The sequence below is a fragment of the Papaver somniferum genome, chromosome 2 (assembly GCF_003573695.1).
Source record: "Papaver somniferum cultivar HN1 chromosome 2, ASM357369v1, whole genome shotgun sequence".
NCBI lineage: Eukaryota > Viridiplantae > Streptophyta > Magnoliopsida > Ranunculales > Papaveraceae > Papaver > Papaver somniferum.
Genome location: NC_039359.1, coordinates 100,549,089 through 100,621,177, shown reverse-complemented (window position 1 = coordinate 100,621,177; position 72,089 = coordinate 100,549,089). Strand labels below are relative to the sequence as shown.

At 37.5% G+C, this 72,089-nt stretch overlaps 4 protein-coding genes, 1 non-coding gene and 1 pseudogene across 6 annotated transcripts; 4 read left to right on the top strand and 2 right to left on the bottom strand.

The window, feature by feature from the left end:
- Positions 1–19,325: 19,325 nt before the first annotated feature.
- On the top strand, positions 19,326–26,780 carry LOC113348570 (chitin elicitor receptor kinase 1-like). Of its 2 annotated transcripts, none has more exons than XM_026592397.1 (12): positions 19,326–20,203; positions 21,558–21,591; positions 21,695–21,699; positions 21,788–21,928; positions 22,437–22,639; positions 23,242–23,331; positions 24,364–24,457; positions 24,544–24,695; positions 24,773–24,864; positions 25,865–26,003; positions 26,123–26,221; positions 26,331–26,780. In XM_026592397.1, the coding sequence occupies exons 1-12, from the start codon at positions 19,543–19,545 to the stop codon at positions 26,493–26,495; spliced, it is 1,875 nt and encodes a 624-aa protein (XP_026448182.1). In that variant the 5' UTR covers positions 19,326–19,542; the 3' UTR covers positions 26,496–26,780. The 2 variants fall into 2 exon arrangements, with proteins under 2 accessions (XP_026448182.1, XP_026448181.1); XM_026592396.1 differs by having other exon boundaries at positions 21,785–21,928.
- Positions 25,383–25,454, bottom strand: TRNAQ-UUG. Its single transcript has one exon. It is a non-coding gene; the product is annotated as a tRNA-Gln (tRNA).
- Positions 26,781–39,368: 12,588 nt separating the features above from the next.
- On the top strand, positions 39,369–44,273 carry LOC113353764 (annotated as a pseudogene).
- Positions 44,274–56,145: 11,872 nt separating this feature from the next.
- Positions 56,146–57,042, bottom strand: LOC113351683. The gene has a single exon (XM_026595626.1). It carries the CDS (start codon positions 57,040–57,042, stop codon positions 56,146–56,148), a length of 897 nt encoding a protein of 298 aa, XP_026451411.1.
- Positions 57,043–57,616: 574 nt separating this feature from the next.
- Positions 57,617–60,854, top strand: LOC113348569 (uncharacterized membrane protein YuiD-like). Its single transcript, XM_026592395.1, has 5 exons — positions 57,617–57,939; positions 58,042–58,198; positions 58,785–58,835; positions 60,330–60,422; positions 60,529–60,854. The coding sequence occupies exons 1-5, from the start codon at positions 57,797–57,799 to the stop codon at positions 60,586–60,588; spliced, it is 504 nt and encodes a 167-aa protein (XP_026448180.1). The 5' UTR covers positions 57,617–57,796; the 3' UTR covers positions 60,589–60,854.
- A 263-nt stretch (positions 60,855–61,117) lies between these two features.
- On the top strand, positions 61,118–67,334 carry LOC113348568. The gene is made up of 10 exons (XM_026592394.1): positions 61,118–61,675; positions 61,772–61,888; positions 62,028–62,128; positions 62,897–62,968; positions 63,171–63,252; positions 63,752–63,832; positions 64,990–65,031; positions 65,633–65,692; positions 65,828–65,974; positions 66,780–67,334. The coding sequence occupies exons 1-10, from the start codon at positions 61,415–61,417 to the stop codon at positions 66,957–66,959; spliced, it is 1,143 nt and encodes a 380-aa protein (XP_026448179.1). The 5' UTR covers positions 61,118–61,414; the 3' UTR covers positions 66,960–67,334.
- The last annotated feature ends 4,755 nt before the right edge of the window (positions 67,335–72,089 follow it).

The window sequence follows — 72,089 nt, the reverse complement described above, 5'->3', positions numbered from 1 at the left end:
ACTACCTAATAAGATTTCCTTAACAGCTAATGCCTTTTCAACTTCCCAAAGCTGGATGTGTAAATATGCGAGGACACATGGCATAGTAACCCACTATAATGTTTTCTGCTTGCAGTTTGCTGAAAATCACATGACTGTTCTTCTGAGCCCCACAAAACCATGATTCATGGGAAAGCATGTGTACGTACTTGACCTCCTTGTTTTCAATTGGACCGTCCCACTTGTGTATCATCCCTTCTCTGTCTCGTTTTGGTGTCTCGGGTAACCTTGATGGATTTTTTTTGTGGCAAGCATTGTTTTAGTTTCACATTTCGCCATTTATTTTTGGATGATTGGATTTACTTCTACTTTCTACAAAAGCATTAAAATAGTATTATTAGCAACAATATGGAGTCCTATCTAATATAAATATGGGTACAAAATGTAGCACATACGTGCTTATCAACACCCCCACACTTATATTTTGCTAGTCCTCGAGCAAAACAAAGAAAATTATATCTGCTACACAGCTGGATATGAAGAGTGTGTCTGCTAAACAACGAGACGGATCCGCTAAACAACAAGACCGGGAGATGTCTGCTAAACAGCGAGACAAATCCGCTAAACAGCAAGATCGAGAGATGTCTGCTAAACAGCTAGACAGATCCGCTAAACAACAAGATCAAGAGATGTCTGCTAAACAGCTAGACAGAAAGACCTGCTAAACAGCTCGTCATAGAAAATACTCTAAAAATATTTTTTTTTTATGTAGACCCGCTAAACAGCTGGTCATAATATTTTATTTTTTTCTTCTCTTTAATCATAATGAAAATGCCACTACCCCACACTTAAACATTACATTGTCCTCAATGTAATTGTGTCATCCAACGTAGAAATTAAGATGGGAAATTCAAGTAAACAAATAAAAGATAGAGGAAAGAAAACAAATTTGATGGGTTGACTCCCATGAAGCGAAATCGTATGGGTTGACTCCCATAAAGCATAATCTTTGTGTATCTGCTCTCTCGAGCAAGGTGATGATACACCAAATTAAGTTGCAAAGCATATATATACAGTCTGAAAAGTTGGGGATCAATCCAACAAATCAGGTTAGTTGAAAATATGACCCTGCAACAATAATATTGATTAGTACCCAGAGAGCGAAAACTGAATTCAGTCTTATTCGGAAAACAATTTGAACCTTCCTCATCGTATGTGGTTATCTGAAGTAAATCTGAGTCACAGATAATGAGTAAAGATTGTTTAGAGAATTCAACAATCGTTGTACACTCTAAATCTGGTTCTAAATCCGAGGAAATAGCTTCCTTTGATGAGTTGCCTATATTATTTATTGGAAACCGCAATGCATTGACAATGTCAATAAGCATGGGGTCTTCGGAGTATGCAAAATGGTCTAAACAAACTGAGATTGGTTCAAAATCATAGTACCAGTATCAACCTGTTTAACATTCATATCAGCAATTAGAAGTTCATAAGATGGGTCAGCAGCACATGAGCTCAATGGAGCAACAATATCATGAATAATCGACTCATCGACTAAGTGATTTATAGGAATCTCACTATTCAAATGACTAGAAGGTACCTCATTATGAATGTCTAGTGTCTCTAAGTCGTTAGACTCAACAATAATATCCTCTGTATAAACAGGTTCCTCTAAATCATCATCTGCATATAACTCTTGGCATGCCAGAATTCTCAACCTTTGCTCCAAACTGAGCGGTGTATGCTTGTAATACTTCTCATATATTGTTAAAGGCGATTCTTCACTTACTATATGTGGAGCAAAAACTCCATACCGTTGCCTATGCATATATTCACCAAGCGTCATCTCAGATGAGGTTGCCTAATTTGAATTTCTACGCTTATATTTCGCCAATGTCATATTAGGTGACCTCTCCTGAGAAAAAATCATCATCCTCAAAAAGGTACCTGAAACAAAATTCTAAAAAAAGAAAACAAGTTAAAAGGAAAAAGAAATCCTAAAATAAAAATATTGTACAAAAAAAAAAATCCTAACTATTTACAAAATCAAAAATACTAATCACAATATTCCTCAGCATCTCCCCGGCAGCGGCGCCAAAAATTGATGGGATTTCGAGAAACCCTATATGATAACCGCAATCGTACGGTGTCTAACTAGTAGACAGAGGCAAGTACGGGCCGTCCCACGAGGAGCGGTGGAAATACTGTAATCAATATCTCTAACAATCAGAAATAATGTTTTTTTTGAGATTTTTATAATTGAGAAATGTAAAATGAAATAATAAAATTAAACTAAATTAATAAAAGAAATTCAATGGGAGAGTCGGTAACCAGGTTTTATAGTATCCACCACAACTTCTATTCAATTACTGAAATGAAACATAATCCATGAATATTTGTCTATTGTTCGTTCTATCGACATCACTATTATAAGTATTAGAGTCGCAAATATCGTTGGGACACCCTAAGCATGGTACATCAAAATACTAAACCAAAGTATGCACCATCAAATTGCGTTAGCGAGAAAATTACACGAAACTAAATATAAGTTCACAAATTTTATTTGGCTTTTCTAAGCATAACCCATCAAAGAAATCAACCAAGCATGGATCATCAAATAATAAGACAAACATATTTGTAAAACTATCGATTACGCACATAGGTTTTAAAACCGGTGAAGCAACAACTTGTATTTCGATTAATCAATAAATATTATTCAAGAATTAATCTAATCAAATCATAATAGTCTTTTGCTAAATATTATTCAATTAAAATAGCTTAATACTCTAAGTGGTTTCAACATAAACCCTAGTTACAAGGATTTAGCTAGACATGACTTTCTCAAAAGCCATAAACAAATCAAAGAGAATCACTAGAAAATCAAAATGGAAATGAAATCACAAGAATTGCAAACCCTTTTTTCACTTCCGTAGCCGCGCCTCTCTTTTCTCTTCTCTGGTTTCGGCCTCTCGCAAGAGAGAGCTCCCAAAACCGGCCTCCCAAAACAGTCACCAGAACCCCCCTTTTTCTTCTTCACAATACAGAAAATATATACCAAATAAAGGCATGTCGTCATTCTCTTAATTAGCCTTAATTGAAACTTGCATGATGGTCATCAATGTGATCTCCTCATATATATTCTTCTTCATTTTGCTTGCATGCATATTTGGTAGACTTAAAAAGAATCCCACGGGTGAGAAAGCAAAATCTTTTTAATTCATTTTTTCCTTCCAATAATATATTCACGTGGACCCATCTATTTATTCCAATATTCCACTACCTAACAAGATTTCCTTAACATCTAATGCCTTTTCAACTTCCCAAAACTGGATGTGTAAATATGCGACGACACATGGCATAGTAACCCACTATAATGTTTTCTGCTTGCAATTTGCTGAAAATCACACGACTGTTCTTCTGAGCCCTACAAAACCATGATTCAGGGGAAAGCATGTATACGTGCTTGACCTCCTTGTTTTCAATTAGACTGTCCCACTTGTGTATCATCCCTTCTCTGTCTCGTTTTGGTGTCTCGGGTAACCTTGCTGGGTTTTTTTGTGGCAAGTATTGTTTTAGTTTCACATTTCGCCATTTATTTTTGGATGATTGGATTTACTTCTACTTTCTACAAAAGCATTAAAATAGTATTATTAGCAACAATATCGAGTCCTATATAATATAAATATGGGTACAAAATGTAGCACATACGTGCTTATCACCCATCTACAGATTGGCGACCATAGTGGGAGATTAATCTCTCGGTTGCAATCTCAATTCACAAAGATGGCTGGTCTTAGTTCTGGGTTAGTTACAGGTTCCAACATAAACGATGCTAACACTAGCAACAATAACAATGAGGATATCCCGGAAACCATTCTGGTCGCTAACACTGACGTTGGTGATGTTATTCCTCCTCACGCTAACATGGAAGGTCATTCCCTGTTCGGCCGACACCCTGAGTAAGCCAGGGGTAATCCACCACCTACCATGGCTGATCTCATCAAGGTGCAAGAGACTCTTGCAAAGAATCAAACTGACAAGCTGCAACACAGAAGGAGCTATTCAATTATCTCAAGACTCCCACTGACAAGATGTCAGAGAAGACTCAAGGAAAAATAAAAGAAAAGGAAACATCCTCAGATGCTGATCCTGAAGTAGTTTCAATTCATACAGTGGATGACAGCAAAGTCCGCAAAGCTGCTGACGATCCATCAGCGAAGGAATCATCAAATTTCATTAGTCGGGAAGATTTGGAACGCCTCTTGGAGAACCATGGAAAATACAAGACATCACATATCCATCGTCACCAGCCTCCATACCCTGCTGCTACGCAAAGGATTCCTCTTCCAAAGGGTTATACCTCTCCAACCTTCACTTTGTATGACGGAACAGGCAATGCTCGGGAGCATGTTTCTCGGTTCCTGGAAGCCTTGGGTGAACATGAGCATAACCATGTGGTTCGCCTCAAAGAATTTTCAAAATCCTTGAAAGGCAGGGCATATACACCTGGTACAACAACATCGCACCAGGAACTATCAACAATTGGGGAGAGATGATTAACGCCTTCTACAGAAAGTACTTATTTGTGTCAGATTAGGTTACTCTCTCTGATCTTGGAATAATGTTTCAGAGGAGCAATGAACATCCCAATAACTACGTGAAGAGATTCAGAGTCCAAGCCCTGTACTGTCATGATCCAAACGTCACGGAGCAATAACTAGTAGACTTTTGTATCAACGGCGTGATCCCGGTCTACAGATCTTTATTGGAAAATCTTCGTTTCCATACTTTCTCAGAGCTTCATGAAGCGGCGAAGAGATCGGCAACTACTTCACCTGCTTTACTGGAAATATTAAAATCTACAAAGGCTGAAGAACTGCGAGACGCTCGAGGTAGCAGACATCTGATCAACAAGCATTACAACCTCCAACCTTCCACAAACGCTGTTGCAGAAGGGAGCAAACGGAAAGCCAAACTACCGCGCAAGCATACCTAAGCTCATTCAAAAACACATAGGAAGGATACGAAAGATGCACAAGCCCATGACCAGCGCACATGGGCTCATGATCAAGACGCTCCTGACTTTCCCCTTTCCATTGAAGAAGTGATCGAACTCCTGGATGCTTGGATCCAAGATGTGGATATCAAGTTGCCATATGTAAAGAAAGAACCAACTGAAGAAGACATGGAAAGTCCTCGTTACTGCCGGTTCCACAGGTTCGTCAATCATCCCACAAGAGACTGCAGAGTCTTAAAGCGCATATTCAGGGAAAAGGTTGAATCGAGAGAGCTTAACTTGGGGAATGAGGGAGTACACATGGATCCTCTTCCAGTCAGGACTTTCTCCATCTCCGAAAAACCAGTCAAAGAAGCGGTTCAGTCATTGATCGAGCATGTCTATCTGTCGAAGGCGCAAAGGGGAGACATGTTCATGGCTCTAAACCAATAGTGTCTGGGAAACGTCTACTGATTCCAGAAGTACCTCCTGAACCTCCAGCCGCTGAAAAAGAGATGTACGACTGGGGACTGCTTACCACAGTCAATCTCAGAAGAAACCAATTTGGAAGAACGTTGATCGATGCTGGCACCGCCATCAACAACATTCCACTGAAAACCATCGGATCCACGGGCATCACTGGACAAGAAGCTACTCATGCTTCCATCTCAATCATAGACCTTGAAGGAACGCTCGGAAATACTTATGGCTACATCACTCTCAAAGTGAACATAAGTTCAACCTGGACAGAAACCAAGTTTCACATAATCAGGAAGATCCACGATATGACATGTCCTTCAAACGAGCGTGGATCCACGCTGAAAATATGGGTACTTTACAAAGCGCCTTTGGTTACACATCTCTCCAACGAAGAAAGTTCTGATCCAGAAGATTTGGCGGACGTTCCATCATCAAAGCACTTGGAGGAATTTCGAAATTTGACGAGGTTGAAACAATAACCTGCAAAAGATGCATAAACATTCATCAAAAGGTCCTACACTCAGGAAAGTCTCATTCCTCCCATGTCTATGTCATTTATTTCCTCAATGCTATTCTAGCACAAGGACTCAATTCTGCTAGCATCTCTGCTATTGCAAGACGCTATAAGTGGATAATCTCACTTCAACAACATTTTACCAAGTGCTTGAATCTGACATTTCTCCGAATCGAGAATCTCACTGAGACATTCATTACTGAGATGATGTTCAAGCACAAAAAAGAAAAATTTGGGCATTTCTCCATAGCCTTGCAGGAGTGTTCATGTGTGCCACAAAACCAGAAATCTCTGATGTTTGCACAAGTGTTGAATCCCACTACCGCTACTAAAGGAATGCTGAATCAACATAAGATAGTTGGGACCCAAACGATCAAACCTAAGACATGCTCAAGGGATATGACGCTTCAACGCTCAAGCATCTAAGAAGCCTTCAAATTGTACTCCCAATCAAAGAGTACACCTCCTATAATGACGCATCTAGATTCAGCACAAATATCTCGACGATGACACACTGATTCAACACCAGCGCAATCAAAGTGTAACTAAATTACAATCGCTAATTCTTCATTATCCCATGATAAGACTTCTGAAGCAGATGCAACATCATTCATCCATGGATGGCACAAACTCCTTCAACATACACCGGGGACTTGATCTTGTTGGAATTTTAAATTTGATGTGATTCCATGGAACTTCATCAACGGAACCTCTCTACATCACAAGCTTTGCACGACCAAGGAACTTTTTCTCCTCACATCCAGAATGGAGACTGCCGCTGTTATCTGCCACAACAACATTGATTCCCTGACGAAGACACTTCATAGTAAAGTCATATTCAGGAGAATTTGGGTTGAAGTCCTAGAACATCTTCATCTTAGGAATGCTCAACTCACCAACTAGTTCGTGAAACGCTCACTGGATGAAGGAGCAAAGGATAATCATGATTTTATCCTTTTCTGGTCTCTGGAGAACCTCCATACATAGTATCGGCATCAACAAGGATATGTGGAGGATCTCCGTTCATGGTCTCAGCATCAACAAGAATTTCTCGAGAAATTTCAATCGTTATCTAGCATCAACAACGGTCTCAAGAGCAACATCCACATGACGGGCTTCATCAATTAACCATTCTCTGAAGTATTGCTCGATGAAGCGGACTTCTCCAAGCACTAATGATTCATATCAAGGTGTGTATACATGAAGTATGTTCACATGAAAGTCTTTCAAAGCTTGTACGATGTGCGGGCACAATCCCAAGTCTTCTACAAGATGTTCTCATCACCTGTACAAATGAGATACAACACACTCCATGCCATGGGTTTAGAAAAAATTACCAATGGGTGAGGAATGCGACAATTCTTCCTGAACAAAAGATGTTTGTCTATGTATGTTCTACAACATACCAAAATGGCGCACCAATCGGATATATGAGTTGAAAGATATGGCCTTTACCATCAGGTCTACGAAATATGAAAAATTTATACGGGATTACAAATTACAAATGTGCACGCTTCATTCGCTGACCTCTACAACTCCAAATTGAATAATTCTTGTCTCATGAGATAACTCGGTATCTTAGCTTCAAAAGTTGGGGTGAAGCATCAAATTACGACGTCGTTTGAGGTTCCTACAGCTTCCAGAGCATACAATATGCCAGCAACAATTCTTAGACGAGATTCATAACTTCCACAGTCGATCGGTGTCCACCAGGTCTTTCCACTAAGTCCTTTATCAAGGTACCTTCAACTTCGACCACCTAGGTCTTAACATAAATTTTTCTACCTGGATCCTCTATCCAAGTCTTGCCAGAAGAAGAGAAAACGAAAAGGAGAGATTTAACAATATACTGGGGACTGACAGTCCACTGATCATGATGATCAGTTTCATAGTCCGAGACCCGTGACACCAGACTCTCATGTGCTAATCATTCATCATAAAAGGAATTCTACCACCAGGACATACAACCATGGTCATTACATCACCCCCTCTTGAGAGCAACCTCAGTGATGGTCCCGTGACCAGGGTCTCAGAAGTGATGTTTCTACGACTGACAGAAACAAGATGGCACTGAAAGCACCATGCTCATGTATCATTCAAGGGGTCCTAATCTCAAATGAATCAATGACATTAAAATTCTTCACCAACCGTTCCAGACACAAGCGAATGGTCTAAAGACACAACATGAGTGTTTTACAACAAGCTCGCCTGAGATGATTTTACATTGTCACGCACAAAGAAGCGAGCTGGGAGAAATTGGTGAAGAATATAGGGATGGGTAATATATAATTATCTTTGTATGAACGTCTTCTACAACATATCCAAAATTCATAGTAATTGGAGAAACGAGAAAAACGATGTAGCCAAAACATTGGACTACATACCAGCTGAAAATTTTCTGGAAGTCTCCTGGAAGTTTACTGTTTCGTCAATTTCGGCCCTTAAATGTGCTCAAAATCCGAAAATATTCTTTAAAAAAGCTTGGAAATTTTATGAGGATGAGGAAACATGGGTATATCACGAAAATCCGACATCGGACGAAGATTCTACAACATTTTCAATGAAGACCTGACCTCTGAATTTTCTGATGACGAATTATGAAAGAATTATTCATTCATCTACATCTGAATCAGAAGCTACACCTTCCGCGCGAGATCAGACTTCATCTTCAGCCGCTCGTCTCATTTGCTGAAGCCGGAAGCGTTTTGCTGATAAGCTGCAAGCCTTTCATCTTCAGCTTTCCTTTTCAGTAATAACTCATTTCGTCCCTACTTATCTTCTGCATCCGCTAAGGATAAGAAAGCGTTAATTCCATCACGGACGACTCCCAGATGATCGAGAGACATACAATGCATCAGCTTTCCAGCGTCTCTGAAAGGTTGATTCACCTCGGCATAAACATCTGCAGAAGTCTTCATCTTTGACATGATATTTCTGGAGCGTTCCCCGGAAGGGCCAGAAGAGTGGTTGTAACCAGAAGTCACCACTATCTGAGGCGAAATACATGGAGTCATGGATATACCAATAACAAACGCGCAACAAAATGGTAACAATCCAACTCTTACCTATTTACAATTTGCGCTCGATGCTCTATCATTCTACTAGGATCTTCGTTCAAACCATGGTTCGTTCGTGCAATCGAAATTCCGGTAACATTCTATCTTACGACTAAGTTCAATTACTTATTTCGTTTATAACTGGAAAATCACCATTCAGTGCTGACTGAGGAACATGACTGTCCCTCACTAAGTAGGGGACTTAATGTAGATGGTGGATTTTCGACAAAGGATAAAATCGTAAAACCATAATTGTAGTACTCATGATCCAGCAATTAGATGAGTATTGAGACCCATGTCTCTCGTCGAAAGCATGAAATCTCGTGCCACAAGGATCTCTGACTGAGAATTTTATCTCTCAGAGTATATGTGGATGTGCAGTCTCTCAGCTGAGGCAACGACATATCTCATAAATACTGAGCAATTTCAGTAATTAATTCTATATAGAATCGAATGATTGGACGGTTCCTAGATATCTTTCCTGCTAGTACAGAGCAACAACGTCTTCGGGATACAACAATGTTTTCCCTGACTATATAAAAGGAATATGACGTTTCAACAAGCTCATATTTCTCAATCCTCAGGTAATTAATGCTCCTAGACATCATTCCTTCTAGTATAGAGCCATCAATTAATTATCTCTAATCGTTAACTGAATATTCAGCAATATTCTACGATTCTTCGTAATATTTCGTCACTTCAATTCGTGGTTCTTCCCAACAGAATTCCACGGGTTAGTAGTAAATATTCAACATACGGGCATCTGAGCATCTATCGAGTAAGCCCCGACCAAAATGGTGTAAGTGTACTAGGCAATAATGCACAAACGAGCAACTGAATGCACGAACGAGCATTCCAAAACACGAAGGAACGATGACCCTATGCAAAATAGGAAGAAAAATAATAATAATAAAATATTAGCAAAGGCGCTAGGGGACTGGGCCCATTGGCCGGCCGGTCACGCCGTGGCCAGTCCCACGCCCAATTACATATTTTATTATTTTCCCTGATCTCATGAAAATCCCTTCATTTGAGAAAATATCCTCCGTCGCAAGGAAACTCCCCAGCCTCATGGTGTTTCCTCGTACCAAAGAAATAATAAAAATTAGGAAAGGTGTCGTGGGACCGGGCTCACTAGCCGGTCGTGCCCTAGCCGTGGCCGGTCCCACACCTCATGATTCCTTATTATTTTGTTATTATTTCCCTCATCCCATGAAAATTCCATGATTTCATTATATTTCCCTCAACTCATGAAAATTACATAAAATTAGGGAAAATTCACGGGACCGGGCTCATTGGCTGGCCGCCCATGCCTAACCGTGGCCGGTCCCACATGCCCTTGTTTTATTATTTTCATATTAATTGTTTCCCTCATCTCATGTAAACTCCTTCACTTCGAGGAAATTCCCTAGTTTCAACAAACTCCTTGATTTCATGATATTTCCCTAAAATCATGAAAATAATATAAAATTAGGGAAAGTGACATGGGACCGTACCCATTGGCCGGCCGGCCATGCCTTGGCCATAGCCGGTCCCACACTGCATGATTTCCTATTTTATTATTATTATTTCCATAATCTCATGGAAATTCCTTGATCTCATGAAACTCCTCAGTTTTATGGTATTTTGCTCACATCAGGGAAAATACATAAAATTGGGAAAGGTGTCGCGGGACCGGGACCACTAGACGGCCGGCCATGCCCTAGCCGTGGCCGGTCCTTACCTTGCAATTCCATATTTTATTAATTATTTTTCATCATCTCATGAAGATTCCCTAGTTTCAGCAAAACCATGAATCCTTCATATTTTCTCAAATGTTGCTCAAACGCGCATCAGAAAATATCGAAACTCTCAGGACTAAGACACGGACGTTATAGTGACACGGGGATGTCTCCTTGACCGACCAAGGCCGGCCCTGAGGCTTGCAAAGAGCCGGTCCCACGTGTTTTAACAATTTTGACCTAATTTGCTCAATTGCTCATATTGGGTCCAAACTCTTCTCAAACAACTTGGAGTTTGCTCAAACGACCATCAGCTGGTCCCATGACCGCCAAGGGCCGGTCTCATTCCCTCTTGGTCCGTCCCTCATCTCTCCATAATAAGGTTTTACTACCTAACGCACACACGAGCACTATTTTAATAAAATGATTAAACCAGCATTTAATCATCTTTTCACCAACTGGTCTTCGGGAGACTTTGGTATTTTGCTCACTTGAGCATCTGGGAGCTACACGGTCGATTCATTATCCCATGTGGCCGGTCCCTCCTTCATATCATGAACGATTTTCAATAAATCATCAATTTAGCAATTGATCAAAATTAGGGTTTTGAATCCAAGGTTCATAATTCCAGATTCAAACACTAAATTTTATGTTGATCCCATGGTCAGCACTCTAATTAATTATACTTGGTTCGGTCCCCATAACATTTATTTGGTCCTGCTACCAATACTTCATCAAATGAGCAACATTCACTCAGACGAGCAATATTTGCTCAGACTAAGTAATATTGGTTCACTACCAATATTCAATAATTCATCAAATGAGCAACATTTGCTCAGATGAGTAATATTTGTTCGCATCAAGGAATATTGGTTCAACCATCAATATTCAACGATTCATCAAATGGAAAATATTTGTTCACTTTAGCTATCAACATTTATTCGAGAATTATACCTATGTATCGACAAACACGTTCAATTCGTGAGTCTCAGAACATTTGCAAATCACGTTCAACTCGGCAATACATGGACTCATCGTCCCATGAAGTCAACAACTGACTAACTAAAACCACGAGACATCAATCGTGTCACATGGGGGGATATTAACTAGGGTTTTGGTCTGGCGGTCTACGGCACGTGTGTTCATGCACACGATGAGAATGTGAGCAAGTCGTGCAATCAGTTGAAGGAGTTAGCAAAGTAGTGGATGGAAAATCAACCAAGTCTCCGCACCATGAGCAACTGGTTTTGACATGATTTCCCACTTCCCCACTCTTTGACTTCAACAACTGTCACACTTCATGGGATCAAGGTTTTCACAATTCCAGCAATATAAATAAGTCTCTGAACCCTGATTGAAACAAACAAGAATTTCTCGACAAGTTCATGCAGACAATCTTTCGTCTACACGACTCATCGTCTGAGCAATCACTCTCAACGGAGTAAAATTCAATCATTCAGAACTTTCTTACGTAGAATACAAAACACACCTACAATCTCGGTCACCATTGATCTCACACATTTCTCAGCTTCCCTCCTACAGATCAGCTCATCCTCTCTTGTGACCAAATTGACTCTGGAACGACCAATGTCTTGGTTTAGGCCGGAGTCCTACAGATTGATCTCTCGAACTTAAAGCACTCCCTTCTTGCAGTGCATCTGTGTGAGGTTGAGCATTTTCTCGGTTCAGGGAGTCTCCGCACGGTCATCTCCTCAATTTCGTAAAAACTAGCAAATCGTTTGTCCCCATCTACACCACCGTATAGTTAAGTTATTGTGAGGTGATTGATATGTTCTTCGGGAATATAAGAGCGGATTATCGATTGGTTCCTCTTCACCTTGATTTATCAAAATACAGAACAAAATACTTCGTAGGTATATCTATGGGAGACAGATTTATCTATCAGAACAGACTTTTCCGTGGGAGACAGATTTGTTTATAAAGTCTTCGACTTTGGGTCGTAGCAACTCTTAGTTTTGGGTGAGATAAACTAAGGGAATCAAGTGCGTAGAGTCCTGCTGGGATTCAGAGGCGTAAGGAACGCGACTGTACCTTAATCGGTGTGAGACTTGGTTAGGGCTCAACTACATTCCAATATGAAGTTAACTTGTAGTAGGCTAGTGTCTGTAGCGTCTTAATACAATGTGGTGTTCAAATCTGGACTAGGTCCCGAGGTTTTTCTGCATTTTCATTTTCCTCGTTAACAAAGCTTCTGGTGTTTGTGTTATTTTTTTTCCACATTACATTTTTTTTTATATAATTGATATATCACAGGTTGTGCGTAGTTCAATCAATTGGTAAATCCGACCTTTGGTTGTTGATTGAAATTGACTGACACTTGAACATTGGTCTTTGATACCGTTCAAGTTATTTCTCATATCAAGCAGGCTCACGGAATTCTATCTATTCGATTGCAGATTGTATTGAGAAATTGAGATATAACTCTTGGATGTTTTTCCTTGATTGAGTCTGACTGTACAGTTGATTCTCTTGGAATTATATTGGATTTAGTCCATACAGATTTCCGAAAGGAATATTGGGTGTGGTTGTTAGACCCCCGCTAGCTTTTTCACCTTTGTTCCTTATTATATATATGGCGATACACTTGGTATTATCTGAACTGTACAAGAACCGATTTCCAACAAGAACAAGTCTTACAATCAATATTTAAAGATACGAATTCAACAAGAACAAGTCTTGTAGATTATTTACAATTTAGCTAAAACTATCTAGGTTAATTAACGTACTACTTGTGATATTTCTATTATATTAATAAACAACATAATATGGAAAACACAAGATACTAAATTTTTTCTTAACGTCGGAAAACGACGGTCTAGCAGAAAAACTTTGAGACTTAGTACAATTTGAGCACTACATTGTATTAAGCCGCTACGAACCCTATCCTACAATCAAGCGGTGGTTTTTATCATGTAAACTTGACAACTGTACTTGATGTATAAACGCCCGTTAGGGTCAATCTAGTGATGCTCTAACAGGTTGTTCATTTTTGTGTATGATTTGGTTGAATTGTGTTATCAAACGAATCCTATTGAGATCAATCACGCACAAAATAGAGTCTGTTAACAATGGATTATCACAAGATGTATTTAGATCTAACAACAGTTCTAAGGATCCCGTCGGTACTTTGATCTAGATTGATTGACCCTTATGTCGAAAGATAAGGCTCTCAAGAATAATCAAACTAGGTGCAATCAAAGTTTCAACAACCATTAGTCAATCAAATTAATAATCGAAAACTAAAATTACAATGTAATTATCTAATTTCCCACCAACGGTACTCGTAGAGCTTCTTGATACCACATAAGTATTTAAACGAACAGTCGTAAGAGATTTCACCTAATTAGGGTACTTTCCTCTCCGGATAGACGGCTTCACCAGAGACAACATAAATAAAGTTTGCCTGACTCTTAGGATAGTTTGCAAGAAATGCAAACTCAACTATTTATAGACCAAGGTTGTTTGGACAACAAGGAAATTCCAAGACCAAAAATATTCTCAAGATATAAAATAAGTACCTAATTTCGATTTTCTTATTTCCAATTGAGTTGGTCAAACACTTAGTGGTTGTACCAAGGCAGATGAGGTTCAAGTCCCACTTGCATCGAGGTAGGGGGATTATTTTATTTTTTATTTTTTACCTAGTTACCTCAGATTGTAGGAAATATTATAACAAGTCTGTTCTTACAATGAGGAAACTAACATCTAGTAGAAAAACTTCGGGTGCTAGTCCAAAATGAATACGCACTATATTAAGTGATCACAATTAACTACTTTGTATATCAAGCATAAACCAATGGATTTATCTCCAGTTACTGTATTCCATCAGTGCCCTTGCACATGTGGCTTCTTTAACCCAGCGTATACGAATCTCTTTAACCCGTCCTGTAGAGATTAGAAGTCGATCCCCAGTCCATCAAGAAGATTTAGTTCTTACTATGGCCTCCAAGAGGATTAGATCGCCTACCAGGAGTATATTAACCCAAATCCAAGGTTAGATAAAGTTAATGATGTAACACTCGCATTTTTTGTGTGACACATACTCTAGGATGCACCATCGAACAAAATGAAGCACCATCTCGGGTTTGTATTACATAATATGGGATGCTTCATTGATACATATCCTAAAATCTGTGATGCATACTTGGTAAAATGATACATCTTGTCCCGAAGTTCACCATTAGGCAACGGGCCCTTATGAGGAAGTTCACTTTTAGCAATGGTGCGTACTCTATGATTCATTTTCAGGAGAAATGCATCAACTCGAACTTGATGCACTCTTTGCAAAAGTGATGCGTGCGCTTAGCATTATGACACAAATGCACCATTATGCTCGTCCCTTACTCATAGATACAACATTTACCTATGTTGCTTACTAAGGATGCATCATTTAGCATGCATCATGTTACGTAAAGAATGTGGGAATCGGTACATGGTCAACAACTCCCTAATTTCCAAGTGTGGAAATTCGAATAAGACTTATACAAGGAAGGGACATTGGCTAAGAACTAAAATACATCACTATGATGCAATTTGTAAGATGAGAAATGGCCGAGAAAGAGATATGAATCTACTTTGCTTTCATATGTCGCGAAAAGGTACTGGGCCTTGGTACATGATACTTAACTCCCAATTTTTTATTTATAGAAATGTCAATAAGACATATATAGGGAAGGGGTGTTGGTTATAGGTGCATCAATAGGAAATGCATCTCCGAGCTATGAAGCTTACCGATGAAGCACATTTGATGCAAAATGGTGTGTTGTGTACTCGAACAAGATTCATGATGCGTAGGAATCACTGTTTCCGCGTTTCTAAATCGATAATGTATCATTTTGATGCATAGCGAAGAAAAGGTCAGCATTGCAACAATTTGCATATCCCAGAACAAAATAATGTTTATTTAAGAATTAAGTGGCATCAGTGATGCACAACTTTGTGTGTTTATTGAGAAAATCCCTTGGCCTTTGGCCTTACAACCCGAGTTGGATGTATTTACGAGTTCTGAACTTGATAAACTATGGTATGTGCTTGATTCATTCATGGTACAGGTTAGGTTTGTAGACAACCGCAATAGGCCACACTTATGGTCCAACACTTTGTTGCTCATATCATCTGGGATTGACACGCAAGATAAGAAATGATGACAACAACATTTAATGAGGTAGTTGCTGTCCATTTATGGATGCTCATACTTCATATCAAGTTATACAATGTTCGCACGCACCAGTTACGAACTGGGCATGGACAAGAAAGAAAGTTAAATGAATTGTGTTAGACATTTGATGATGCACGTCATGAATGACATGTGCCTCGATGCTTCCCTCTTGGCATGAATAAAACCAGTGCATGGAACCAACTCATTGTCGAAGTGGAGCAAGTACGAGGTATTTAGGTTGATAATTGACTTGCGTGCTAATCCCAAGAATGACTAAGGCTTGGGAACTACTTGCAAGTGAATGAACATCTGAAATGCGCTGTTATTGATAGTTATGGCCTTGCACCCTTAAACAAGGGGGGAAGTTGGAACTGTATGGAAAGTACGTTCAAAGTATCATGCTTGCAAAGTATGTTTAGAAAGGAAAATCAACATGCATTTTTTTAGTAAGCCTTGAAGTTTATGCCTGGTTACGCAATATGAGTGGCATCAAGGAGTTTTCACATTTTAAGCATACTGCTGGCAGTGAAATTTTCCGGTGTATCACACTGGGAGACTCAGCTCTATCATTTTTTATTTATTTTTTAAAATTGGCTTAACACAATGAATCAAGGTTTTTGAGCTAAAGATCCTTAATTTAAATTTATACGCGAAAGTGAACCTTAAGAAAGTTATTGACCTGGTGAATAACAAGTTTCAAGAGGTACCAAGTTAAATCCTCGGAGCTTGATAGACACTCCTTTGACATTCCCACACTTGATCTCGGGATTGTGTTTCTCACTTCACTGAAGTAAAAACAACTTGAGTATTCTAAATTGAATACATACTATATTTTTAACTTACCCAATTTGTGAGGAAAGTAAAAAGAAATCAACTACAGGCTGAAAGGTTTTTCTTTCTCTGGATTTTTTTATTTATAGGTGAAAAAACCTAGAAGGTTGCTTGGTGTACCCATGGTTATGAAATGCATCCAAGTTACGACAACTCCAGATGAAAGGAGAATAGAGTATTAAGAAAAGAGATGGCCAGTAGTATAGCGCTGGAAGCGAAATTTTTCTGTATATCACACAAAGAACTCAGTTTATCATTTTCGTTAATTTGTTTTAGCACAATAAATCAAGGTCTTTGAAATAGGCTTCTAAATTTAAATTTATACGCAAAAGCCAAACTTTAAGAAATCTATTGACTTAGTGAGTAACAAGTTTCACGGGGTACCAAATTAAATCCCCGGAGCTTGATAAACACTCATTTGACATTCCCACACTTGATCTCGGAATTACGGTTTCTACTTCACCTAAACAAAACAACTTGAGTATGTTAAATCAAAGACATGCATATATATATATTTTTAATTTACCCGATCCGTGAGGAAGGTAAAGAAAAATCAACAACAAACGGATTTTTTTTATGATTTATTTATTTATAGGTAAAATGGCCTAGAAGGTTGCTTAGTGTACCCATGGTTAAGAAATGCATGTTTGTAACTAAATTATAAATCCTAATTTTCACCATAAGTGGTCTAAAAAAATAAATTGATTCCCACCTATCGACATGTCATCATCACGCCACCGATCAACGACCAATTTTGAGGATAACTAGCTCGCTTTCCTGAATACTAAAAATTGAGGATAATTAGCTCCTTTTTCTGAATACAAGTTGAGGACAATTGCTGGCTGAATCCAATCTAATTTTAATCATTTTTTAGTAAAATAAAAAAAAAAAATATATGAACAACCAATCACCACCACAATTCAATAACAAAGTCAACCCAACCCTATGCTATTCCACACAATCGGTGGCTGATATCATCGACCCGTCACCAAGGAATTGGAATCATGATAGCCTGAATTTACTTCCCCAACCCATAGTTCAGCGAATCATCAGCATTCACATCACACTTAGCAACCAACCAGGCAGGATCATATGGCCTTTTGCCAAAAGCGGTAAATATACCACCACATCAGGATACAACTGCCTCATCAACGATTCTACGCAAACTTATCAAAAACCTCCCCCAACCAACTTCCTTTGGAAGCTCCCGTACCCCCAAAAGTAAAGCTTTTCTTGTGGAAAGCAATTAATGAGGGTCTGCCAACCCTCAACCACACCCAACTCATCAACTCCAACCTATGCCCTTAATGCAAGTTCTAGTTCCGAAACATCCAACCACATACTGCTTCACTGTCAAACAACCACATATTCTTGTAACCTTCTGCCACCTCACCTCACAAACAACCAAAACACCACTGATAACATAACCACCTCACTATCCCATCAGAGGACTGTCTCCCGTCTCCTCAAAACAAAAGCTCCTGCCCCAGTCACCACAACCTTCTACTTCTTTTTTTGGTCCTTATGGATAGCCAGGAAAGACATAGTCCATCGTCGGCAACAACCAAATCTGATGAATTAATGCAAATAAACATCAAACTCCAGCAGGAATATACCTGTGCTCAAAACTACCTACCGCCTGTGCCACCTGGGATGCAACCATATCCAAACCCAGTGCAAAAAATACTAGCAACGTCAACCATCTTCATGGGATGGATCAAGACCCACTTGGATTGGATTAGAATTACCACGGACGGAGCAACAAGAGGATATCCCGGAATAGTGGGAGCATGTATTATATGCCGAAACAAGAGAGCCGGCACAATCTTAGAAACAACACAACTACCGGGCATTACCACAACACTTGCAGCGAAAACTTGGGCCATGCTCATCACTTCTAAAACGACGATGGAACAGAGGTGGCCAAAAGTTCAATTTGAAACAGACTCAGAGAATTTAATGAGATTTCTAACATCGGACGTTGACACCCCATGGTATATTTCTAAAGTTTACCCAAATTCAACAATATACCATTAGGCATGTCAAAAGGGAAGGAAATCAAGCGGCGGACGGTCTTGCAAATCGAGCGGCAAATAATTGCTCTCTCAAAAAGCTCACAACAATAATATGGACAACATGATCCCTGCCTATAAGTTCTACTGTAATAGCAGACTCTACGAGAATAACGTACCCACGTGTAACTTTGATTTAACCTAATAAAATACAAGCTTCAAAAAAAGAAAACCCACCACCAATATTTTAATTTTATCTTCAATTTTACAATAATGGTTCCACCACCACCCTCAAGTCATTAACAACCTAGGTCCTTGACTACCCACCACCACTACTCCTCTTACAACCGCCACCACACATCAAGTTAGTAAATGGCTAAATGCCCATGGTTGACGCTTGATAAATCTGAAGTCAACAGTCCATAAAGTTTGGTCCCAGTGCTTAACGCCAACGCGCACAGATATTAACATTTTCGCGGTAAAATAGTACACAACCGTTACTGTCAGTTAGTTTTGAAGTTCCAGAAGAAATTACTTATTTCTTTCTTCATTTTCCAAGTCAAAGAAGAACAGCAGCAGAGAGAGGATAGACTTTCCGACAGCAACCTCATTAACAGCAACACCACAGTTCCACTTCCCATACGTTTTATAGGGTTTTGAATTCTCGTTTCCTTTCATTCCGAATCTATCATCATCCCAATTCTACTCAGGGTTCCATATCATTTCTGTCGATGCAGTAATAAACAATTCTAGGGTTCTATCAAATCCGTCATGGTACCTATAGGAAGAAGAAGAATAATAAAGAGTAAAGGGGAGATTCAGTTTAAACTAGGGTTTGTGTTTTGGGGGATTTTGTTTTTGTTCTCGAGTATTGGAGAAGTAGAATGCCAGTGCAGAAGGGGATGTGATCTCGCTTTAGCTTATTATGATATATGGGCAGGTACAAACCTTACATTCACTTCGAAAATTTTTAGTACTAGTGACCAGGAGATTCTCAAGTACAATCCTCAAGTTCCTAACAAAGATCTCATTTTAGCTGATGACATATTGAATGTCCCTTTTAGATGTGATTGCATTCAGGAACAACGATTAGGTCACAATTTTACTTATACTCTCCAACCTGGTGATACTTATGAAAAAATCGTTAAATATTACTCTAATCTTACTACCAAAGAAGACTTGAGTAGAGATAACCCCTCTTATAATCCTAACAATATACTTGATGGCTCCCTGGTAAATGTCATTGTAAATTGCTCTTGTGGAGATGAAAAGGTGGATGATTATGGGTTGTTCGTGACTTATCCTTTACTTCCTGGTGATAACTTGAGTTCTATTGCTAAGAAATTCAATATCAGTTCTGATTTGCTACGGAGTTACAACCCGAAAACGGATTTCAGCAGCGGGAAGGGTGTGGTGTTTTTTCCTGGCAAAGGTGATTTCTTGTCCTATATAGTTTTGTTTATAAGAATGTTTTGAATTGTTAACAAAGACACATAATTTTGGGGATCATGTAATGAGAAACCAAGTTTAGACTGTCTATTCATATCAACATGTGTTGGAATCAGAGCTGGTTTTCTATTACTGATTTAGATGACTGAAGCAGTATGGAAATCCATGCATTCCAAAGTCTTTAGCAACAGCACTGACACCAAGGTCGGAAACCATAGCCAGATTATAATATGCTTGCCCAACTTCGATCATCAAACAAGAACCAAAACGCTGGTGTAGAGAGTCTAAGTTAGAATGCTTAATCTGTCATTGCTGCAGCTTTCTAGCCTCTTTCTGTGAATTAGTTACTGCAATTTATTTGGAAATACTTGACTGAATAGCATGCAATTTATTTGGAAATATTGGTGTCGGGAAACTGGTTTCAAGAGACGTAAATATATTACTAACTGCTATAACTTTTAAGCGTCATTTCTTTTAGGCCTAAAAGCTGTCACGATTTTTAGCTGGTGATTCCTGATTCTGGATCTCAAGAATGTAATGTGTAAATACATGACCGGATAGCATGCCCCTATTTTGCTGTCAGGAAACTGGTTTCAAGAGAAGTAAATATATTACTAACTGTTAAAACTTTTAAGAGTCATTTCTTTTAGGCCTAAAAGCTGTCACGATTCTTAGCTGGTGATTCTTGATTCTGGGTCTCGAGAATGTAATGTGTAAATACATGACCGGATAGTATGCCCCTATATTGCTGTCAGGAAACTGGTTTCAAGAGAAGTAAATATATTAGTAACTGTTATAACTTTTAAGAGTCATTTCTTTTAGGCCTAAAAGCTGTCACGATTCCTAGCTGGTAATTCCTGATTCTGGGTCTCAAGAATGTAATGTGTAAAGTCTGTATATAAATTTTCTATTTAATGTACCTTGATCTTCTTGTTCAGATAATGTTATACAAACAACAGATATCCTTAAAATTTGTTAAGTGGGTTCATAACTTCCTAGGACTTTCGCGTTTAGAAAAAAAGGACAAAGTATCAAGTATGTCAAGGATTTCATCTGGTTTAACCAAATTAAGAGGGTGTCTTATTACATCTATTTTGCTACTACATTCATCAGAAACCACATCAATCTGTTATTGTTAATGCTGATAAATGGATCATGAAGAACCTGGTTACATTATTGATTTATTTGTTTGTTCGTAATTTCTAGTTCATGGTACGAATTCAAGATAACTAGTACTATGATAGAATGTGTTAGAAGATTGTATATAGTCTGTTGAATGAAATCTTCTTTAATATCACAAATTTATCTGGCTGATGTTGGTTCTTGCTTCATGACAGATGAAACGGGAAACTACCCACGCTTGAAAGCGAGGTACTTGTTCAATATTTTAACTGATCGTGCATTTTTCTCTTATCTTACGGCCAGGTCTTATATGTTATGTTTTTGACATGAGTTTAAATGTTTATCTGTGCAGCACAGGTGTGAAACTATCTTCCCCATAACAGATTTTGTCACTCGAATAAAGAAAATGTTTGGTCCTTAAGAATTTCACTTATTTGAACAGCAGGAGGACTTCCCACTGGAGCCATTGTTGGAATAGCAGTTGGAATAGTAGCTTTTGCACTATTATTGGCAGTTTGTACATATATTGTACTTTCTAAAAAGAAAAAGGCGAAGAAGGCATTATTGCTCTTCGAAACATCTGAAGGTATGCCTGTTCAAATTGGACATGCAGGAATCCTTTCCTCCATGGTTAAATAAATTACATTCTTTTGTCAGTGATCATTCTGGAAGGGTTTTACCAAATTCCACGAGACTTTTCTAAGTAGCTATTATCTCTTCCTTTAGATTTTACATAGATCAAAAGGAGCACTTTGCATAGATTTTCAAAATGAACCTAGCTATGAGGTAATTCATGCGAGGCTAACCTTAAGAATTCTTTAGTTGTTCCCCTGTCAAGAACTTATACCTTTTCCATGTTTATAAATCTGTACCTCCTTTCTGGAACACCATCTGATGGAGTATGGATGCAACTGTATTCTTTAATTTGCAAAGCAACATCAAAATATACTGACGTCATTGATCATTGTGAAAAGGAAAATGGAGAATCTGCCGTGTTTTCTTGATAAACTCCAGTCGCTCCTTTTGTCAGTAAATATAGAGAACAGTACACATTACTGTTGCAGTAATTGAGCTGTTTTTATTTGTGCATCTAGGTTCTCGAGGCAATTTTAATAAATCAGTCGAATTAGCTTCTCCAACCGCCCTTGCTTCACCTAGGGTAACAGGTATCACGGTGGATAAATCAGTCGAGTTTACATATGAAGAGCTCGCCAGGGCGACCGATGACTTCAGTTTGGCTAATAAAATTGGTCAAGGTGGTTTTGGAGCTGTTTACTATGCTGAGCTTAGAGGCGAGGTTTGTACTGAAACTTTTCCAAAAGAAAAAGAAAAATTAATCAACAGAATTTAAATTAATATGAAATTCATACGTTCTGTTCCTGAGATGTATATCATATTCGTGCATGAAGAACGTTTTGATACTCTGCTGACAATATTGTCCAGAAAATTTTGAATAACTGAAGGCTTTAAGTTGGTAGAAACGATAAAGTAGTACTTCCCCACGATCCCTATCATATGACTGAATTTTGGAATTCAAGGGGTCACAATATGGGAAGTTTCATTAGGGGTAGACACCTTAAGTAGAAAGTAGCATGAAAGAGTACTGGTTTTGAACAAATTGAAAATATGTTTTTAATAAGATTTCACTGCCAGTATGTAAATGTCTTTCTGCTTTTCCATTTTGTAGAATGTAGACTTTGGTTTGCTTGTATTTGAACTTCTCTTTGTTAGCTTGTGCACATTTCAACATTTTTTAAACCCAGTATAAGTTGTTGAACACAAAAACCAGAAGATGTGAAGAGTTCTTATTGCATTATTACTTTCAGACGTTTCACCTCTAGGCATTTCTAGAATATAAAAACCTTACTTTGTTTACTTTTTCTTACTACTATGCATCAGAAAGCTGCAATCAAGAAGATGGATATGCAAGCATCAAAAGAGTTCCTCGCTGAACTGAAAGTTCTTACTCGGGTTCATCACTTGAATCTGGTATTTTCTTTTCTGTAGTTTATCCCAAAACTATTTTCTGTTGTTTCTGTCATTAAAGCAATATGGTTTCCTTGTTCATTGACTAGTCTGAGCATTTTAAAGGTTCCATAGTTAGGAAGCTTCTCGCCATGTTTTTTTTGTTTTTTGTTTTTTTAAAAATCTTTGTTAAGAAATTCATCAGACGCCTCAATTAGTTGGACACATTGGGTAGTAATTCATGTTTTATCTGGATAGTAATTCATCTTTTATGCAAACGCTATCTGAGTCAGCATAAAAGCTTCATGCACTGTCAGCATAATGTATATATATCTGGATATCTAGTAAAGGAACCACACAATTTGAAGGCTCAGTAAGGTTGGCAACACTCTCAAGCCAACCCTAGCCAAGAAAAAATAGAGCTTACCACTTCCACCCACATTTAAATGTTCAGTTATTTTGTACACATTGTCGCAGTCCTAGATATCTTTCTTTTACTCATCTGTTAAACCAACGTATATCTGTGTACTTTGTTTGTCATGCTTACATAACTAACAGCTGAATCGATTTATCCCTTTACACTTTAGCATCCCACCATCATGTATAGCAAGATCATACCTGGTTTGCTGAGCTCCCAAGGTACATGCTTTATTCTCGACGAGAGCCCAAGTCAAACCAGGCCTCTCTTTGCTGAGCGCCCATGGTACATGCTTTATTCTCGACGAAAGCCAACTCTGTAAAAAACCTCAAAACATACAAGTTCAAGCCCCATCTAAAGGACCTTACCTAACTATTCTGTAGGCTATTTGGATATATAGAAACAAATAGGTGAGTTAAGTTATTAGGCAATTAATCAGTGTTGCCCTCAGAGTTGTGAATTATAGTTACTGTATGATATCCGTAGAATTTGGAGGTCATAACGTTATGCATGATATTTAAAGCTTATATTTTAGAGAAGTTTGACGGTGCTTCCTTTCACTTGTTTTTTTTTTTCTCTGGTGTTTAATAGTAGTATCTTATAGTTATTACCTCTGTGATTTGAAAAATAAAATGCAGGTGCGCTTGATTGGATATTGTGTCGAGGGTTCTTTGTTTTTAGTGTACGAGTTCATTGACAGTGGAAACCTAAGTGAACATTTACGTGGAACAGGTAACCCAAGCGTTGATTTTGTTTTAATTTTTTGACTACTCACCATGCATGCAATATAGTGCTTGAAACTAGTTCTGCGGTTTTAGAGAAGGAACCATTGCCGTGGTCCACAAGGGTGCACATTGCTCTCGATTCTGCAAGAGGTCTTGAATACATCCACGAGCACACAGTTCCTGTTTACATTCATCGTGATATCAAATCTGCAAACATTCTGGTAGACAGGAACTTCCGCGGAAAGGTTGTGGCTACCCCCTATGTCAAGTAGCAGCTTGTTTGAATACCCATTCTTAGCGTGGTTATATGTCTAAACTGTAGGTTGCAGATTTTGGGTTAACAAAGCTAACTGAAGTTGGAAGTGGATCCTTGCAAACACGGGTTGTGGGTACATTTGGATACATGCCGCCTGAGTAAGTTGACTGTTGTTGACCTTCTTATCTTCTTTTTTGCTGGTGCTTTTTACTTATGATGAATGGAGAGGTGAGCATACCATCGCACACATATAAGTTTCATTTTAGAAGTTTGTTTTTCTGATTCTTCAGAAGCTTGCTGGATACATACTTCCTGCACGACCTTAGATATAGCTTTTTGGTTTTCGATTCTCATCCATCATAGTAATATCATGTGATTGAAATCTAGTAAGTAGTAAGAATATGGAGCTGTTGCTCTTTCCTGTATAGAAATAGTGTCATGTACATGTTAAGACTTAATAGTGTCATAATCATTTTTCACCATCTAGGATTACTTGATGCACAAAATTACAATTCAAATACAATCTATCTAATTTTGTTTCTCATTTTCATAATATATCCAGAATAAAATAAAAACTGAATGCAATCATCTATGTTGAATTTTTGATTATAAAACATCCAAGAAAAATTAAGAACTTAAAGTAAAAGTAATAAAACATCCAAGTAAAAAGAAAAAAAGGTCCTACCGGGAGTCGAACCCAGGTCGCAGGATTCAAAGTCCTGAGTGCTAACCACTACACCATAGAACCATTTTGCATATTGATTTCTTATTTTGAAACTTCTGATGGCCTAGCTTATAGGGGCGACTGGCCCCAAAGGGTATCCGATGCCCCTGCTTTATAAATGTGACTGAAACTAAAGTCGAACAATTGCTAAGGCGTCTGCAGCGAATTAGTAAAGAATGATTCAGAGATGTGGATATTACTATTATTGTGCATCTAGTAACTACTATTTATTCTATTTTGCTTTCAATGAAAACAAGAAGTTTTTCTCTGTATTGCTTTACGAAAATTTAATCTGGTAAGAAGTTCTAGTCGGAGTTATCATTTACTGAAGAAGGATAACTATCATTATGCTATACTACTTTTATAGAGAATGAGAAGTTATTATGCATGTTTTTACTTTTTAAATTATACAAAATATTGGTTTGTAATTGTAGGTATGCTCAGTGGGGTGATATTACCCCCAAGGTTGATGTCTATGCTTTCGGGGTTGTCCTGTATGAACTTATATCAGCAAAAGAAGCTGTGGTTAGATCAAATGGTTCCAGTGTTGAATCAAGAGGACTCGTCTCTATGGTTATTCCTCTTACCTTGATCTAGTATACAACAGTCTTTGAAACATGATATTCATGTACACCTTTCTCTATTCTAGCAGTGATCTTGAGTTAAATTTTATGGTGTCTGTGGTGATACAGTTTGAAGAAGTTCTTAATCAGCCCGAGTCAAATGAAGATCTTCGCAAACTAGTCGACCCTAGGCTTGGAGACAACTACCCTTTTGATTCAATCCGTAAGGTAAGAACCCGGTCGTAGATGCGGATGTTTTGAAGCTTCTTCTAGCTAGTGGTTTAGTCTCAATGTTAACTCTTGCTGATTGTATATGTATCTCTTACCTTGGTCACAGGTGGCTCAACTTGCAAAAGCTTGCACGCAAGAGAACCCTCAATTGAGACCTAGCATGAGGTCAATTGTGGTCGCATTAATGACACTTTCATCATCAACTGAAGATTGGGATGTTGGCTCCTTCTATGAAAACCACGGTCTAGTGAATCTAATGTCAGGAAGGTAATTGCAGAAACTACCCCATGACACATATTTCCCTTGTCAACTCTCGCAGTTTCATTTGTATATTTATTTTGGTACGCCATTGTATATCGTGTAAATGCCAAGAAGTGGACTGAGTGTTTAAACTTTGAAAGGTTTGATGTGTCTGATTAGCTACTTGATAAATTTGCTGCGAAAAGAAAGAAAAACAAAATGCTGTAAAATTGAAGAAAATGTTGTATATTAAAATTACACCTTGACTTGTTGTTATCGAGATTTTAAATGAGAAGCCTGGAGCTTGAGTTATGAATTTACAGGTTTTATCATCCTATCTTCCCAATCTCAATAACACCTTCACTGTAGAGTGGAATGTTATACATTTTAAACCCCAAGTGTTGATACTGGTAACTTCCCTCATTAACCAACCAGTTTGTGAAAAAGAAACAAATTCTGGTCTATACAATGGTCTCAATCCTTGATTGTGTTGCAAGAAAGTAAATTCCCTCTTCTCTAAGTTGTGCCTCGAGCATGCTAGGAAATTCAATGGCTCGTGACGATTCAACCAAGATAAGCACCAACGTTTTGGTTTTCGTATATAAAATCGTTGGAATCTACTAGAAAGTGTTAGATTAACATATCTACGTCTCAAATGCCGGCATGCGTGAGCTAAAACAGTGTGGGCCTAGAACGGTCGTTGCAAACAGTGTGGGCCTAGAACGGTCGTTCCACCACATTACCGGCGCCTAGGGGTGTGCAATGGACGGACGATTGCGGAATAGGGGTCACCTGCGTTCAATCCTTCAAAATTGCGGATTTGGAAAATTAAACCGTGTCCGGCCCAATCACCCGCGGATTTCACATCCACGGATCAGCGGGTGGTACGGGCCGGATGCGGATTAACAACGATTTTAATCAGAAAAAAGAAAAAAAAATGATATTACCCACGACTTGAGTTCCATTCTCTTCTGCAACAAATTTACAGGGGGTTAGTCCACGAGTGAGTTGGAGGGAGTTTAATGTATTTTGAATCTTGGGGATTTGGAGGGAGTGTAAGAGAGTATAGGGAGTTTGAGAGAGTTTGGTGTGTTGAGTGTATGGAGTTTGAGAGACTCTCCCAAAATCTCCACTTTTTTGAGAGATTTGGAGTGAGGCAAAAATACACTATAAACTCCCTAGAACTCCCCAGAACCCCCCCAAAAAAAACAAACTCCATATCATTCTAATTTTTACCACTAACAGGGAGTTTAAGAGTTTCTTTCAAACTCCCCCACGACTAACGGGTTTTTTTAGGGAGTTGGGGAGACTCTTCTAAACTCTCCCACGACTAACGGGGATTTTGAGAGACTCACTCGAACTCCCTCACGACTAACGGGAAAAAACACAACTACGCCCAACCCCCCAACTCCCTTGAGGACTAACACCCTGTTAGTCTTAAAGGCAGAGCAGTCAGCGGTGGAAATTGTAATATATGTGCCAAACTATCCATGAATATCACAAAGCAGTCGGCAACAGTCGCAAAGTTCACCACTTGATTGGTGTAGTTAGATCAGTTGGAAGCTTTGTTGAAAGAGATGTTTTAACCAAGCCCTTATGGAACTTACGAACTGTTAGTTTGTTGCAGATGTCAGATCACTTTTTTACTATCTGATAACCATCATTTACTGACAACTTAGTGTAATATTTGAGAAGATAGGTACAAAATCGGACTCAATTCGTCATAGATGTATGGCTTAGTGTTTATTAGTTGTTGGAAGAGAGAACAATAGCAATGAGCGTGATTTAGGTTATAGAAATATAAAGATGTTTATATATAAACTTCATACTTCCAATATTATCCTTAAATTTCATTACTACACTACGGTGCGGGTGAATCCGCGGATTTACAAAACCAACCGCAACCAAACCGCTAAACCTTGCGGATTTGATAACTCACCCGTGTCCGTTTCACAGGTTCTTGCGGATTAGTTTTCACCCGTAATTTTGCGGACGGTTGCCGATGAAATCCGCAGTTCAGGATTTTATGCACACCCCTACCGGCGCCCAATTAAGTGAAAACTACAGACAAACCCATTCTTCAGATTTTCTCCACTGTGAGACCCACACCCAGAAATCTACAGGCGCGCATCCATTTTCTCGGTGAAAATTTCTCCCACGCCTAGATTTTCTAAAATTATGTTATTCCGAGATATCTTTTCTTTGTTCATAAAACGAGAGGCAAAAAGAGGAACTACGAGATCAGAGATAATCATCTACTGTTAATTTTGAAGATTCAATTTTTGGAATAAGAAATATGACGACGAAAACACCATTAAGAATATATTAATTTTGATATCTTTCTATCTAATTCAATCAAAACCCTAGAAGACATAACCTAAAACTCAATTCAATCTTTCTTTTGCTGCTTCAAATTTTGATGATTTGATTATGGACGTGTTTGTTTTCTTCAATTTGATAAACTCATTTTATAGGGCAGAAATTGAAGAGAGATTTTGGAGAAGATAGAAGAAATCTGAGATGGGTTTGCGTTCAATTACAAATCAGTTGGACTTGAGAATGTTTCTGATGTTAAAGGTAGAATTTAGGGGTTGGTTGTTGGTTAAAGATAGAATTTAGGGGGTTGGTTGTTGGTTACTGAGAGCTGCAGGAATCAGCTGATGTTCTTGTAGTTGCTATAGTGTTGCTAATGGAGTTGTTGTTGACAGTGGTTGATGGATGATAATGAAGCGGTGATGCTGTTATGACTGCATAATTATGCAGTCAAGAAAATGGATGCATAACTTGATATGCAACCAAAATATGAATGCATAATGCATTATGTATCGAGAAAATGGATGCATAACATGATATGCATCCGTAAATATGGTTGCATAACGCATTATGCATCAATTTTTTCTATATGCACTAAAATCAACCAAAACAATGGTTCATAATTTGTTATGCGTCTGTTTTTCTGTTGGATTTAGGTATATACAACGTTTTAGTGGCTGTATAACCAAAATAATTGATGCATGAACAAAAATATGGTTGCATAACGTGTTATGCATCTTTTGTGGTGTATGCATATTGTGTTATGCATCCTATTTGGAGTCTGCATAATGAATATGTAGCAAATTTTCGAATTTCTCCCCTAAAATGATGATCACCTCCAATTTTTTCATGAAAAACAAAAATTTGATATTGTTGTTTGTACTCGTTGTGTAGCTCTCTTTAAAAGATTTCCAACGATATAAAAATTGTAAAATTCCAAGGCGCGGTTTTTTAGATATGTTATATCCAACTTGCGTTGCCAATTACACCCCCTGAAAAATTAGGATGCATAACCCATCATGCGGATGCATAACCCGTCATGCAGATATTTTTCAAAATTTCACATAATTATGGGTGTCACGGTATCTAAAATTAATTGTGGGCCTGATAATGAGAATATTATTTTTTTGGGGCCTGCGCCTAATTTCCCCCCATTTAATCTCCTCAATTTTAAGGGTGAGCATTTGTCCCGGAATTCGTCGATTTAGCCGAGACCTTCCATATTTTTGTGGGTGGTGCCCGGACCGTTCGCCAATTGGTTGGATGCGGATGGAATTTTTGAAGAGAAATTTGCTGGTTGGTCCACCAAATCCGACCCAGCTTATCCTATAGTCCAGCAGTAAAAAACGATTAACCGGAGGTCCAAAAAGGTTTTTAAAAGTAAAATTTACTTGACTATCCTCACTAATCACGGTTTGAAATCCAACGGATTATGGATTGAGCCCGGATGTAACCTTGAAAATCCGTTGGACATCCATATCCGTTCATTTTTTTTTATTAAATTTCTTCGGTACAAAAATGAAGTTAGTATATTTGTTTTTTTGTTAAATTAGGTATTCCTTTCATATTTTGATGAGCTTACAAGATACAAAGCCAATATATGTATAAGTGGACATATTTGATCCCAAGTCACCAAAAACATCTTATTTTAAAGGGTCGGGTTGTTCTTCCTCTTCAAATTTTGAGTAACTTCAAAGCATTATACTCAAATCCAATTTTAAACCATTAAATAACGTAGATTTATCTTTAAACCCATCCATAAACTTGTTTTTTTTATTTCTCTATTGTAAACTTTGATTATAAAACAAATCTGTATCCAATCCGTCCATTCGTAAACTCATTGGATGCAAATCCGTTGAATGCTGGATTGGACGTGGATGCCAAATTTGAAATCCGTAGTGAATTGGATTGGATGCGGATGAGGTGACAACTGGTCCATACCGGCACATGCACACATCCTCCTCATTAGCAAAAAAAACATCTTATTACGTAATCACAAAATAGTCAACTTGATAACTCCAGGAATGAAGTGATAAACCCGCGCTAGCTTGTCTTGTGTCGAATTCTACTTCTTACTAGCAGATTACGTTGCCTTGTAAGCAATATCGGAACCAGGTTTTAAGGTAAGGTGGGGATAGCAAATTTTAGAAAATGTATAACTAAAGTCTAAGAATTTTAGAAATAAAGGACTAAACATAAATAAATGGACGATTATACACGAAATATGTTGAAAAATGAGGACTAATTAGGTATAGTAGTAAAATATCTGGAGGGGTACATGGCGTCATCCTAGAGAACAGAACACTGAAGGAGGAGTATCAGAGCACTAAAACAAGTCTGAAGGGTGAAGCGCAGTAATCAAAATATCGACCACATCTAACCAAGAGAATGACACGTGAAAAGTGGAAGAAAGAACAACGAACGATTTCGAATTGGAGGAAAATGCATTAAATGCTACTGAAAAAGCACGTGCGAGACAGTAGAAGGATCAGAGCAGAGTAGGCCCGACGTCAGAAGACTTGCTAGGCACTCAAAGATCGGATGGTGTCAGCTATGATTTGTAGGCGAATGAATAAGGATGCATCGGGAGGCATACACCACGTGACACAGAAGGAAATGGCAATGTCAAGCATTGGAAAGAATCGACTTCATCAACCCGACGAAGAACATCAAGCTCTGATAGGATAGCTTAACACGATAATCTATAATCTCGTTGTACACTGGCTTTGCTTATAAATACCCGGCTGTTAGCCATTCTTGATAGTTCACTAAGCATTGCCACCATCGTGCAACCTTGTTAAGTAATAAAGTTCATCTTGCACCAACGTGGACGTAGGTAATCATACCGAACCACGTATACCTCTGCGTTCTTTATGTTACTCTTTGCTTGCTTTATTTACATGAATATCATATCGAATGTAAGATATAGGATGTTATATTTTCTACAACTACATTAGGATTTGATAAGAATTTTACAGGGGCTAGAGACAAAAATTTATGTAACATCTCGAATCCGACCATTTGGTCGAAATATATGCTTATATGTAAGCATTGAAATGAATAATAGTAATCACCTAAATCATCTGAATATTAGGACTATTGTTATTCCTAATGTTAACTATATGCATATTGGTCGGCATGTATAATGTATCATCAATTTATCATCATCAAGGTATTAATCATATACATGATGATATATTTAGGAACAACCCATATATTCCCACAAAATAAAAGATGGAAACTAGCTTTTTTGGTTCAGTATCCATTTGGTTTATACAAATCAAGACTACATACTAGCTTACATGTGTAGTCTTTTTTAGTGTTGAGTGTGCCCTTTCGTTCATTGTCTATGTGGGAAGAAAAAATATACGAGCTTGAATAAATCTACGTAAATAAATATTGACAGTTTTATAGATTCGTAAAATTATAAGGCTAAATAATATTTTACCAACGTTAAGTTAGTAATACAAGGAACAAAGAATTTGGACAAGTATGTTGCCTCCAATTTGGTCTTGGGTTTTCTTAGAGAGTATGTATCTTCTTGCAAAATCTCGGTATCATCCAAACCTTACAATTGCTGGTAAGACTATCAGAAATATCATGCCTTCTGTTGTTATATGGACATTGTTGAATGAGAGGAACAATAGTGTCATCGATAACAAACACTGTTTAAGACAGATTTCCATTTGTTGATTGAGGCTAAGACATATGACATTGCCTGAGCATCTACAGCTAAGAAACATGTTCATATGAACTTCTCTAGTTCGATGGATAACTGGGAGTTGGTCTTTTCATAATTGTTTTCTTATTTTTTCATACCTCTCTATATCTCTGTTTATATTCTTTTAGTCTAATATAATTCTTCTCTTTTTATCATAAAAAAAAAGGAAAAAGAAAGAACGAAGAAACAAAAATTATTTGAACTTAGATTTAATTTGCGAGAAGTATGTTTGGAAGTTGAAACTGCTAAGAAATTTAGTTAATTCAAAGCTTATCTCTAATCCTTTTTTATTCCCCCTAAATTGCTTCCCAAAGTTAAACTTCGTCAACTTTGCATCAAGCTCGGCCTTATACCACCATCACTACCATATACTCTGCTTTCGGCAGTTGAGAAAATATGGTATAAACTGCAAAACTGATCTATAACATACTAGTGTTCACCCTAAGGTAAATATATACCTTATGGTTGAGTGTCTTGTCTCTTTTCTAAATCACCAGCATAGTCAGAATCCATATAGCCAACACATAACTGATTGATCCCATCTTCCTTCACGATTTCCTAGTCAACGACTCAACATCAAATGTATCATAAAGGTATTTCAAAATCCATTTCCCAGCTTACCGATGTCACTTTCCATGATTATGTATATAATAATGGATCACACTCACATGCATGTAAAATACATACCATACCATCACATACATCAAGCTATCAAAAACATTTGCATATGAGGCTTAGATATTTATATAATCTCAATGGTTGGAGACATATTTTAGAGTTCATCTTAAAATGATGATATATAGGAGTACTTACAGGTTTAGTCCTTCGTAGAGACACCAAATATCGGCAGCATTTTTTCTTCTTTCAAATATGCCTTTTAGAAAAGCATAATTTGGACTTTCTATGTCACGTTGGATCTCCATATAGAGAATCTTCTTAGCTTTTCTCTTTCATTTCATATTTGTTTACGATTTGTATTTCAAGTTCTCAATCCCCATTTTGTTATTTGATGTTATTAACATACTATCAACAAACAAAACATGATAGAAAGACCCATCATGTAGCTTTCTAAAGTATACTCAATGTCATGATGAGTTCATGTGTATGCTTGACCCATCAAAACCCATTAAATTTGCTTGTACCATTATCTTGGAGAGTTGCATCATCTACAATGGTTTTTTCAGCTTACATACACAATCTTATTTTTTAGCAACCATGAACCCACTCGGCTGAGAAATATATATTTTTTCTTGTAAACCACCATGCAAAAACGTTGTTTTGACATCTAGTTGAACTATGTCTGAATCATATTATGCTACCAAGGCCAACAAATTTTTAATTTAGTAGTGGTTGACAACTGAAGAAATACCATGTATCAACTAACTTTGCCTTGTAGCGAAGTTGATTCTATTGTGATCCTTCTTTATTAGCATATACCTATTCACCTAATAGAATTCTTACCCTTATGAAGCTCAATAAGAACCCATGAGTTGTTCTTGCGAAGGGATTTTCTCTTATCCTACATTGTATTTTCCAATTCTTCACGCTTTATAATATGTATAGATCGAAATAAACATTTCTATTTCCTTATTTAACTATTTGTAATGCGTAAGCTATAAAATTATCCACTCAACCAGGTTTCTTGGTTTGTCTTTTCTATTTGTTGGTTGTTATGGTTTGATGGACCGTAACTCATGTATTTATATTATTATTTGGACCTCTTTATTAACAAATGAAAAAGAGAGGGTACCTAGTGCACCACCAACTTTTTCGTTCTACACATGTATGGAAAATTCCTTGTTAAAATCAATAAGAAAAGATCCTTGTAGCTGATTGTAAAACAAGTTATCTGGACGAATTCCAACAAGAGAAAGTATTGTAATCTATTTTTCAAGATACAAATTCATAAGAACAAGTTTTCTAGGTTCTATACAGTTGAGCCAAAATTGCATAGGTTTGATTAACGTACTTCTTGAGATATTTCTGCTATAAAGATAGACAATATAATGCCAAAAACAAATAACACAAGACACCAGAAATTTTTTTAACGAGGAAACTATAATCTTGTAGGAAACCCCCTTCCGGACCTAGCCCAGTCTGAACATCGTATAATACTAAGCCGCTACAAATACTAACCTGCTATCAGACTTCAAACTAGAACGCAGTTGAGACAGAGTCGACCTTATAAGCATTTCAGCTTCAGTATTGATCCTTATATTTATGGATCCAACGTGATACTAAATACTTAAATCCTCCAACTGACGTCCTTTGTAACACCAAGACTTGCTTTAGCCGAAGTGAAGACTTTTAACTATTCTGCCTCTGACAGATATCCCATTGATTTCTTTCATAAAGATACAAATTAAGGCAATAGAAATTTGTTTTCTTATGAGGGATATTTAAGGTAAAGAACATATCAAGCAAACCTAAAAGAAAAAAAGGATATCTTACTCTCTTCAAATGGTAACAGAGATGCCTAATCGATTCTAACCCACAAGATCAATCTAACAATATGAAACTTGTGGAATTACAAAGTCTGAGACGAATAATACTTTGTAATTTCTATCAATCTTATTCTCTGATTGATAATTCGTGAATAGGCGTATAGCAGAAGAGACGAACTTTATAATAGACACGGATTACGATGATCAAGATAAATTCCATATATCAAGAACTATCAGGTAAAATATAGTACAACAGGGATTTATGAATCCCTTGGTGAATACTTTAAAAATTATAACCTAATACAGTATTACAAGAATACATAGATAGGTCTTTAGAGGACACCTCTAACGACAACTAGGACACAGAAGTTTCAGGTAGATTTCTAATGATGAACACGGCTAGGTAGCTTACAATCGAAGTTGAGTTTGTGAACTAGTTTCCATGTTTACGAATTATTTTGACACCAAATAAGACCAACTTCTCAATCTAGATTGATCATGTAAGCATGTGAAAAGTTTTCCTTGAATTACAAAGAAATAAGTGAACCCGCGTATTTATCGACATAAGCTATATGCACTAAATAGTTAGCTCAAGAGCAATGGTTAAGTTGTCTGTGAACCATCAAGAAATCATGGAATTCAATAACTCTCAAGACTAAATCAATTCATGAACGTAAGAATCGCACCCTTAAGGAGATGATGAATGCCATGTTAATTAGTTCAGGATTACCTTCGAACTTGTGGGGGGAAGCTGTCCTCTCAGCCTGCTATATCCTGAACAGAGTACCTTTTAAAGGATCAGACAAAACTCCATACGAATTGTGGAAAGGTAGACAACCTTCTTTAGCATACTTTAAAGTGTGGGGGTGTTTGGCTAAGGTTCAGATCCCTAAACCTAAAGCAACCAAGATAGGACCCAAAACTGTTGACTGTGTCTTCATAGGGTATCCTGAGCATACACCTGCATATAGATTTATGGTTGTGAATTCTGATGTTTCTGAAATTGGTGTGAATACTATTATGGAGTCTAGGGATGCTGTGTTTTTTGAAAATATTTTTCCTTTAAAATATGACTCTCGTAAGAGAGGTGTTGCTCCCCTAGATGTTCCTTCAACCAGTCAGACTTTACCTTTAGAGGAAGATGAAGTAGAATTTGATCTTAGGAGGAGTAAAAGAGCTAGAACCAATACCTCTTTTGGACCTGACTTCATAACACTAGCAGAGTCTGATCCTCAGACTTATAGAGAAGCCACGACTTCTTCTGAAGCTCCGTGGTGGAAAGAGTCTTCTATTAGTGAAATGGAATCCATCAAAGAAAATGATACATGGGAGATAGTAGAGTTACCTCCAGGGTGTAAGGCCATAGGATGTAAATAGATCTTCAGGAGGAAACGTAACATAGATGGAACTATTCAAAAATACAAGGCTAGGTTAGTAGTCAAAGGCTACAAACAAAAGGAAGGTGTAGATTTCTTTGATACTTACTCACCCGTTACGAGAATTACTTCCATTAGGATGTTAATTGCTATATCCACGGTTCATAACCTAGAAATACATCAAATGGATGTATAAAGACAGCTTTCCTACATGGTGAATTAGACGAAGAAATTTACATGGAACAACCTGAGGGCTTTATAGTGAAAGGTTGTGAAAACAAAGTTTGTAAACTGAAAAAATCTTTGTATGGATTGAAACAAGCACCTAAACAATGACATGAAAAATTTGATCATGTAATGTTTTCTAGTGGTTTTAGAATCAATGAATCTGACAAGTGTGTATATACTAAGCTTGTAAATGATGCCTGTGTGATTGTATGCTTGTATGTTGATGATATGCTTATACTTGGTACAAACATGGATGTAATTAATTCCACTAAGAACATGCTGAATGAGAACTTTGACATGAAATACTTAGGCCCTGCAGATGTAATCTTAGGGATGAAAATTAGGAGAAATTCTAACGGTTATAGTCTTAGTCAATCTCATTATGTTGAATCTGTGCTTAGAAAATTCAATCATTTTGATTGTAAACCTGCTTATACTCCGTATGATCCTTGTTGTAAACTCAAAAAGAACAGAGGTAATGGAGTATCACAACTTGAATACTCACGAGTTATAGGAAGTCTGATGTATTTGATGAACTGTACTAGGCCAGACATTGCTTATGTTGTGAGTAGGTTAAGTAGGTATACTTGTAATCCAGGACAGGAACACTGGGATGCACTTTTTAGAGTGTTGAGGTATCTGAAATACACGTTGACCTATTGTTTGAATTATGAAAGGTATCCTGCTGTCCTAGAGGGATTTTGTGATGCAAACTGGATATCAGACTCAGAGGAGTCTAAGTCTACGAGTGGATATGTTTTCACTCTAGCATGTGGGTTGTTTCTTGGAAGAGTTCCAAACAGACCTGCATAGCTCGATCCACTATGGAATCTGATTTTATTGCGCTAGATAAAGCAGGAGAGGAAGCCGCTTGGCTAAGATGCTTTTTAGAAGACATTCCTCTCTGGCATAGGCCTGTGCCGGCTATATCTATACATTGTGATAATCAAGCTGCCATAGCTAAAGCTAAAAACAGCTACTATAATGGGAAGTCTATACATATAAAAAGAAGACACGATACCCTAAAACAACTAATCTCAAAAGGCGTTATTTCCATTGATTGGGTTAAGTCCAAGGAGAATATCGCGGACCCTTTGACGAAAGGTTTGTCCAAGGAGATAGTTAGTAATGCATGTAAGGGGATGGGGATTAGGCTCATTAAATAAACTTGCCATGAAGGATACTCAACCTTGCTGACTGGAGATCCCAAGATCAAGGTTTCGAATGAGAAACTAATTTGTGGCGGGTCAAGGTAAACACTATCAGAGAATTCATTCTCTGCCCCTTCCCTATGGTGTAGACGTGATAGTGTGACTACATGTGAGGATGACTTTGTATTAAGTCTTAATGAGTTCTATAGTTTCAATTTTAGATTGAAGTGGGGTGTAGCAGTAAACACTCTTGATGGAACTCACCTATCTGAATGTGGAAGTGGGTCGCTTCCTATGAGAAAAGAGCTGATTCTCTAGAGCATTCGGAGAAACAGGATTTGTCCAGGGCCAAAAAGGACACAACGGCACGAACTCGACAGCATCTAGAGAGATATCACGCGTGGTTATTATCGCGAATTACACTAAACGATGGTAGTTCAAGACATCGCGTTCACTGTCCATCAAGTAGTTCCGGCAATTTCTTACTAAGCAAAGGTTCAAGATCTTATGGACACCTCTTGCCTAAGTGGTATTTCTCGTTTTCCGTTTTCTGATTTTTTATCGGTATTTCATTCATGTGGGGGATTGTTAGAGAAAATGAGTTTATAAAAATTGAGTTTATAAAATAGTTTGGTTTTTTGGTCTTGAAAGGATTGGAACTTAGGACCTATTGGTCACTAAGGACACTAGCTCATTTTCACATATTGTGAATGAACCTTTAGTCCCACATAAGTAAAACTAAAGATGATACCTCTCCATAAGTATTGAATTTTTTGATACTAAGAGTGTCCCTTGGGTCATTAGCACTTTTGTGCGAGGGGGAGGACTTAGGCAATGGGCTAGTTGGTGCAACCACATATTTTCACACACGCGCAGTGCTTCGCACCGAAGCACGCACGCCGCCGTCCGTCCGTGCGTGCGGGAGGGCGGGGCCGGGCTCGGGTGTGGGTGTGGGTGTGGGTGTGTCAAGACTTATCTTTTTGACGAAACTTCCTTTGAATTATTATCTAAAAGATTTTAAACAAATCATTTCTTAATCGTTGGGGGCGTCTGACCCGGCGGATGTTTCCTTACGTTTTACAAACACATTATGATGCATGAAACGTGCATGAACGTTTTACAAACACATTATGATGCATGAACGTTTTAAATCAATACATGAACGTTTTATACTGTTTCGAAAAATTTGAATTAATTGAAATTAATTCCATTCGATTTAATGCGCATCAATGAGACTTCTCTCATTTCTCCTCTATATAAACCGACCACATTTTTCATTTTCAATTTGTGTCCAGAAGAGCTACTATCCTCTTCTTTTCGTCTTCTTCCCCTGTGTGGTCCTTTATTTTCATTCCGTGCGCAATTGCTGTTGAGGTTGTAAGAGTGGGCAAGTACTGTAATGCTAACAGTGCTTGCAACGGGCAGTTTTATCCTGGATATGAACTTGACCACAGGGTATAGGCATCACTCATTCTTGAGGCGTACCGGTCAAATATCGTGTTAAGGACAGCGTGTTGAACACGTGACTCTGTCCTCTGTTTGCAGTCCAATTAAGTGTCTATTTACTTTCCAGAAATTAATCCTTTCATTTTAACATCTCTCTAACATCTTTCTTGAGTGTTTTATTGTTACAGAAGCAACATGTTTTTCTTTGTTCTTGCAAACAGATAGATGGCGACTCTACAAGACATAGGGGTTGCCGCGGGTATTAATATCATATAGGCCTTTGCTTGCTTTATAATCATTGCACTAATAAGATTGCAACCTTTCAATGATAGAGTGTACTTTCCCAAATGGTATCTCAAGGGTCTAAGAAGCAGTCCGGCGGGCTCAGGAGCTTTAACCAAGTTCGTCAATTTAGATATTTGGTCTTACCTCACGTTTTTAAATTGGATGCCAGATGCACTTAGAATGCCTGAACCTGCGCTGATTGAACATGCAGGACTTGATTCTGCTATCTACTTACGGATTTACTTGCTTGGGTATGGTTTATATATGTATCACCTTTGGCCTCATCTTTTTTGGTTGTTTTCTTATGAATGTTTCTGTTTTTGTGTTGAATCGGGTTTGTTAGTTCGCAGATACTCTATCTTTTCATTATAGAAGTTTGAATCTTAAAACAAACATTTGCGTCCAGTTAGAAACACAAGTAATCTAGAGTTTTGAAGGGTAGGTGAAGCTGATAATTTTCCTTGTGGACTTTTAAACTACTACAGTCAACGCTAAAATGTTCATTTATTCAATCTGTGACATAAACCTCACGGCCTTATTTCGAATAGGAAAGAATGCATCTGAAAGAGTTGTACTCTGGTGTTGTTTGAAACTGGAAAAAATTCACCTCATGAAGTGTATCTCTTTTGTCTTTTGACTATATTTTCTTACTTTTGATGTTCGGAAAATTCGATATACACAGTACATATGTATGATTGGACATTAACTGTCTTTTCTTCCTTTTTCCTTTGCAGACTTAGATTCTTCGTGCCTATTGCACTCTTTGCATTTGCAATCCTTGTGCCTGTAAATTGGACTAATAACACGCTTGAGCAATCAAAATTAACTTTCAGTGACATAGACAAAATTTCCATTTCGAATATTCCTGAGGGGTCGCCTAGGTATGTAACCCTGTTTTTTGTATGTATAAGATTTTAGCTTTACATAAGTTATAAACAAGTATGCTATTTACCTTTGATAGGTTAGATACCTATATGTAATGTTATTCACATGCTAGTATCAGAAGTTGCATGATGGTAGCTTAAAAGGTTTAAAATTTCACTTTGCCGGGGTAATCTTACAAGTTGCATAATAATTAAAGGCAGAGTACCACAATCTTTGCAGAAAACATAGACTCAAACTTAATTTGTTTGTGTAAAGCCTCGAAACATAATCTTATTTGTGCTGAAAGTCCGTGAACATAATCACATCCTCAAACGAGATAAAAGTATTTCTTCTCAACTAGATTTGAAAAGCAGCCATAAGTTTATATGACAACAACATGGCATATAGTATCATGTCGCCGAGAACTAAAATGCTCTTCATATATATTTTGTTGCTACATATGTTTAGGTTAGATATTTTGTTATAGTCTTTTGACATCTTAAAAACAGTCTTTATACTGGAGGACCATATTTCACAAAGCAAAAAATCCGCATTTACAAAGAAGAAAATAGGAACATCTTGAAGTTATATAGCCCAGGCAACTAGGCGTAAAAAAGAAATAACTCCCTACCTCCTAATTCACTTGGTTAGATAGTGTGTTAATTACAGGTGAGAAGTTGATTAGGACAATGATTTTCTATTCCTTGTCTGTGTTACAGATTTTGGACTCATATAGTGATGGCTTATGCATTTACTTTTTGGACATGCTATTCTTTGCATAAGGAGTATGAACTGGTAGCCTCAATGAGGTTGCACTTTCTGGCAACAGAACAACACCGTCCTGATCAGTTTACAGTAAGATCTCATGTTTCTGATCAATTTGTTTTGTTCACTATTCCTGGTGTGCAAGTGCAACTATCATTATGTTCCTATTGGGTAACATGGTATCCAATATTAAAACATGGCTTAGGAATTTCAATTCAGCGTCAATCTTTCTTCCATTTTGGTGGTGTAATCATTTAGTCATGCTTTATTTGCTAAGAAAACTTGATCCTGTACAGGTCCTCGTAAGAAATGTACCGTCAGACCCTGATGAATCAGTTAGTGAGCTTGTGGATCACTTTTTTCTCGTCAACCATCCTGATAGTTATCTCACTCATCAGGTGATATATATTCTTTCACTATTATTACTGATTTAGTATTATCTTATCAATTTTTGGTGGAAATTCAGATGCATTCTAAACCTTGGAAATTTATGGTTGATATTTATGGATATTTGTATAGTTGAATTTTCCATTTAGTTTAAACCTTGAGCATACCATACTGTTAAAATGGTTGCTTCTTTCAGAGTCAGTGATGTCGTTCTTACCTATCTTATTTCGTCTCCCAGGTTGTATTCAATGGAAACAAACTCAGTGCATTGGTGAAAAAGAAGGAAAAAGCACAGAACTGGCTTGATTATAATCAACTAAGATATTCACACAATCAATCTAAAAGACCAACAACAAAGGTACTCTACCTACTTGACCTTTTTCTATACAAAATCTTTGATTTTAACCGATTTACCACAGACGATCTATTTCACTGTTTTCACAGTCCAAATTAACCTGTATGTTTCACAATCTGGTTAAACAGACTGGCTTTCTCGGACTATGGGGAGACAGACTGGATTCAATTGATTATTACACTAGTGAAGTGGATAAGCTGTCAAAAGAAGTAAGTTTTTAACTCTTGGCTTCTTACATATTGTTCTTGTTTTTCGAATCTTATGAAGCCATTTAGGATATGCTGTTTATTTCCAACTTCTGGTCGCATTTTGTATTGGTTTCCCATGTCTTCATGTACTTAAGCATTTTGTATTGATTTACTTACCGTTGAAAACCATTGTGTGTGGAATTACAGATAGAGGCAGAGAAACAAAAGATGACTAAGAACCCAAAGTATATAATGCCAGCAGCCTTTGTTTCTTTCAAAAGTCGATGGGCAGCTGCTGTCTGTGCACAAACTCAGCAGACTAGAAATCCAACATTATGGTTATCTGAGTGGGCGCTCCAGAGCCGCGGGATGTATACTGGAACAACTTAGCCATTCCATTTGTATCACTCACAATTAGGAGACTCATTATAGGCGTCGCATTCTTCTTCCTTACTTTCTTCTTTATGATACCAATAGCAATTGTACAGTCCCTGGCGAACATGGAAGGAATTGAAAAGGCAGTCCCGTTTTTAAAGCCCCTCATCGAATAGTTAGTGAAATCTACTTCCGAGGCCTTTTTCGTCACTTCTAATTGTTAATGCTCTACTAATAGTGAATGATAACAATGAATTATGTTTTTGCTGCAGGCCTGCCATTAAATCGCTCATCCAAGGATTTTTACCGGGTATTGCTCTAAAGATATTCCTCATTGTTCTACCAACAATATTGATGTTTATGTCAAAGTTCGAAGGCTTTTATTCGCTATCATCACTGGAGAAGAGATGTGCGTCAAGATAATATATTTTCAAATTTGTTAATTTGTTCCTCGGGAGTATTATTGCTGGAACTGCATTTCAACAGCTAGATACTTTTATTCACAAGTCAGCTAATCAGTATGGTTTCTTTCTGATATACCACTTACAATAGATTCGTCAGTTGTTACTTGATTATATTAGGGGCTATATGCAGGTTAAGCTTATTCGGCATACGATATATATTTAGTTACTTATAAAGCTGTTGTTTTTTCCGCAGAATTCCGGAAACTATTGGTGTCTCCATCCCAATGAAAGCAACTTTCTTCATTACTTATATAATGGTTGATGGATGGGCTGGTGTTGCTGGAGAAATTCTAAGGCTCAAACCACTGATTATGTACCACTTGAAAAACTTTTTCTTGGTAAAGACAGAAAAGGACAGAGAGAGGCAATGGACCCAGGCAGTATTGGTTTTGATACAGGGGAACCTCAGATTCAATTTTACTTCTTACTTGGCTTGGTTTATGCTGTTATCACTCCTTTCTTACTTCCTTTCATAATTGTATTCTTCGCCCTTGTGTACGTTGTATTCCGTCATCAGGTAAAAGCTTACAATCACAATTTCACTTTTTTGTTCTTATAGTTTACATCCTTTTTATCTGACTCCACTACCTTATCTGCACAAAAATTGAGAGTAATTGATCTGACATATGATTGGAAACAATTGACATTTGGTTGAGATAAACTTCTTGTCTGATATTGCAGATTATTAATGTTTACAATCAAGAATACGAGAGTGCAGCTTCATTTTGGCCTGACGTACATGGACGAATAATTGTTGCTTTGATTGTCTCACAGCTTCTTTTAATGGGTTTGTTAAGTACTAAGAAAGCAGCTCAATCAACACCACTCCTCATTGCGCTTCCTGTTCTTACTATCTGTTTTAACAGATTCTGCAAGAATCGCTTTGAACCTGCATTCAAGAAATTTCCCCTGCAGGTATGAACTGACAATCTCTCCCTCTCTCTGTCTTTGGTTCTTGACTTCCTACTTCATGGAATTTAGTGATAAAGAATAAAAACATTGTCCATGTGTTGATTTCTTGTGTGAATACAGGAAGCAATGATGAAAGACACATTGGAAAGAATAAGGGAGCCGAATCTCATTCTAAAAGGGTACCTCGAAAATGCTTATACTCATCCAGTGTTCAAGGATGAAGAAGAGGAAGATGAGAGTTATATAGTAGACGAAGAGTGGAAACCGGAAAACTTGGTACCAACTAAACGCCATTCCCGAAGATCAACTTCACGTTCGTTGCTTGAAGTTACCGAGTAAACAGCTTTAGGTGTTGCTTGACTTTTGGTCGATGTGCATGTTGTAAAAGCTGTTGAAACAGGGAGAGAGAGTAGCCCAATCCAGCCTCCAATTTTTGTAACTTGCAAAGAGAAGAAATTGATTTAGGATGATGGTTTTAAACTGCAGTTTAACTGTCCCTTAACGAAGATAGAAAGCATAATGTGATCAATGTTTCTCACCAGTACAGATTACAGTGGAGAATGAGTCACAAAAGTTAACTTAGAGAGCTGTCGGAAAAACCAAAAGATCTGGTAGTCTGTACAAGTTCCAGCAGATTTTCAAATCCATTTGCACCTTTTCCTGTTAATGACATTTTGTTATTCTAAATGACAAACTTTACGTGAATGAAAGGAAAGAAGTTTATACGTAATTACGTCTTACTAGTAACTGTTGTAAGTGGTTTGGTTACTCAGCTAACTAAGGAGATGACAACTCTGGCTGAGGTTGAATTCAGATGTTTCTCCATGTTTGATTAGTTCTAGTGTTTCTCCAATTCTCTAATGGCGTACATGGCATGTGCAATCCACAGCCCACAAGCATCCACACCTATTTCTAAATTCACCAACAACCAAATCACTCATTAGCATTTATTTGTATTCATGTGGTGGATCGGTTGACATTGTTATATGGCAGTACTTTATAGGGTGTTTGGGTTTCCATATGTTAGGCTGGGAATCAAAGTTTCGTAATGATTTTCAGAACATCTGGAAACAAAAATTCGTAATGATTTTTAGAAGCAAACATAAAATTTTATGTGGAGCATGATGCTTCTTCGACATAAATTAATCCAAAAAGTAAAAGGAAAATTAGAAAGCGCAATTGGGGATATGAAAACTAATTGGGGATATAGCAACATGATAAAATAGGAATCCGAATATTAAATCTGAGTCATCCCTTATGTAATAATTTTTTTAATTCCTAATCTAGTCTCACTAATTAGGTTTAGTGGTTAATAATAATAAGTAAAATGTTAAGTATTTGGGGGATAGATTAGTGTGTATTTTTATTTGAATTTGTGTGAGTGAGGTGGGAGTAGAAGGAGGGAAAAAAAAATTGAGTCGAATTTTTTTTTTTGAAAATGGAAGATGATTGTGAGGAGAGAATTGCAGCTGCTGAATCTTTAGCTGAACTACAACAAGAAGCATATCTTCAATCTTCGGTTAATGATAACAACTCACAATTGGACTTATATGATGAACCAACACCCTTGGAATATGATTTTCGTGAGCATGAAGTGTTTTTTGAAGAACCAACCCAAGAAAGTAAACAAGTTCAACATACAAGCATCCCCAACACACAGGTAATGCTGCAAAGAGGTTGAAAATTTGATTTTTTTTTCTTGAAACCGCCATTTTTTCTCTGAAAAAGCTTGGTGTCGGCATACTCGTAGTATGAATATCACGCCAGCACCAGCAGAACCGCCACGGTATTCATACTATTTCCATGCCGGCAAAAGATATCCCCCATTTTGAAACAATTTCCGGCGTGGTCTTCAACCAAAAAACCCATGCCTGCACGCAGTTAACTTTTTACCTACCACCGAATATTTCATGGAATATTCAAACCGGCATGGTGTCCTCCTAACTTTCCATGCCGGTACCACAAAAAAACATCGAGGAGTTAAAGAATTTTGAACTTAAATACCGACGTCTTCAATTTTTTCAAGCTTTTCCACGAGTTCCTTCATTTCTTCAAGGGATAGCACCTCTCCTTCCTCGTACTTGCAACCTAACATCTTCTTCAACTTGCCAAGCCGACGCCGCTAGTTTCATAATACAACACATAATTAGTATATATATGTTAATATAAAATTATGTGTACATTAAACGACTAAGTAATTTACAATACTTACTAACAATCCAACGGTCTTATTAAGTTGGGACATCGTAGGTGGTGCCTCTATAGGAGTTGGAACGGGAGGATTTTTCTGAGGTGGAACTTCGACGTCTTCCGGGCGCATGATAAAAGGATGTGACCATTCCAAGTAAATACCAATGTAGGCGGGATCGGCTTCATCACCGTTGATCGCAAGCTCCCAATTACTAGTATCTACCAAACGGCGCGGTTCTCTATCCCTCCAATGTGTTGGTTCTGGAATTGGATCATACTCTACCCTCAACCTTATGGAACTTGTTATGGACACAGAAAGGTCAAGCTGATACCTTTCAGTAGAGGCTGTCATGAAGGAGGGTAATTTCTTGTATCCAAATTGCCGCATCACACTTCGAGGATCAGTCATAACGTATCCCTTTGGGTGGAACAAATGCCCATTGTAAAATGCAACGTTATAATACCTCAAATATTGGAGGTTTTCTCTAGCCTCCTTGTAAGGGTCGAACACAACATCTTTGGTAGTCATCGCGTCCAGAGCCAATCTCATATCTGTCAGTCGATGATTGTTACCGGGATTTGGATGGTTGTTGAACTGGTATCTCTTGGCTCTAGGCTCCTCGGGGTCATCAACGGGAATAATCTTCAAGAAGGGGTTGTCCTTGAACAATGTTGGGAAGTTTTCATAAGACTACACCTATACAAATGTGAAATGATACATATAAAAATCAGTAAATTTTGTTTCTAAGTTCATGATAAGGGTACATGTGAACAATATAAATAAGAACATAAGTTTAAAACCAAATTACCTGGAGTAGAGTGAAATTCCCTACAAATTGGTTTGTAACCGCCTTAGAGGCCCTTCTCATCTCCGTCATCAAATGTGCCATTACCACGGTTCCCCAAGAATAGTTATAGATGTATTCCAACGGATCCAAGTATTGAAGGTAGTTTGCACTAACCCTGTTGCCACTAGTGTCGGGGAATACCCTAGTGCCCAAGATGAATAATAGGTATGCAACGGCTGTATAACAAATATGTGCGGTGTCCCATCCATCCTTCAAACTTCTTTCCTTTGTGTTTTCAAAGGTCTTCTTAAGCAGCGTCAGCTTGATGGTCTTTGTCCTACTAACCTTAGATACATAAAAGCTTTCCACAGAAGTTTTGTAGTCCCAACCAACAACTTGTTAGTAAGCTCGTGCAACTTCGTCCATTCTAGCTCAAAAGAATGATTATCTCGTTCTGTAATTGATTTGCCGGTAAAACTCAAACCTAGAATGTTCTGAGCATCATCAGGGATCAAGGTCATCTCTCCAAACGGGAAGTGCATGGTATCAGTTTCACCATGATACCTTTCGACGAAGCAATTGACTGTCACCATATCTGGCTTCACATAATTTTCAACCAAAGGATATAGACCAGAATCCTTTACTATTGCTTGGACCTCTTCATGGTCCTTAGACAAATCCCAATGATCCGCGGCTTGGTTTCGGCAAACACGCACATCCTTCTTATGATCCTACAATTAGGAGATAATACGATTAAGAGATTTTGCATAAATACAAAACAACACATATGCACGAGATAAAAATTCTTACACGGGTCTGATATATAGTACGAGCCCACGAGTCCTTGTAGCCAAATAGATACCCAGGATCATGAGAAGTTGCGCCCCAAATTCTACCACCATCAAGGTCAGGTATCATGTCATCAACATGAGGAATGTGCGAACCTTTAACTTTTACTTTTCCTTTGCCTTTGCCTTTTCCCTTGCCTTGTGTGGGTTGTTGACTTGGACCACCTTCTTCAACTACTCCTTGGCATTGGTTTTCTAATTGAGTTGGATCAATCTCATTATCTTCCTCCTCACTTTCCTCTTCATCTTGCTCATCTTCCTCCTCAACAGCTCCGGTAGATTCACAAATTAATTTTACTACGATCAAGACCACTCTCCCAAATTGCCCCTCTTGTATCAGCACCCAAACGCTTTTTATTTTTCCCTCGAGGAGGCAGAGAATGAGGAGTATCAAGACCATCCTTCCTTCTTTTCTTAGTGACATCATCTTTAGCTTTTCCTTTGTTAGCCTCCTTTGCTTTAGCTTCCTTTGCTTTAGATCTATTTAAAAAGAAGCACGAAATAAATATAAGACAACTAACTTTCATTTTTAATACCGGCATAGAATCATCACTACCGGCATACTGAAAAAAAGTATTGAACATGCCGGGAGCTAATACCGGCATGGTAAATTCAAACGATTACATGCCGGGAGTAACTACCGGTATTGAAAAATAAATTTCTAGGATGCCGGTACACTATAGGAAATTCCTGGATAAGAAAACACCAGTACCGGCAGCTACGTATAATAAAAAAAATGTCGGAACACAGTACTGGCATTGGAAAAAAATTGTCGAGGATGCCGGTAGTAGTTCTAAAGTTTCTGGATACCAAAACTCAAGTACCGGCATGGAATCTAACCTAAAATGTACGCCAGTACAAATAACAAAATCCTAGGGTTTTTTGTTTATTAGAAGCTTACTACCGGCGTACTCGTAAAAGTTCAAATCAATGTCGGTACTAGGTTCACAAGTGGTGTTCACCCTAAATACAATGCTGAAACTAAGTTCCGGTGCGGTCTTCAACCTAAATTAGATGCCGAAACTGACTACCAGTGTGTTCTTCATCCTAGATTGAATGCCGGTACTGATTTCTGGTGTGGTATTCATACGAAATTGAGTGCGGAACTACTGAAACTCAACTGTTTCAGTTAGGGTTTCGCGATTTTGACCTAAACCCATAGCTACAAATCAATTGAAACACTAATTAAACAGTTTTAAATGACTTACCTTCTCACAGAAGCCATATTTCTGAGTAGTTGATCGTCCGATAACTCTTGTTCTTCGTGTTCTTTCTCTTGAGCAATCAAAGCAAGCCTTTTCTCTAATTTTTGTTGAGCAATCGATTTTTATTTCGATTGGGCATCTGATTTCTTTCATGGAGGCATTCTTATGGATTCGGGTAGGTTAATCGACGAAGAAAATTTTGAATTAACGATTAATCGTCGATGAAGAAGATGAAGAACAAAAAAAAATCCGGAACACTAACCTAGAGTGTGCCGGAACTGAATGGGGGATAATTGATTTGGATTTTGATTTTTAGGTTTAAGTTTTTATTTTGTGGGGAGGGTATAACAGTCTTTTCATAATGTTTTTTAATTAATTAAAGGGTGTTTTAGTATTTTCGCCTCAAAAAACACCCCTTAGCAGACACCTTTGGTTGGGGGAAGTAATTCATATCCCCCAATTGCGCATTCGAAAATTAGGCGCAGGCCAAAAAAAAAAAAAAATCTCATTGTCAAGCCCAAAATTAATTTTTAGTACCGTGACACCCATAATTATATGAAATTATTAAAAACGTCTGCATGACGGATTATGCATCCGCATGACGAGTTATGCATCAGGGGTATAATTGGCAGCAACTTGGATATAACATATCTAAAAAACCGCGCCTTGGAATTTTACAAATTTTATATCGTTGGAAATCTTTGTAAGAGAGCCACGCAACGAGTACAAACAACAATATAAAATTCTTGTTTTTCACGAAGAAATCTGGAGGAGATCATCATTTTAGGAAAAATTTTCGAAAACTTGATACATAACCATTATGCAGCCACCAAAAAAGATGCATAACACATTCTGCAGACGCATAACGAATTATGCAACCATTTTCTCGACTGCATAACAAATTATGCATCATCTATAACAAGTTATGTAACCATTGTTTTGGTTGATTTTAGTGCATACATAAAAAATTGATGCATAATGCAATATGCATCCATATTTACGGATGCATATTAGGTTATGCATCTATTTTCTCGATGCATAAAAGATTGTGCAACAATTTTCTCGATGCATAATGCGTTATGCAGTCATATTTTCGGATGTATAACAGGTTATGCATCCATTTTCACGACTGCATAACATGTTATGTAGATATTATTGTAGGAGCATGACAAGTTATGCAACCTTAGTTTTTGTTGGTTTCAATACTAAGAAAAAAGTAGCTGCATAACGTGTTATGCAACTGTTTTCTGGACTGCATAATGGGTTATACATTAAATTTTGTAGAAGCATAATAGGTTATGCAACAAATTTTCTGGACTGCATGACAAGTTATACAACTTTTAAATCCATCTTAGTCATAACCTGGAACAAAACCAAGCTCATTCACTACCTTTAGTTATCAAAGAATAGACAGCATTTTTCAGCAATAACAATTGGAGACCAAGATGGGTTCTAAAACTGAGATTCTTTCAACCTTTTATTTGTTTGAGGATTAAGTAATATAGAGTATGGAAAACATTGTCTAGTAACTGAGGAAAAAGTATCGTTCCACGGTTTCTTAAAGAAAGTATATGTTGCTTACCATTTTGTAGAAGCTTTCAGGGGATAAAAAGATCTTGAAGAATTCAGGAACTCTTCTAGTTACCAATGAAGATGACTTAGAAGTTGGTGTTTTTCTCGTCTTCTTCACCATCTTTGCAGTTGATCACACAAAATCACTATGAAAAACTCTCCACCACCACTTCCCTTTCAAAACAAAACAAAGAATGGGTTTCCTTTGCTTTGTGTACTCCCCCTTTTGCTTGGTGTGGAGAAAATAAAACCCAACACCAAAAACCCCCATTCCAGTTCAACAACTCTTCTTCTCGATCAATCCAACACATAATCATCTCGATCAATCACTACCACCATCAAACCTTCTCTGGAATCCAGATTCGTTCCTTTAACAACAACAACTTCTTCAAACCTTAATTTCCTTCTCTATCACATATTCCTTCTTGAATCTTCAAAAAATCAACAGAACCCATCACAAATCGAACCATCAACTCCTCTCTGTTAATTCAGTTTCATCAAATCTCCAATTAAATTGCAGCGGCAATCTCCACTAAGTCTCTTCTTCATCTTGAATTGACAATTAACAATATTATCTTCATTTGCATCTTTCAAATCAACACCCATACCATCAAATCAAGCCCTTTTTGTCTCGATTCAGATTCAACAGCAGCAACAACTGCTTTTCTTCTTTCTTCCTTTCTCAGATTCAAACAAAACCCTTTAATTCTCCTTCACTTCTTTTTAATTCATCAGCAAAACTCATCAATTTGCTTATAATGAATTGATTTTTCTGAGAAGAAATCGAGAAGAGGAAGAAGAAGAAGAAGAAGAAGAAGAAGAAGAGACACAAAGAGAGATACCGAAAAGAGGAGATTGAACTGTTAAAAATGGAAACAAAATTCTAAAAATTCTGGGTTTAGGAATAATTTTGACCGAAGAAATGGGCGCGCCTGAAATTTTTTGTAGGTGGGTTTCGCAGTGTCCAAAATATGGAAATGGGTGTGGTTGTAGTTTTCACAAAGTAAAAAGAAAGAATTTACTTTTTTTTTTTGATAATGCGAAAGCTGGGCCTGGTCCCCTACCCAAACCCATCCAACCGGGCTGGCTCCACTGCCAAGTCCGGTCCACCAGCCCCACTACTCTATTATTACATTTTTTTCCAGATCCCCTAGGGATCGAACTCTAGACCTCCAATCCAACATGGGAGGTGATGGGTAAAGAAAGAATTTACTTCACAAAAGTTCTCGTTCCTCCCAAAAATATCCAACTTGGGTTTGGATGCATATCCATAAGTAATTTTTTAACTTTTAGAAATCAAAAAGCAAGAAGTCAGTTTGGATGTAAAATTTCAGAACGATTCTAAAAGCAGAAAAATCGACTTTTGTAAAATAAAATACGTTTGCTTTCTGAAAACTATTTCGTCTGTTTAGTTTTATTCTAGAATCCTATTGTTGTGGCTGTAAAACGGCTTGGATTTTGGGGGCTTATGAGGTCATGAAATAACAATGCATAGAGCCCCTTATCCTGGTATTTTATGTAATACCTACCCTTAATATGATTAGTACTAATTAAATTGATTAAGCACTAATAATCAGTATTAGTAAATGGATTAGACTAATCAATTGATTAAATTTTTGGAAATCAAAAACTTGATTTTCCTTGATTTTGATGAAAGAAAAATGGTGATTTTGGTGAAAAAATTTTGAAGGAAAATGATGAAACCCTTCGTGACAAAACTCGGGATAACCTTATAATCAACTCCCAACATCAATTTTATCGATTCAAATCCGTCAAAAATCAGAGAAAAATCTGAAAAGTTTACTTTTTACGGCTAGTAATTGTGTCGAACCAGCTGTAGATAAGCTATTACGGTTGGGATACGAGGAATTCCCAACCGTGAATAAGAAAAACGGGTGGGAAGTGAAGAACTTCTAGCCGTTATTCTTCCCAGAATCTCCTGAGTCTGTATTACGGTTGTATAACATATATTTCCCGTCCGTATATGAGTATGTAAGTTGAGAAATTTTTATTTTCAGCATGAATACATACTACTATTGAAAATTAGTAATACTTTCATTAATTAGACCACAATAAAACCCATTACAAAGTTGGTTTTAATAACATCCCTTTCGATGTATCAAGAAGTCTTTGATGATGGCGAATTGAGCTTCAAAGTTGAAATTATAACCTTTCCATTTTCTCCATTCCTTCTTAGCTTGAGCTATGACTTCTCCATCAGTCTCACCTCTAAGCCGAAGTTGCTTGCACATACGAAGTAAAGCCATATATTCTTCCACTTTTTTGCGTATGTCTGAAGATCGAAGATACATTTCAACCCCATCGCGGTTGTTAGTGTTACATGTTTCACTATAAAAAAAAATCAAAAATCTTACTCCAATACGATTGACTTGGTAAACCACCTTTCCTTCGTTCTTCTCCCCTCTTTGGATAGCATAGTACAAATTTTTTGCAAAGAGATAAGTCTTCTTCCAAAGTAAAGTTGGATTTATCCTTTGAGTACATTGCATTGAGTTTGTAGGAGTTTTGGTGGAGATTATCGATGTAGAAAGTGTGATTTTGATTTGGAATGGGTGGTTATATGGAGGTGGAGTTATTTCAGGTTTAAATAAGTGGTTGAATAGCTAGAACCTTCTATATATCAGTCTTCAAATGGATCTATTTTTCAAATTCAAAAACCTAGCCGATATGATGTGGTACAAAAGGAAATTATAGGTGTTTACGGCTAGGAATTCAAAAGGAAGACCTAGTTGTAATTCTGTATAAACCTGCAGGGTTGTGGTGTGTCAGATTTACGGCTAAGTATTTCTGGCCGTAAATAAGAGTTGTTAGTTTATGTCAGAATTACGGCTTGGATATGTAGCCTAACAAGGAACCATTTTCTTTTTGGGTTATCAGAGTGATATACGGCTAGGTAATTCCCAACCGTAAAAAGGATTACGGATGGTTTTCCTAACCGTTTTGGTGTAACGGCCAGGAACTTGAAATGTCGACCAAGTCGTAAACTAGAGTTGCAAATTTATGTCAAAATTACGGTTTGTAGTCCTAACCGTAGAGTTTTACACGGCCTGGATATGCAGCCGTAACAAGGAGTCATTTTCTTTTTGGGTTATCAGAGTAATATACGGCTAGGTACTTCCTAACCGTAAAACTATTTGCAGATGCTTTTCCTAACCGTTTTCCTTTTTATGGTCGGGAATTTCTAACCGGAATAGAGTGCAAGTTTATTTCACAGGAATTATATGTATTTTCGTCTAGGTTATGTGAAGCATCGACCTAGCCGAAAGTGCACAATTTTTTTTTCAATAATGTTGATTTTCTAATATTAGACAAACGGAAAGAGACTAACATTCATTAACTAACATGCAAAGTTATAAAAATTCATCCATCCAAATCCATAACCAAACAATAAAAATAGTAAATAGACAGAGTCTTAGATAATAAAACATCCATGAAGTACAATAATAAAAAACTATGAAATAGTCATTCACTTGATTCCTCCTCCGAAGATGAGCGCATAAACGCATCCAAATCGTCCTCTTTATCCTGTTCCACAACTTGTTCTACAACTCTAAATTTTTTACCTCTTCCACTGCCACCTTGAATTGGAGTCTTTTTACCTCCACAACGAGCACTTGTTCCAGCACCTCCACCACGAGCACTTGTTCCATCACGTCCACCTCGAGCACTTGTTCCAACACGGACACCTTTTTCACCTTGACCCACCGCCACCTTTTTTATCTCCACCTCGACCACCTTTTCCTTGCTTAGATTGAACTTGCTCACCGGAGGGAGTGTCCGAGTCGTCGCTAGAAGAAGGAGACCTAGACCTTTTACCTCTCCTTGGTCGGTCCTCCTCATAAGCATATAAACCTCCTTTCTCAGGGATTATTATGCCTTTAACTCGATTCCGGAGTAATCTTTGTTCAGGCACCGTTAAGTCCTCACCCGAATTAATCATAGGGGTGATGTCCTTGACCACCCAATTAACTCGTTCAATCTATTTTTCATATCAAACACACATACTCTAATTATTCATAGATAATTAAAAAAAAACATATACAAACACATTTAGCAGTATACGTACCACCATCTTCTCTCAATCATCTTCTTCATTCATTGATGCCTTGATTTTGAACTCTCTTTCTCTGCGTCCATCACCACCTCTCCACTAGCAGTCTTGCGGTTAGAATCTCCAAACTTGTCCCTCATACGAACCAAATTAATCTTCCTTGTCATATTAACTGTTTCACTAACTTCACCCGGTTGACTAAATTCCCTTTTAGATCTAAGCGCGGCTCCACCCCCTATCTCTAAATCTTCTTCCGCTTCATCTTTACCCCACCCAAGACAGTCTTTCACCGAGACATAAAGATGATCAAAAGGAATAGAATTGTTGAAACCCTCAAATATGGCCTTTCCTTCCAAAGCAAGACCGGTGATTTGTTTTATATCATCCGGAGTCATAGTCATCTCGCCGAACGGGAGTAGAAAAGTCATGGTTTCGGGCCAGAATCTTTCTCTAAAACCACAAACTATCGCAACATCATATGTCTTCTGCAAAGCCTCAATTCCTGACCATAACTCCGAAGCTTTTACCAAAGCTACCACAACTGGATGCTCTTTATCCAACGGCCAAAATCTTCCTTGTTGGTGCTTTATTTTGGGGACCGCTTTATCAGGAAACTACAAAGAATATCCGCTTTATTAGGAGAAATGGATAGTCCCAGACGCAAACAAAATTACGGATGCGACATTAAGTAATCGACCTAGACGTAAAAAAAAACGTCTAGGAAACAAAATTTGAGGCTTGGTTACTCCTATTACGGATAGGAAAACCTATACGTGAAAATACAGCTGGTTTAATATTCAGCACAGTAACGCTTACATCTAGGACAAACCAAGCCGTAATATAAAATCGGCTAGGAAACTAACTATTACGGTTAGGAAACAAAATTAAGGATAGAAAGACCAAGACGTAAACACTACCGCTGAAAAAAAATCGAACGCTGGAGAATATACGGATAGGAATAACCTAGCCGTATACGACTTGTTGCGGATAGGATTTCCCGATCTCGTATGCATCGACTATTTTATGGATGGGAGTTCTTTTAAATCCCAATCGTAAAACATACAACAGCTGGGAGTTCTTAGATATCCCAACCGTGAGACATATACATGGCTGGGAAAACAATAGATCCCAACCATGAGGCCTATTTATGGCTGAGAATACAAGAACTCTCAGCCGTAAGCATTTTCAGAAACTCTTTTTTCAGACCTAAAATTTTCGAAACCAATTGAATAATAAACAAAACGCTTAAATAAAGAGTGGGGTTTTCAATTCATACCTTATTGTTGTCATATCAGGAATCTCGGCGGTTGGTGCGTCTCCTTCATTCACTTCTTCTTGCTCTTCAGTTTCATCTTCATTTGATGAGGTTGGTTTCTCTGTTTCATACGGAGGTGGATTCGACGAAGATTGACCTGACTTTTCCTTAGGTTTCATGGTTTTATACAATGAATTTAATCGACAATTAACCGCTGAAAAACGAAGAAGGGAAGAAGAAAAAAAAAGAGGTATGAGAAGAAGAAGATGAAGAAATGAAGATAAAGTTCCTCCTCCTCCTTTTCAAGGTCCAAAGAGAGTGTAGCAGCATCATCAGCAATATCACGCAAAGGCACTGAACCAATTGTATGATTAGTGCTAGCAGAGTCGGGCAAGACATGCGGAATGTCTGCATTATTGTCCTCTCCAGCAACACTCGAAGTTGGACTCGGAATCAGAGTATGACGCCCAGTATGCTTCACTCCTCCAATACATAACCCATCTTCTTAGGATCCAAAGATTGTTCTCCTCCTCCTCCTCCTCCTCCAGTATGAGCCGGTGGTGGAGGCTTATCTTTTGGCTTGACATATTTTTCCTTCTTCCAATAATCTTTCAGTTCATCCATTTCAGCCTTGATAACCGCACGTTTTAAATCATCCTCTTCAGTATCATGCAGCTTCTCCAAATCTTTATATTTAGCTGTTCTGCATTGGGACAAAGTGTGACCAACTGATTTACAATGATCACAAAAATCAGGCTTATTCAAAAAATCATAATCAAGACGAAAACCTTCCGGACAATCCTCATCATCAATAACAAGCTTAGGCAAAGGTTTTGAAAAATCTATATCCACCAGTATCGCAGCAAAATAACCATATTCAACTCTCAATGTTCTCGGATCAACAGCCACAGGCTTTCCAAGGCCACGAGCAATTCGAAATAAGATCTCCTCCTCCCAATATTCAAAGTGAAGATATGGGAAACGCACCCAAACCGTGGCCCTTGAGTTCTTTTCCGATTCAGGATTAAACATAGGAATCCATGGCATCATCTTTAATTGTTGTTCCTTAACCTTCCACGGACCTTCATAGCTAACTCTTTTACGATCAACCTCATTGCTAATCTTAATGACAAAATAACCTTTCACCCATGGAATAAACTGGACTTGGCCTGTTAATCTCCATTGTTCGCAAAGAATTCGCTTAACATCTTCAAACTTGGTACCCAGGATTTTGAAATCAAAACGACCTACAATACTGAATTTCCATATTTCTTTAGAACGCCGAATGACATCCTTAGGAATTGTAATCACAATCTCCCCAGTAGAAGCTCGAACAGGAGGATGTGATAAATAATTCGCATCAATATTGGACATAACAATTGATTTCTTCTTAACTATATTAGCATACGAACTATTCCCATCTTTGGAATTGTCCGCGCCATGATTAGCGTTTCCTGTTTTTGGAACATAGGTAAATCTAGGCCTTGAACGTGATCGATTTCTATTCTATGCACGATCATTGCGTTTCTGATTTGGATGGTTGCCTAGATTAGGAGGGATTGATTGATTCGGCTCCATTGACGCCAAATCGTTGCACAAAGAACGCAAGGAGAAGAAGAAGAGAAAAAACCGGAGCTAGTTCGACCAAACCCTTTTGAAAGGTAAAAGAATAATAAATTAAAATGATTGAGGATATTTTTGAACTTTTATATAAATCTGGGCTCCCCTATAAAATTTTGGTTCCAATTAGTAATTTAAGCCGCCCTAATAATCGGATTCTTTTTTTATTCTTCCACACTGCATTTTTCACAGTAAACTATTGCGAAAAACAGACCCCTCTCGGCTTCTAGCAGCAAATAAACTGATTATACTCCATCAACTGGGTCCCACTTTTATTATCTGGTGGAACCAACACGGCAAATCGTTCGTAACTGCGGGCTTTCTTTCTGATTCATTTTCTCTCTTGCATCTCTGGAAAAACAAAAGAGGGGGAAAACAGAGACAGAGAGTTCTGGAGAGCTGATAAAAAGAAGAAGAAAATCCAACTGTTTTCCTCTTCTGGAGCTCAATTTCTATATATTTCCATCAGAATCACCAATTGATTTTCAATTTGATTACTTAATTGATCATGGATGAGGTACTCACAGCTGCAGATGCTTCTTCATCTTCTCGTTCATTTAATTCTTCTCCAATTCTCCCTTCAAATCTTCCTCTTCTCTCCGCTTTCCTCGCCTTTGCTATTGCTCAATTTCTGAAGCTCTTTACCACCTGGTACGTTCATTTTACAAAACCCTAATTTCCAAAAAAAAAAAGTCGAATTCGCTAGGGTATATATTTGAATTTCTAGTTTTTAATTATCAAGATAGACGGCAGGTATAAAGAGAGGAGATGGGATTCCAAAAGGATGTTTGGATCTGGTGGAATGCCCTCATCACATTCAGCTACTGTTACGGCTCTTGCTGTTGCAATTGGGTTTCATGATGGAACCGGAACATCATCATTTGCACTTGCTGTGGTCTTAGCTGCTGTTGTATGTACTTAAATTTGTTAACCAGGTCTTTTATTTTCTTTAAATTGTTTCTTTAAATTAAATGTTTTTAGGCTTCTTGTTGTTATGATTATATGGTGAAAATGGGCTTTGGGTTTAGTTACTGGTGAATTTGATGACATTGTTCGAAACTGGTCTTCACATAGAGAGAACCTTTCTGTTTTACCTTCTAGTTGTATCATTCAAGTAAACCATACTGTTATTAAGTTTTTTATAGGGTAAAAGGATGAAGTTTTCAAAGCGTTTGTCTACCATTGCCTGATACACTCTCATATAGCCAGCTTTAGCTTTTGTTAAAGAAAACAGATGCAAAAGAATTTACTTGTAATTTTTTGTTTGGGAAACAAAGTACATGATTGCATCAGCAGCAGAAATTGTTAGTATTTTATTATCCTTTTCACCTTTTCCCCTTTGGGATGGAATGAAAATGTGCTAGAGTTAGCGGTAATTATTTTCACAGCCATCTTTTCAATTTCTGTTTGGTTTGCCTGGTATTTTTGGTTGATAGTATGTTAAAACTGATTACCTCCTATTAAATATTAATCAGTTGGACTTTTGTGTCCTACAGGTGATGTATGATGCAACTGGTGTTAGACTACATGCAGGTCGACAAGCTGAAGTAAGATTTTGAATAATTATTGGTTAAGCTCTAACAGTTGTTCGACTCTTTTTGGATGGTGTTACTAGTATTATATCATGTTTGTCATATTGCTTTTTGTTTGAATGAGTGGAAATATCCCATATTACCTTTACTCCAGTTGTATGTTTATGAGGTTGCAGCTATGCATTTGTAAGATTTGAGATAGAATTTAATTTAGTTTGTGAGAGAAAAGATGAATTAGCGTTGAACTGTAGGTTTTATTTCAGGATTCTCCATGCTTTGTTCTTCATGCTATATTAGTGGTACGATTTTCGTTGTATACATCAATAAAATGAACTTTGAGGGTTTATGCTTCGTTTTATATGCAACTCATTCATATGTAGTAAGATAGTTGATGATTGAAAGAAACCTGACTACCAGTCTACCACAAGATCCTAAGTGCCATACAGCAGTTTGGGATCTTGAGCACATACTATCACCTTGTATTGAACTCCTTTGATCGCCAGGGTTCTGGTAAACATCTTGCATTCGTCCGTTGAGTACTTTGTTCCCATTGTTATGTTTGAACACTAGTTTTATATCTTTCCTTTTTACCAAATGTTGAGAGTTATACTTTGTCAAGGCTTGTGTCTCAGGTTTTGTTCTTATTACCTAGGTTCATGTTATTTTTCATTGCTATTGCCATCTTAGAGGTTTCGGCTTTGTCTCTTTTATTGATTTTCAGTGCTATATGTTTTATGATGCAAGGTATCAGGTCGTTTTATGCATATTTTTTTAGATTCCCTTACCTGTACATATGTTTTGTGGATTAATTTTATCATTTTGTTTCTTTTGCAAGTCACTATACTTAGGGGTAACATGGGGCATAAACTAGATGAAAATATAATTAGTCTTGTTATTCTTCCTGTTTGAGCCTATGTACTGGTGTATCATCAAATAAAAGGTTGAAAGTAATTTATTGGTTGACGTAGCTAACCTGTTATTTCTTTTCTAGAACTTTAGTTCATCACATTGTATTAGTTTTCTATTTTTTTGTGGATTAGATGTTACAAAATTGATAGTAATTCCATCTCTACATTCTTCTCTCATCTTCATCCTTTTGGGAAACATATTTTTGGCAGGAAAATATTAAGTCTTTGACATGAAGGTTAGTTGATAAGTGACCGCTGATAGCCTGTAGAATTATTTATTTTTCTGTGAATCTTTAATGTCCTATCTTGGCATTCTCTTCTCTTTTTTTTATCTCTTTTTTCTTTTCCTGTAAAGTGGGTTTCACCTTATAACCTGTAAAGTAAAAGCTTACCATTGATTAATTCGAACCTCCATCATGTAGATCCAGGGTACGATCTACGTGGACTATATTTTACTTTGTTGTGTTGGATTAGCTGAATACGTTAATTATTTGTCTGATCTGCTGAATTACATCCTAAATCCATTCTATTACGCTGAGTATCTCCATTTTGATTCATATACAAGACAACTAATATATGATTTTGTTTATGTTCATTTCAGGTGCTGAACCAGATAGTTTGTGAACTTCCTACAGAGCACCCTTTATCAAATGTTAGACCCCTACGTGAATTGCTAGGTCATACTCCTCTGCAGGTCTGTTTTCATAATGGTTATGTCAGGCATTTACTAATGCAGTTTAATCCTAATTACGCTCATATAAAATAGTTAATTTGACCACCTTGATTCTTTGTCAGCGTAGGTTGCTGCGGGTGCTATCTTGGGTTGTATAGTAGCATTTTTCATGAGGACTTCTGGCTAGCGGAAAAGACTACGGTATCAGCAAGAAAAAATCAATTCATTTGATCCCTCGCAAAAGGAAACAAAAGAAGAGTTTGGTCTTTCATGGGGGCATATGTTTCATTCAGTTACTATTGTAAAAGATGGGAAACACCTACCACTTAGTGAAAACTGAAAAGGCTTGTAAAATTTTATTTACCAGAGTTTTAAAATTGAAGATACAGAAAATATTCAGGGCTTGTAAACATATGAAACACATTCAACACTTCTCTTTTCCTTTTTCATGTATTCTAAGCATAGCATATAATCGACTATTCTCCACCCCACACTGCCGTTCCTGGGAATCATGCTCACCTGTCTTTGATTTTGGGAGGAGAAGTATTGGTGAGAATGACCAAATTTGTGTACTTTATCGCTACCCATGGGATATGGATGAAGGTGTAACAAACAAAAAGTGCAAGAAGTCATCTAAATTGTCACTTGATGAGGTGACGTGAAAGATGAAGGTATCAACGTGCTGGGTTTTGCTTTTCCTTTACTTTCTAATTCAAGTAGGTTGAAAGAAAACATCACATTCAGATGAGGTCAAAACACAATCCAAACGCTGTTCTGTGCTGCCTTCAAATTCAAAAGTGTACTGTACTAGTTAACCGCACCGCTCCCTGAATTAACTCCCCAGTTAAAATAAACGCTGCCAGAGTGCCAGTGTTGTGTCCTCCTCCTCTCTCTCGATAGTAGAAAAGTAACGAAGAACTTACAATTAACAGCAGCACAGAAGTTGAAAAACCGTTCCCTGTAAATCATTTTTCTTCTTCTCCTCCTCCCCAATTCTTCTTCATTTCTCAAGGATGAAGAAGAAAGCAGGAGGTTTATTATCTGGACGTAACGTACTTAGTTTAGGGTCTAAGATTGTGATTACACTTTCAGCTATTTTATGTGTCTATTCTCTTCTAAGAATTCATTCTCAATCTAAGAAATATTCTTCTTCTTCGACTCGGAGATCTTATAGTTTAGTAGATGAGCCATTTCAAGGCTCTCCGAAGATTGCTTTTCTATTTCTAACTCGCAGAAATCTCCCTCTTGATTTTCTTTGGGAGACCTTCTTTCAGGTTTCGTATTCTCTCCCTCTGTCTCTTTCTCCCTGTACAAACTTTTATCAAACCAATTGTTATTTATTTTTGGGGATTTTTGTTTCTGTTTTACAGAATGCAGATGTGGGGAATTTCTCAATTTATGTTCATTCTGAACCTGGATATGTATTTGATGAATCAACTACTAGGTCTCCAATTTTCTATGGCCGGCAATTGAAAAAGAGTATTCAGGTAATGTTAGTACTACTTGTTGATTGGATTGTAATTTTGTGATGTAGTTCAATTTTGATGAATTTGGGGTCAACTGATTTCATTTTGATTTTATTGAATTATGTTTTGGTTTTAATGTCTAGTAATTATGGTTTTGCAGGTTGTTTGGGGAGAATCAAGTATGATTGAAGCAGAAAGATTGCTCTTCGGTGAAGCACTTCAAGATCCAGCAAACCAGAGATTTGTTCTTTTATCTGATAGGTTGGTTTTCTTCTGTAACCTCCATTTCGATGTCTATAATATGGTACAGTCTCTACAAGTACGGTAGTTGTTTATTTTGACACAGATTTGTATACACATTTTAGGGATTGTGAGTTTATTTAAGTATATGACTTAACTCTCATTCAGCATTGCCAAATTTAGGTGTGTGTGATGCTCCTTGGAATTTGATTTTTGTTTTGCTTGGTTTATTTTATTAACTTGATGAACTGGTAAAGGATGAGAGTAGAAATAAGGGAAAAGAGACACTTGACCCCAGTATATGACCAAAATCATAAAACAACTTACTACCCCCTTTCAAAAAAAAAACTTACTACCAAAACCATCTCTACATGCCATCTAAATATGACATCTTCGGGGTGTCAAACCTGAAGCCTTTATTTCAGTCAGAATCGTGGCTTAGAAAGAAGAAAATCCCAGAGAAGTGAGTGATCCATTATTCTACAGTATCTGGGGAGTGAGTGACTATGTATAGGTCGGCACGTTATTCTTCGACTCTATTCGTAAATGTCCTAATCTTTCTTGTAGTTCTTTCCGTATCCTACTTCTCTCTTCAAATACAAGTTCTGCTACTAATATGAATCTCGATTCTGATTAGCATATTCTGTAATTGACATGTATAGAATCAAGTTGTCATTTTATTGTTTTGTATATTTCATATATTCTTTTATTGTGTTTCTAATTTCTGTCTTAGAGAACATTGAAATGATGCGTGGATTTTATTTTCTGATAAGTGTACAAATTCTGCAGTTGCGTCCCTTTGTATAACTTCAGCCACATATACAATTATATGATGTCATCTTCGAAAAGCTTCGTTGACAGGTAAATATAGAACCATAATCCGCGAGATCAGCACTATCAGTTACTCTCTAGATCATGCAATATCAACCCAATATACAGATTAGTCAGTTATTTCTTAGTAACTTAGCATCGTCTTCATGTTTCTTGTGTGTATGACATAAGTAGTTAAGCTGAGTTTTATATAGTCTATCTGTGTCAACTTGTAGTTGTTTCTGTCTTCTAGCTTTCTTGATGCAAAGGAAGGACGCTACAATCCGAAGATGTCACCTAATATACCAAAGGGCAAGTGGCGAAAAGGATCCCAGGTAATTTCTTCCATTCTAACTATTTTCTTAGCATCAAGTGTCATCTAAATAGTTCCAAATAGTCTACAGGTTTTAAGACAGACAAACTCTCACAAACATCTTAGAGTTTAGAGAGAATAATCAATTTGATTCAGCTAAAATGTACATCAGTTTCATGGTTAAGTCGTGTTGCATATTTCTAGGCTGTAGCACATGAGAAATACACTATATTCAAATGAGAAGATTTTGGAAAATGAAAATGGAGGGTTTTTATTACAGTTGATCTATAATAGAGTTATCATTCTGGAGTGAGATCCAGAATAAGGTATGAGTCAGGAAATCTTATACATCAAATCTTACATGTGTAAAATTTGTTGTGTTTGTGCCTGGATATTGGCTTTTTTCCATGTTTGGAAACCACTCTTATGTACTTGCATGTGGATGCCGTTAGGAAAGTGCATTATATTCATAATGTCAGTTCCTTTCTAAGCTTTATCTTGAATTGATTTGTTCATTACAGTGGATTGCATTAGTTCGGAAACATGCAAAGGTTATTGTTAATGATGATTTTGTCCTTCCGGTGTTCAAGAGGTACTGTAAGGTATGCATCAAAGCAGCATAGTTGCATGATATATCCTATCCTTGTTTTTTGTTTGCTATTATTTTCTTAAATTATACTCTGCATGATCACCAAATTTAGTGGAAAGAGTTGCCATGTTATTTATCAAAGTGAAAAAAGATTATATTACTTTCTTTTATAATCTATTCATTTTACTTATAAATCAGCCACATAGGCTCAGCATGAGTGTACACACTCGATCATATCAATTAAAGTAGATGGTTAGGGATGATTATGATCTTTTATAAGTTTTGGAAATGAAACTACAAGGTGATAGTAGTGTAGAGAGTTTACATTACAACGCGATAAGCAAGGTAAAAGTAGTTTCATATAAAAATGTCTGTGTCTAATGTGATACAATTTTAGCAGTGTAAGTAAATTAGCAAGGTAAAAGTATATGTAAAGGTTTTACATTACAGCTCTATTGTTTCATTATTTTACCAGAACTCGATTTGCACGAGGTACCAGATGAGTCCTTTATATTCATTAAAATCTACATTCGGTATAAATTTTAATTGTAAACCAGGGTTAGGCTGAACATGAGGTTTGTTCTTTCTTTTGTTAATTTTCAAGAGCATGATGAAACCACACACTTTCTCTCCTTTTTCAGGGAAGGAGAATTATGCCTCCAATTGGTAATTAAATCTGTTTGTGTGTGACTGTTATATTGATATTACATATTTTTCATTATTTTTCTCCTATTCATGACTAGCGATGGAGATAGATAGTGGTGCTTCGAAACAACCTTGAGTTGGTCCAACCAAGAAAGACTTGGGAGTTTATGGGCATTTCGCCATGTTGCTTGCTCATTTGCTTCCAAAAGTTTAGGCTATCCAGAAAAGTTGTTGGCCCACAAATGTGGTTCCTGATGTCTTTCCGATATGACATATATCTGATATGTGATATCTATTTCATTTATCATCCCTGATCCAGAAATTACCTTGATATTAGATAATAATATGTCTCATACTTCAATTTAGGTTGATGTTGCACACTTCAGTCTCATACTTCAATTTAGGTTGCATGTGAAGCTATTTATTGATATTGTCTATATTTTGTGCTTCATTTGCATTTACCGTAACGCTTACTACTTGTTTGAGTTATTAGATAATAATACGTGTCATGAATTTTCTCTGCAGCGACGACCACCCATGGATTTTGGCAGGGGAAAACAGAACCTTGTGAGTGATCTCTCTCCGTAATAGCTTGCTTTTCTAATACACATAACTCACATGTGAATTATTAAGAATAGCATATGCTACTGTGAGAATAGCATATGCTACTTTGATTTCAATAAGGAATAAGGAATCATTTTGCCTAATTAAGGTGATCCCTGTCTGCGGTTCTTGAAGTGTATCTATTGAAGTATAATTACAATTTTACTAGAGATAATATTTTTGTCTGAAAATTCCTTTTCCTATATCTTTGGTCCAATCAACTAGTAGGTAGAACTTTACACAATTTCATAGAGTTGTAAGAAAAATCAATCAGAAACTATTTGTAGGGATATACTTGGGTGAATATGGCTTGTTGAACTTTGCCATTCATCCTTGAACTAGGGTGATTTGTCTGTGATGCTGGCAAATCTCCAAGCTCAAATCCACATTTTCAGGAAAAGGAGATAAAAGGACAAATTTGTGTACAGCTGATTAAATGGACAAGAAATGCAAAATTTATGAAGTCTTTCACACTAAAAATCTGCATTATTTTTGTTGTCATTCACTGTTGTTTCCTTCTAGATATTGTTTCAAAATTGCTGATAAATATACACCTCAAATGCAGAAATTCCAGACGCAGCACAACTGTATACCAGACGAGCACTATGTGCAGACATTACTTGCTGTAAGCATTAACTTAATTATCTAAATTTTATATTAACTGGATTTTGGATGTACTCTTATCCTTTCCTGTTGTAGTGTTAATTCACTCCATGTTATCATAATTCGTCAATAAATTCTTGCTGTTAATTTGTCTCAGATGAGTGATCTTGAAGGAGAACTTGAACGAAGAACGCTAACCTACACATTCTGGAATGAATCCAAAACAGAAACTGACCGTAAAGCATGGCATCCGTTCACTTTTGGTTATGCTGATGCAGGCACTCAGCAAATTAATGAAATAAAGGTAAGACATCTTCATTTCCTGTCCACATGTACTCTCTTCCGACTAGGATGTCTTCTTAAGAATTTGATTACTTCATTGATGTGGACTTCCTGTGAACCACAAATCAGTAATAGACTGATCTTCAATCTCATTTACTACTATAAGCTGTACAAACCGTGTACAAGTATCCAACCTTGATATTGTTTTATCACCTTCATGCTACTGTAGTGATGCTAATTTGCACTCAACTGTTTTTTGCGAAAAATCAATTTTCCATTATTCTCATGATGCTCACTAGCACATGCTTGAATTTGGCCATCCAACAATGCCAAATTTGACAACAATGAAATCTTTGCGTAAAATAAGAATTTTGTATCCCTATTTGTACTCTTTACGTAGATAATTCAAAGAGCTTTTCAAATATAGAAATTTTATAGAAATTTGGCGTATGATTTGAAAGATATTAAGTTTTTAAATTTTTTGATTTATTTTTAAAACAATGGCATTTCTGTAAATAGGTCAATATTTATCTAACATAATTTTACCCTTCATTTTAATTGATTTACATGATAGAACTTAGTAATTCAGACGAGGGTAACTAAGTAATTTAGGAGGTCTCCTACCAAAAAGACCTGTAATCTTTATAGCTGTCAGATGAAAGCTAGAGTTCATATAATACAACCCTCAAAGACTGATCATTCCACAACATAGATATCATATCATTTTTCCAGTTTTCAAAACCATTTTTTTTTTTGCTACATAATTTTTTATATCCCTTTTTATGTCTTAATCAGGTGATTTTATTTGTCTATTTGAATGTTTTCAGGTCATCAACCATGTGAACTATGATTCTGAGTACCGGGTTGAATGGTGTAAATCTAATTCTACACTAGTTAATTGTTTCATATTCGCGAGGAAGTTTTCAAGAGGGGCAGCTATGCGCCTTTTGAGTGAGGGCATAGTAGGTAACTTTAAAGATACTGCAATGTTGGACACACCATTTTGATTTCTACACCAAATTCCCCATCATTTACTAACGTCGTTATGACTAATCTAAATTTATAACCTTATAGTGTCGAGAGTATACTACTGGACTGAGACAACAAATTAAGGGGATCGAATGAGAGAAATAGCATGATGTAGTAGATTATATATAGTTTGTGATCTTTGAAGTTACAGCTAAAAGAAGTTATTAAGTAAACACCAATAGATTGTGCAGATAGGTTCTGGTTGGCTGATACGATCTAAAGAAGAATTGGATTAATTGTGGTAATATATGTTACTGAGCGGCTTGAAGCTAAAATAGTGGAGTTCTTTTTTCTGTTAAACAATGTTTATTATCGCAAATGCAATTTTACACATTTGTATCAATTTGAACTCATGATGAATTGATGATTATCTTAAAAGCTACCATAGGTCGATGCTCCAAATGGCCAAATCAAATCATTTCAATTGTTGATTATTCAAGATTTTAGGTGGTTCGGCGCAATTACCTTCGTCCACCAAAGAAAATAGTTTGTTCTTATATTTAGATGAAAATGTTACAAAGATCGAGGGCTGAACTATTCACCCTATTTGCTCACGAACACTCCCAGTTCTACACTATGCTTTTTTTTTTTTCATTCAAAAGAATTTAACCCCTTTCTGGTTGCTTAGCCCCAAAATTTGTAAGCATGAGCGTGGATGCAGTCAGAGTTACAGTGTCAGACATGCATATCCTAGATGTTATATCTTCATCGAGGGTGGTGGCCCAAGTTCTTGTAGAGTCATTCTGATATATCATTCATTATCTTCCAATGTACTCTTTGTTATAGCCGAAGTAGAATTCACCTCGCTGGCATCAAATGATCAGGTCCCACCTTGTTTTGGTTCTTTCTTTACCCTCTTTGTCCTTTACTAGTTACGTTAAATGCCTTGTCTGACTCCTAGTTAATAAGTTCGTGAATCATTCGTGAATTTTTCCGTATCACGAATTTTACCGTCTTATTCGCGTACGTTTGCAACTCCGAACCCAAATCGCGTATTATGTGGCATTCCCGAATTATTCGCGAACCGTTCACAAATTTTACGTATCCCGAATAATACGTCCGTTTAATTCGCCATAAATTCTTTAGCTTTTACTTTTCAAAGACTCCATTTTTTGGGCTTTACTGCCTCCCGAGCATACACGACCGAATATTAGACGTGTTGTGATTTTTATGAAACAAAAACGACTGAAGAGATTTGAAGGTGAAGGTGAGAGAGATCTCAAACTCACTAACCAAGCATCTAAACCACCATACGACGTCCTCTTGGATAACTAATGTTGTATATATTATTAATATCATCATATTAAGTTTATTTTTTCTTTAAATAACTCACACATATGCATAAAAATTGGTCTATGACCTTATAAATACAAATTATTTGTTATATATAGATACCGAATTTTCAGAACCGAACTCACATTTATAAATCGAATCATACACGTACGTATGCCGTTCCGAATTACTGACGAATCACGTCCCGTTGACCGAATTTTGGACCGAATCTGAATTTTACAAAACCGTATAATACTCGTACGTTTGCCGTTCCGTACGTTTGTCGAATCCCGAATTGCTAACTAGGGTCTGACTTTCAAACTTGACTGATGATTTTCTCACATGTTTTCAACGCGTCGTTATCTCATTCACGTATGGTGGATATCTTGGTTAAAGTGTTGGACTCTTGGGATTAGATATAGTACTTCTCTTTATGGTACCTGTCACATGTTCTTTTCACGCCCTAAAATTTTCATGGGACATGACCGAAAATACTTCTGTGGTTCAGTGAATCAACTTCACCCACAAGTACTCAAACTTGCACACCTGTATTAAAGTATGTATTTTCCTTCACTCATAAGTCATTACGCAATAAAAGTCTTTCTTCTTTTCTCTCTAACTCTTCATGCCTCCATAAGCATATGAGGTTTGCCATGCATAAATGTACTCAAACAAGATATAACACAATAAACCCATCAGCAACACAATGAACAAAAAGATATAACACAATAAACCAATTTTATTGCACTAAGGGAAGATTACAATACTTGTCTATCACATGGACTAAAACAGGCCATCACCCTCTTGGTGATGCCTTATTCGCTCAAAAATGAGACTAACTCTATAAACTATGTAGCGTACTCTCTCCTACTGATTTATAATGCCTCTTGCACTATTTATACAGTAATTACATAGCCAAAACTGTGTGTCAACAAGTGCACCAGCCAATGGACAGCCACATGTCCGTAAGTAGTTTTCCTAACTGCCAATCTGCTTTTCCACTGCCACCTTTTATGTTGTCAAGTCAAATGATGCCACATATGTTCTTGGTGGTTAGAATATGCCAAACTCAGTTATAAAGTCTCTTTATTACTGTCTCAACCAACTCCTTTTCTCTGGCATGCATGTGATGCACACACATTCGTAACTGACAGCTTGAATTCATATCCTAAAAGCATTGTGTTGCGCTCAACTTGGCCCATGCCAATGGTCAGTAATGGTTATGCTTCACTCAACTAGGCTTCTTCCAAGTACGAAAATAGTTGCGCTTCACTCAACCTGGTCTCTGCCACGTACGGCAACATTTGTGCTACATTTATCTCGGCCATGCACTTAGCTTATTTGGATGCCAACATCCAAATAAATCATGCCAATCAAGTCCTGACTTGCTGCTTAGTTCAACTTCATATATTAGGTGCATCACTTGCAAATTTTTTTCCCGATCAATAGTTATCAATGGCGCATTTGGCAACGCCACTGTTGCATATGCATTGGCCAAGCCTTGGCTAATGCTTGGGACAATGCCAAAGTCATCCGATGACTTGCATTGCATTCCTAGTTCCTTCATTAAGCTGGGACAACTCTGAATCAAGGATATGCAACACTATCGCATAGTATTGCATGTGCTAAGTATACTTTCTTGTCTCGGCCATGTTGGTGCTACATCGTCGGACTATACAGCTCCATCAGCCAGGCCACTGACTACAATATTGCACAATATTTTTGCTTCACTGTTGGGAACGTTAACTGTAGCCTTGGTAGACCTTCTCCTAGGATGTCTTGATAGTCGGATGTTTTCTCTGCATGTCGTTTAATCTTATTATTCTATAGGTATATAAGCATTGTTTTCTTGCCTCGTCAAAAGACTATCTTTATTTTGTGGATGACGCGTCACCATTTTATTGTCCTTATTGCTTGAGGCTTAAAAACTGCTACTTCTACCTTTGTTTATTATGTATGTACACTTTTTAGACCCGCAATTTTTCATTTCATGATTATTTTTCTTTAACTTGTAAACTAGCGTGCCTAAACTAGAATAGGGCGCATACCTTCGACAAGGATGATCATCGAGCCCGTTGTTATATCCAGATCGGATTACCTCAACATTGGTGATATTTTTGATGGCATGGGTTGTTAGGAAGAACTAAGCATGTCATGTCACACCCAAGTTGACTCGCAACCCCAGATTCACATTTATGGGTGATCCAAAGCGACCATATGACTCTAATAACTACGACCCTTAGGTTACCAACCACGAGTATTTATTACCTGCTCGACTCACATCCCATGAACCACCGTCGCTTGCGATCTGAAATAGCTACTGACTCGAAGAGCCAGAGTTCTTGGGCCATCTCGGGTTGATCTTGATTATCATCCACAAGTATGGATGACCCGTGTTATTCTAGATTTATGTGTCATCCCCCGATGATCATGACCAAAACCATAGATTTTAATATGCGTACCCTCCATTTTTATGGATAATATAACTTTAGTTGCACTGCATTACAAGGATGCTTCAGTTCAGTTTCATTAGTGTTGACGATGGATTTTTAGTTCATGGATAAAATTGTAAAACCAATTTTGATATGTTGACATCCTGCAAAGTACAAAGCCATTTGATAAGCGATGAGCGCAGAAAACCTCTCGCTTTATTTATTTGAAGCAATTCGATAAATATACAAGATTCACCCAGAATGGTACATGTAGCAACAATCCCAAATATTTGTGAGTTTATAGCATTATCAATTAATGCATGATTAGCCTAGTGTTTCCTGTGTTGTTCCTAGCCGAGCTCTCACTATTAGCATGACACGACGACTGAGTGTTCACTCTCAGCAGAGTAACATGAAGCTCCAAGTGCCAATTTTGAGACATGCACGAATTACTCGTACAGGCTACTCTGACAAAGAGAATTTCGAGTCGATGCACTTTTAGCTTGATCGAACGCATTTAATTTCCTTAAGGAAAATCTGGACTGTTCATATCAGTCTCAGAAACGATCACGGCCACATAATTTGGCCGTGCACTTTAACAAGCCTAGCCAAACCCTGGAAAGAGTAGGCGATCATCGTGATGACCACCGGCGGGCCCGCTTATGCCCTAGCCGGTCGAACATCACACGAACTCCTCCTAGCACGTCAAACGCCAACCCTAAAATAGGGTGGTTGCGCTGCTTTGTAATAAGCTCGATGAGCTTAGACTGTTCAAGGCAGTCTTAAAATCATCACGACCGCCCAACTTCACCAGCCTGGTTGGACGGCTTAGATCATCCCGTGAATGATCAGTTAAGCGCTAATACACACGTTGGCGGGCCCACTCTTATAGACGTAAGAGGTACCAAGAGTGTCAACGTGATCACCGTGGGCCCACCTTTGTGTGTGACCAGCCGGTATGGGCAAACCATGACCGAGCGCTTCGAAACGCATGCCCAAAGATGGCATGTCACGCGGCTTCCAAATCCTTTGCGGCAATGGACTTCTATCGCAAATCGATCACGGCCACTCATCTTTTTCGGTCAACTTGAGTGGCCTAGATCAAGCCTTCATTAGACAAAGCGGTATGGACATGTACACCGGAAAGCCGTCTACACGCATGCCAGGTCAGTCCCACCAAAAATAATGTCCATGCTTGAATTCGATCAAGCCAAAGAGGGATGCTTGCGCACCTCTTAAAAATCCTAAAATTCCATCAACGGTCGCAAATAAGTGCCGTAAACCAATCTCGTCCGTCCTACTTTACTAGCTTGGACGGCCGACCTATGTTAAAAGCTAGGTAACCAATGAAGTACCTCGATGATCACCGTCCGCCAGTCTTCCACAGGGAGTGATCGACCAGGG

Bases quoted from the DNA above. Each gene is read 5' to 3' on its own strand.
- LOC113348569 (XM_026592395.1), top strand. From the start codon at position 57,797: ATGGATGAGGTACTCACAGCTGCAGATGCTTCTTCATCTTCTCGTTCA. The intron at 57,940-58,041 runs GTACGTTCATTT...GATAGACGGCAG, and splicing joins CTGAAGCTCTTTACCACCTG to GTATAAAGAGAGGAGATGGG. The intron at 58,836-60,329 runs GTAAGATTTTGA...TGTTCATTTCAG, and splicing joins ATGCAGGTCGACAAGCTGAA to GTGCTGAACCAGATAGTTTG.
- LOC113351683 (XM_026595626.1), bottom strand. From the start codon at position 57,042: ATGTCCAATATTGATGCGAATTATTTATCACATCCTCCTGTTCGAGCT.
- LOC113348570 (XM_026592396.1), top strand. From the start codon at position 19,543: ATGGTACCTATAGGAAGAAGAAGAATAATAAAGAGTAAAGGGGAGATT. The intron at 21,929-22,436 runs GTATGCCTGTTC...TTGTGCATCTAG, and splicing joins GCTCTTCGAAACATCTGAAG to GTTCTCGAGGCAATTTTAAT. The intron at 24,696-24,772 runs GTTGTGGCTACC...TCTAAACTGTAG, and splicing joins ACAGGAACTTCCGCGGAAAG to GTTGCAGATTTTGGGTTAAC.
- LOC113348568 (XM_026592394.1), top strand. From the start codon at position 61,415: ATGAAGAAGAAAGCAGGAGGTTTATTATCTGGACGTAACGTACTTAGT. The intron at 62,129-62,896 runs GTTGGTTTTCTT...CAAATTCTGCAG, and splicing joins TTTGTTCTTTTATCTGATAG to TTGCGTCCCTTTGTATAACT. The intron at 63,833-64,989 runs GTATGCATCAAA...TTTTCTCTGCAG, and splicing joins TGTTCAAGAGGTACTGTAAG to CGACGACCACCCATGGATTT.